Below are 67429 nucleotides of genomic sequence, written 5' to 3'. Positions count from 1 at the left end.
CCTTTTGAAAGACTTCAGCTTCACATACCATACCTACCCCAATACATACAGAATATGGAACTCCCCAACACCACTGCTGATACAACCCAACCAGTCATTTATCAAAAAGAAACAAAGAACAGCCGGGCTTCCCATGGCTAATGTAGCCCCATCATCAGGCTGAACAAGACATATTCCCAGAGCAACACCAGAAATGTCCCATGCCATGAGGTAAAGTGTCGCAAAACAAAATTCCAAAAAAAAAGTCATAAAAATCGAGACGATATTCCAGCCATTGACAAAAACCCCGTACCTTGAAAACTCCCGGACTCCTGCAGCCATATTCCCGAGAATAGAAAAATCATTTCCTGCCAACCAGCCAGCCACCATGCCTTGCTCTTCCGTCACCGACCGACATCGGATTACTCAGCAATTCAAGGCCATGTGTTCGGTCCAAACGTCTCTCCTGGCGAAAGAGGAATCTGTACGGCCTTGTTGAGCATGTCCAGGGTGCGGAGCGCAGCCTTGTTCCCAAACCAGTTCGGGGACTCGGTGCCGCCGAGATACAGCGCGAAGAAAATGACGAGCGTCGACACGATGAGGCCGCAATCCATAGCCGATGAGGTGACATAGTTGTACTGCAACCACCAGCCGGTGCGGCGGCGGCGGATGAAGAAGTTGAACACGGTGCCGACGATGCCCCAGCAGTAGTAAATGAAAACTGTCGCGGGCGGGAGCATGCCGGAGCCGCCAAAGATGAGCGGCATGTTGACATACCGCCAGATGCCGCGGCGGTAACGGCGGGCAAGGAACCAGGTGAAGACTGGGGCGACGGCGCCGACCAACCAGAACCACTGCAGCGAGCTATACAGAGCGCCTCCTGAGAACATGCGGGCGGGGCCAATGGCACCCCATACGATGGAGGCCGTGTAGAAGACGCGCGCGCTGGGGCAATTCCACTGGTGGACTTGGGTCTCGGAACAGACGTTGGGGATGGCCTCGAGGGCCCAGTTCATCACGGCGATCTGGACAATGGCCGACCAGATGGAGGCGATCAGCTGGGACCAAAACATGACGCGTGGCGGGACTTTCATGTAGTGGCCGAGCTTGAGGTCCTGCACGAAGTAGAGAGCCTGTGCCATGCAGAGGTAGCCGTAGTTCTTGAACATCATCATGGCGAGGGGGCGGCCGGGGAGCATGTAGCCGACAATAAACTCGGTGAGAACATTCAAGCCCAACTGAATGTTCGTGATGGCCTGCACAATGCCGATAGGGATGGTCCACAGCATTGGAATCAGGATGCAGACGATGTAGGCCCACCAGGGGAAATTGGTATCCCACGCGCAGACAACGGCGAACGAGAGCCCAAGCATGATGACAAACAGCACCAGGTACCACCACTCTTCGGCGTCACGGTACTTCTTCATCAGCCGCATGTGGACGTCGTCTTCCTGGGTTCGGGCAAGCTTCCACTGCGCCCAAATCTCTCGGCCATGGTAAAGGGCGACATGGGTGATGACGGCTGTAATGGCGGCGAATGAAAGTCCGTAGGAAAGAGCAAACTGCGTGGGCAAGTACAGGGGCGAATAGGCGTTGTACTTGGCTTCATCGAACTGCATCTTGTCGTTCAAGATAGCCGAGACGTTGTAGAGGTGGCCGGTATTGTCGTAAGCGTGCGAGTTTTGTACCGGCAAGTAAGCCGAGTACCACATGCCGGAGTAGTGAATTGCGAGGGAGATGATCACGTAGAACACGGTGACACCACCGAGAACGTTGGCGATGGCGTGGAAAGGCGGGATGAGCGGTGACGAAACATAGGCGGTGACGATACTCCAGTCCTGGCACATGGTCAGTAAAGTAACAGCTAAACAACGTAAGAAATATCCTTACCAAGGTGATAGGGAACAGTCCATAGCCACTGTACCCGCCGAAGAGCTGGTTCACAATGACATTGTCGGGCCAAATCCAGGTGAGCCAGCAAAACCAGGACAGCCCCTGGAACAGATAACCCGGGAACCAGTACCACAAGAACGAGCCACAGAAAACCAGCATGAACCACTTGTACCGGCCGATGCTCCAGCCGTTGGCGCGCGCGGGGTCCGAGGGCGAGTGGTCGTGAAGCGTGTAGAAAAGGGCGCAGTTGACCAGATCAGTGGGCCAGATCATGGCGGCTGGCCACACGAGGAACCTCCTTGCCAATCCGGCTAGCCCATACCCTGTGCAGAGCGTCGTGATACCGAACAGCATCTGCCACCCCCACCCAAAGTTCTGGTTGTACCACATTCGCTGTGCGATAATTACATCCGTGGCATAGAGCGCACCACCGCCATAAGCCGCCTACATGGGAATTAGCAACTGCGCAGGTGAAACGGGTTTGTGAGGCTTACATTGGACATAACCACGATGATGACGTGCTCCTTGAAGTTGAATGGCCCGGGCCTGAAGTTGAACTTGACGCCCATTACGTTGAATACCCGATCGGGGAACACCAGGTCCCAGGCGAGACCCAAGGGATAAGCAATAAGCTGGATGACGAAGGTGGTGAGAGCGATGCTCGGGTTTCGGAGTGAAAGCACCATGTTGACAGCGGAGCCAATGGTGCAGAGTAGCATGCCGATCGTCCAAGCCCGTATCGTGTTTACCGGCATATCGACATCGAAGTTTCGTACCGAGGCTCGTACCTTTCCATCGGAAGTCACAGTTAGCAACTCATACGTTTTCCCCCAAAGAGGAACACACTCAACGGCCCTTGAATGCCTAGCCAGGGTGGTGGTAACTCAATCCGGAAAAAAATTCTCACTTCTGGATATGGGGAATTATCCTCCGCTAAAATCTGCTCGATTTCCGCGCCCTTCTCAACATTGGCTGTGTTCAGGGCGATGTCGACCTCTTCCAATTCATCCAACGGCAAGTTCGGGTCGAAGCGATGCATTTTTTCAAAATGCTTTAGTGATGCAAACCCACTGGAATCCCCTTCCGATGACCCGTCCATGGACCCCTCCATATCCGGCACGACATTCTCCTCCCGCCGCCGCCGGAGGGCCTTGATAAACCGCATCGCCATTTTCCTCGAATAGAATTTCCCAGCCGCGCGAGGCTGGGCCACGTCGTGCCTTCAACACGGGATGCTCGCGTAAGGGGTGATTTTTTTTCGTTCGTTCGTCCGAGCGACAGTCGTCGGGGATTTAAGTGTCGGTCTCGTTCTGGGGATTGCCCTGGACGTCGGGAACCGTCTGATCTTCGGGGTGGTGTTCGGCGGACAGGACTGGGAACATGAATTGGAGTGGCAGACGACGGGCGCAGCAAAGACAGAGGCGATTAATGTCTATTGCGCGTGGACATGGCTGTCTTGCGCGCTCGGCGCAGATCGCGAGCGGGGTTTTGTTGCGGTTGGCGAAACTCGTTGAAAGACAAACTCCGAAAAGGGGAAGAGACCAGAAGGAAGCACGCGGGAAACTGGTGGGTTTTCAACCAAGGTCACGGCGTTCAACGCCGGCACGGGGGTTCGTCGCAGCGGGCGCTGGGGGGGGAAAGGACTCGAAGGGCCACTTCCATTGGTGTGTGTGGGATGGGTGGGCAAGCCTGCGAGGGGGTGCTGCTTCTGGAAGAGCACGCAAGCCCAAGCCAGTCTCTGCGGAAGGTGCAGCACCCACCCCAGCAACGTTAATTGCTTGACCTGCCTAAATTGGTTTGATGGCTGGGGGCAATGGGTCGAGTTCCCGATGGACAAACAGGGATTGAAGCGGGGGCTGGCCCGCTTCAGAGGTCTGGGGCGCAGGCCGACCGTTTTGCATGCCTTTTGCGAGACTCAACGAGCCGGTCTTCGATGATGCGATAACGCAGTACATAAGGCGATTGCCCCGGTGCGCGGGACGGATCGTCGTCTTCTTTGGAAGGAGATTTTAGGAACCTGGGACGCATCCCCGAGACGATCCGATCATCGCGAGCCTCCTCGGACTGGTGAGAATGCATACACTACACTACACTAGTGTATGGTATCGTGCGACAGCGCCGGTGGGAATGGGTTGTCCGAAAAACGGCGCTAAGAAAACGCCTCCACATGCAACTGGTCGCTCGCCACTTGGGGCTGAATGGCCAATTGTCTCGGCCAATGGCACGGACTGTCGCCCGTTCTTCTTGTCGCTATCAGGAGGCCAGCCCCTTGAGCGTCCTTATCATCCATCTCCAATCCATGATCCGTTTGCCGAAGATAGGGTCGGTCGGAAGTCAGGGAGGGGGTGAGGACCGACGGGAGATACCCTCTGAATTGTATCCTGTAAAGGCCTAGAAGAAATGTCGATAACTTCACCCTTTGTCAGTTTGCTTGGAGACCACACAGTCTTGTGAACCCGGAAAGACGTCCTGCGGGGCAGACAAAAGCCGGGACCCGCGCAATTGACGGCTCACATTGCGCTGATGCCGGTTGAGCCAAGGTCTGGGGTTTCCGGAGCAGCGTCCCCCGAAACGAAACTCGCGTGGCTCTCGGCAACCTCCGTTTACGTAACGGAAGCCAAAGGCCATGAACGCCATGAACACCCTGAACATCATGGACGCCGACCCTGGCTCGGAAGAGAACAAAATCTTCCAGGGGTGGTCGATGGTGAGCTGAAGGGAAGACTGAAGGAAGACGAAAATTTGAAACATCTCATGCACGTAATTCAGAGCAGGCGCGATGGCCATGTGAGATCAAAGCGAAGCATGGCAAGTTGCGACTTCCACATTGAGATAGTTTGCAACCTAACTCCGACTTGACCTCACCCCACCGCAGTACTTTCCTGCTCCGCGCCGTCCAGTCCCGGGTGGTGCCAGCGGGGGGCTTCAGAACATTCACTCTCTGTCTTGTCTTTGCTCCTGTGGCCAAGCGAGTCAGGGCCGCCACGATGCGGCTAAGAGACCACGATGCTACGCAACTACCCAACTCAGCGAAACGATCTCTCCGCTAAGACTTTCTTTGCTGGGTCACCGGAGGACAACGGAGGTTGGTGGACGAGCTAAACTGTCCAGCACTCCGTCTCAAAGAAAATCTCGACCACCAAGCTCTCTTCGCAGCTTCACAGTGACCCTTTCCCCAGCAAACAGCCAGAAGTGCTCAATTCTTTGGCGAGTGCCTAGCCGGACGTGACAGTCTGATCTAAAGATGGAAATAAACCCGCCCACTGATCGTCACTCCCTCGGTTCGGACACCTTGGCGCCATACGAAGTACGGATAGTCCCTTTTGCATCGACTTTTCGAGATTCAAGAATGACAGTCGGGGCCTCTCTCGATTCCTGACTTGCTCACCCCCGAGTTTTGATATCATGCATGGCCTTGTGCAGATTGACTATTCAGCTGATGTGAACGGCCGTCCCAGCTTCCCGGCCGCGAGCCCGCCAAGCCGGACGGCAGACGGTACACAGGGCCACGAAAATAGCAACACATAAATTGGGACACATCCGGCTATTTGCAGTTGCCCCGCTGCCCCGTCGGGTCTGTGAAAAAAAGATCGTGAATCGGCCGTGACCCGAAACGTGTCGTGTCAAAGAGCCTGGTTTTGATGCAATGGATGTATTGCCCGGCCTCTGACAGCTTGCGGGGGCATGTTATCAACGAAGTATATACCGCCTTGAGCGAGCTGCTGACTTTAGAGCAGGGGCCTGAGGTAGAAAGGGGACTCAACAATATATGAAAGTAACGTCCAACTATGCTGCACACATTCGAGGTTTTCTTCAAAAAGCAACATTTTAAGGGAAGGTCATATTTATTCACGGATATTTGCAAGGTAATCCTAGGGTCCGTTTCCGGCCTCAAAGTTAACTGGTTGCCCTCTTTAGAGTTGTCCGAGCAGACGTGAGGCGAGTCTCTGTTCTCTAAACCAATGACTGTGAATAACGGACCTCCTGTGTCCTTCCATTCTGTTCATCCTCCACGTTTGCCACAGAAGAGTTCTCGATACTACTGTTCAACCGTCCACCCATCTCACCCATTTAAGAGACAGGTCGTGAGAAAACGCTGCAGCGGGAAAGACAGACCAAAAGATAACTAAGTGAATAAACCAAAAAAACAGTACAGGGCTTGGCCGGGGATTGAACCCGGGACCTCTCGCAAGCAGAGCTGTAGGGTTTTCCCTAAGCGAGAATCATACCACTAGACCACCAAGCCAATCAGGTTGCTGGATTCTGAGGCTCGAAATCTCATCTCAAGTAATTTCATCGACACTGTCCGCCCAACAAACCAAACTTACTATGCATACCTTCCCTCCGCTTCAAGGATATAAGTCCCCTTCCCACTGCTCCGGTCACCATCTCCTCCCAATTGAAATCCAAACACCGGTTTGGCTCAGCGGTATTGGGAGGGGCGCTGGTCCCGCCAATTCCGTCGTAAATCGAAATGGCTCTGGGTTCGATTCCAGGGTCACCGAAGAAAAACACCGGTTTTTTCGTAACTGCCAACGTCTATTCCTCCGGATGGGAATAGGGCTTGGTGGTGAGCTTTTGAATTTTTTTGGGAGCAAATGCCAATCAGCTTGGTTGTTGATCCTTTTTTTCTTCGCTTCTAAAAAAAGAGAAATGTGTATTATTTAGCACAGCGGCTGATATTCGCCTTGAGCTCGGCCGTTTTGGTGGAAACAACATGTCCTTCGCTGGTAATCATTCCTACTATAACCACCTCAGCCAGTGTTAATACAAAGCTCTCCCAACTCAATCTTCCCAAGCTACCAACCTCATTCCATCTTCCCCTTCCCCTCTCCCTGCGCCCACCCCTCCTTCCTCAACGCCCACTTCACCGCCGCCATCACATCATCCACAACAACCTTCGGTTCAAACACTCCCTCCAACTTCCCACTCCGGCCCTCACTCCACACTCCCGTCCTAACCAGCACCGACACCCAATCCGTCCCATTCTCACTCTCATACCCATTCGCCCCGGCAATGTCACTCTCCGGGTTATCCCCAACCATATACACCCTCTCCAGCGCAGCCACGTTGTCTCCGGCTTCCCCTTCTTTGTCCACGCCATCGGTCTTCTCCGCCGCCATCACCCTCAAAACCCCCCTCCGATGCCTCCCCAACACCCTCTCCGCAAACCGATATGTCTCCCCCTGCGGCTTCCCAATACACCGTCTCTTCAACTCCGCACCCCCCGTAAGCCGTGCCCACAACCCCACCAACGCCGCCTGAAACGCCCCCTGGCCCAGCCGCGGGAGATGGTATCCCGCGCTCCAGAGCAAGTCAGCGTTGGAAAAGTATAGCGGCGGCTGGCCGTCGGTTTGCCAGCCGTAGTTGGGTCCCAGCACGGCCGGGTCACCGTTGCCGTTGCGCGGGGAGTAGGTGCCGACGTAGCCGTTGTGGGAGAGTAAGAGGTCGGTTAGGATTTGGAGGTCGAGGGCCCAGTCGCGGGGGTCGTTGAGGACGAATATGGCGTCGATTTTGAGGTGGGAGGGGAGGGTTGTGGGGTTGGGGTTGGGATTGGAGGTGGGGGGGAGGTTGTAGAGGGGTTTGGGGAGGGGGAGGGTCGGGGTGGTGAAGGTGGAGGGGTGTTGGAAGGGGAAGACGGTTGGGTTGGCGGCGTAGATGTCGGCGGGGGTTATGACGTTTTTGAAGCCGTATCTAAGGTTGGGATGTCAGTATGTTATCCTAAAGATGCGTGCCGCTCTTTGCTCCTTCTCAAAAGAAAACAAAGACGTACGCTTTAAAAATAGCCCGACACTTCTCATAATCCGACCCGGTAACCAAAACAGTCTTATCCCGCAGCCCGTCCGGCCCATCAAGCAGTTCTTGAAAAGGGGTATGCGACTGCACAAAATTGTCGGTAGACAACTCCACACCAAGCCTCTCGCTCAGATCCCGGACACGATCCGTCTCGTGTTTCCCGCCTCCATTGGTTAGTAAAATAAAGGGAATATTGTAGTCATTTAAAAACTTCAGAACCTCGGTGGCGCCGGGAATCGGCTTGGCGACGTGAAGCAACACGCCATCGATACTGTTCAACAGTCAACACTATGCCCCAAAACAGCGATATCCACCCCATGGGTTCAACGACGGGAGACTAACTCAAAAGCAAACGCAAAAGAAGGGGGTTTCCGCCCCGAACCTCCCACTGCTACGTCCGTGTTGAACAACCTCCTACTCCTGACATCTCGCTTTGTCTTTCCTTGGCTAGCAGAGGCCGTTGGCCGGCAGGCAACGACAATAGAAAAGCTAGCTTGGAAGCATTTCGGCCGGGTCGTCAATGGTGGCAAACGCCCTGGGCGAGCCCGTGTTGGGAGAGAGGTGGCTAGTCCTCGGAGAGAGCGCCTATATGATGGTTAGGTATGACCATGAATATTTATCTCGGTGATTGTTTGCTCATTTCAGGAGAACAAACACATTGGTAAGGAACTTGAAAGGAACACGCGAGGCAAACCATACCTCAAAAGGGGCGCTATAACGCTCGCCATACTTCTCCGCTTCAACCCTTCTCCAGCCCTCTTCTTGTTTCCTTCTCCCTGTCTAATTCGGTTGACCCAATATGTACCTGCGGCGACCGAGATAACGTGTCAAAGCTCTGGAAACCAAGCAAACTACCCCCAAAACTCCCGACGGTTAAGCCAAGTATTGCCCTAGCTGGTGTCCTATCTGGATGTGCGAAAGCTAGCCATGTGATGTGTCTTAATAAAATGTACCGATGAGATGATGGGATGAGACCACGGAGGAGGAGATGAGACGAGACCGGATCAAGCCCGGAGAAATGGAAGCTTTGCCATGCAATCGGGGCGAACGGGTGGAACTTCCAGGAGGTCGTAAAGCGGGGCCCCCACTACTACACGTACAGTATGAACGACCCACTGCGAGAGCTCTAACATCAACGATCAAAGAGACGTCAAGTTTCTCCAACACAGTACACAGAAATTCCACTCACGATATAATAAACCCCAATCCTAGACTGCACATACCAAATCATTCCATTCATTCCATCACAATAATAAGCACTGGGGTAACCCCCTACAATTACATACAACAAAAAACACAAAAGGTTCCGTTTCCTCCGTTTCCTCCAACCCGCTGTTTGTTCAACGACTCCCACAAAATTCTTGCCCGCTAGGATTTCCTGACTGACAACCTGAGCATCGGATGGCTTATCCTCATCCCTCCGGCTCCCCCCCATCTTTCCCAACATGTTCCACGACATAGCGTTGCCCACCACCAAACCTACCCAAAGCCTCCGCATTACAATTATATTAACCACCGCGGTTCCATGAACCGCTTCTTTCCACCGCTCCCAATCCTAACTAGCTCGGCAACGCTTCGTCCTCGTGGGACATGTAGGAAAAGACAAGGAAGATAGAGGGAGGTAGAACCCAATATCAAGGAGGGTTATTCGTCGGGCCGGCGCGTGGCAAAAGAGATTCGATTCGCATGCCGTGGGAGCTTTTGAGCATGCCATGCTGTGTGTACTGCAGTTGTATCATGCCGTGCCGAGGTCGATATCCACGTTGATGACCGTATCGCTCCATCGCTTGACCGCGTCGTAAAACCATGTTGTGGGCAGCGTTCTCGTTTCGTCGTCGTAACGACTTCTGGAAAGGAGAGAAAAAGAGGAGACAGAACCGATCAAAATCGCTAGTCCACCGCCCTTCGCGGGGCGTCTGAACAAGCGTTTCCCACATCAAAACTTTTTTCTGCGGTCCAGATGATCCCCTCGCCGGCTCAGTTAGTGCCACGCTCTTGTTCCTAGTTGAGGCCTCGATACATGAAGCTTGACCTCTTGAGGGGTGATGAGGTGAGGCAATCTTGATGCCGGCAGCGGGCCTCAACGAACGAAGGGAAGAACTGAAAGCGATGACAAGCCGAGGGCGAGGGGATGTAATAAAAGAGAGGTAAGAAAGATAAAAAATCAAAATCAATACGAGAAAAATAACGAAAATCAATAACACAACGGTTGATGCATCCCCCGGACTAACCCCCTTCCTCTTTCATGAGAAAACGCCTCGCCAAAAAGACAGAACAAGACAACAACAACAACAACCAGATCGAAAATACGGAAAAAGAAAACCACAATGCCAAACACAACTTGAAAATTCCATGGAGAAATCTGATCCTGTCCGGTCCCGAATTCGTATGCACAGAAATGTCGTCCGTCGTCTGTCATGATGATCTTGAAGAAAAAACATCAGAGATATCGCAGGTGTCGGCGTCGTCCCAGCGAAGAGAGACAACGGCTGGGTGTAAGGGGCCAACCACCCCTTTCCAAACGCTCGAGTATGAGCTGGCGGGAAAATAGGTCTAAGCCGAGAGAAAAACATAAAGAGGTAACATTGAAAATGTCTATTGAACCCTTGTCGTCATTTGGTCATGATGATTTTGTTGTCGTCCGAGCTCCTATAGAGTGTGATCTGTGGCCGGAGGTAGAGAAAGAGAGAGACCGCCTGCTCAAGCGCGGCTCACGTGGCTCACCGAGGCGCGGCTGCGCTCATCTTCCTCCATCACGTCGCTTAGTCTGGTTGGGTGGTGGTGTCGGGGCATTGTCTCCCAACCAGGGACGGCGAAGCCTTGGCCGGAATACTCGGGGGTGGGGTTGGTGTGCGTGCCTGCCCATTGCGAGCTAGAGGGGGGGTAGCTAGTCGGTGCTTGCGAAACAGGGGTATCGTCGTCATATTCCTCCGCGCCGGCGTCTGTCCTTCGAGCTCGGCTAGGTGAAGTGGACGGGCTGTGGAAGGGAATCTTGTTGCCGTGTTCATCTGTCAGGTAGTTGCCTCGCGAGTCGATCATGTATTCGCCTCCTTCGCTATACCCGCCTTCAGAGCCCGCACCATAGTCGCCCGCGTCGTGACCGGTGGAGTCTTGCTGTTGTTGGTAGTACCGAGCGCTGGGGTCGCTGGCTGACACGGGCGACTCCGGCATGCTGTACGAGGCTGTAGGCGCGCTTGGGACATGGGGCGCAGCGGTATACGATGGATACTGGCTTCCTTGAGCAGCAACATAATCGGAGGTGTCTGCGGCTTGACTAGTGGACCGGTTGTGCCGGCTGGAGGCATGGCTCGGAGCGCTTTGCGTCATGGGGACCACTTGCACTCCACCGACGATGGTGGGCTGGCCTTGTTGGAGCGAATTGGTACGGTCACGCTCTTCTTGTTCACGGCGGCCAAGCTCCTCCCAGGCGCGGCGGGCCTCCTCCTTGGAAATGTGCAGCTCCCGCCTCATCTCGGTCACCAGCTTCTGGAGCTTGGCATTCTCGGCTTCGTGTTGCGCAGCACCGCGAACGGCGTCGGTCCTCGCTTGCCTTTCTTGCTCCATCTGGGCTTCCAGCATGGCATTGACTTCTTGGTTGCGCTCCAACTCGGCGCGAGTCTCAAAGAACCACCGCTGGAATTTGCGCTCGGAACTAGCACGGAGACGCTGCAGCTCGACAACGGCATGAAAGAGGTTCGCCCCGGCAGCGGAGAGATCCGCAACCTGGCGAGATAGTTGCGTGCTGATGGGGTTGCGCTCGGCCTCGTCCGTATTCTCTTGCAACCGCCGAAGCCAGAAGCTCGTCATGCCCTCCCAATGAGCTGAGAGGGCTTCCCAGCGCTCAAACGCATGGGGGAACGTGTTCTTGATACGTGCCGAGCCCATGGCTTGAGAAGGGTCGACTGTCTGCGGCGGAATTGCAGGGTTGTTGACATTCTGTTGGGGCGGGTTGGGGAAACTCTGTGGTTGCTGTTGTTGTGATGTTGCGGGAACACGGGTCGGGCGTAGGGGTTGTACATTTGGTGAGGGTTGTTGTGCGGAGGATGAAGGCATACCACCTGGAATTCGTGAGGATTGTGCGGCGGCTTCTTGCGCCCGTTGCTGCCGACGTTGCGTGGCGAGGTCCGGTGTAGCAGCAGTCACAGCAGCAGCAGCCGCCCGCTGCTGTTCTGCCACCCGTCGTTGTGTTTCTTCCAGTAAGCGAGCCTCTTCCTCGGCGCGGGCGCGCTCTAGCTGTTCGCGCTCTGCTCGCTGCCGTGCTTCACGCTCCAACCTATCGCGCATGATCATACGAGGGCCACGGATCGCCTGTGACGGAGAACCGGTCTGAGCAGGTGGTGCGGTCGGCCGGGAGGAAGATGGCGCATGGCCGTTGGTGGTGGCTGGCCCGCCGGCGCTGGCGATAAGGTCGGCCATCGAAGCGTTCTCCTCGACGGGGTCCGCAGAGAAAGGATTCGGTTGTCGGAGTGCTTCCTCGAGGGCCCAGAGGATAGCGCTCTTGGTGTTCTTGGAAAGACGGACGGCCGGGTAAGGCGAGGTTCTTGCGGAAGAGGGGTCTTGTGGGTTCGCAGCGAATGGGGACGGGAGAACGGGGGAGTTGTCTTCGGGATCGTCACTGAGCTCCTGGGAGAGCTGTCGCCGGAAAGATTGGAAGCTGTGCGCAGCCGGTCTTGCTTGTTGCGCCGGGCCACCAGCTGTGGTGAAGTGAGGCGGCGGGCTAATACCAACGGTGGCTGCCTCAAGATGGGCCCGGCGGGGTGCGGTATCGAGTGGCCGGGGGCTGGGGGTCGGGCTGGGGCTGGCCGAGAAGCGGGGGGTTCGGCGGAGGGTCCGCTGGGAAGATGAAGTGGGTGGTCTGTTGTCGTTGTTGCTGTCGTAGCCGTCGTCTTGCTGGGGCGTCACGACGTCTTGTCGGCGCGGAAGCGGCCGTTGTTGGCGTTGGAAGAAGGGGGCTATCGGGGATTGGTGGTCGTGGGACTCGCTGGGGTTACGAGGGGACGACACTTCTTGACTGCCAGCAGCAAGGCCTCCCAAAACACCAGCGGGTGCTGGTGTGGTAGACAAGGCGAAAGGTCACCACACGTGGTGGTGACGTGATTTAGCTTGCTACGGCCCGGAACTGTCAGGCGAAGCAGGGTTAGAAGCTGGCGATGCATACAGGGGGAACGGTTGTCACCTCGGTGTTGCGGATCAGCCGAGGAGAGACAACTCACACTAGGGGGAGGAGGGAGTGGCTGGGGGCTGGGACGATCCTCCGTTTGCCGTCTGTCCTCGAGAGGGAGGAGCAGGAGAAAGGAACGAAGGCTGTCGGAATGAATGGGGGAGAATTGGAGCGGAAGAGCCTGCTCTCAGACACAATTCGCAGCAGGGGACCCGCGGGGCGAACAGCTGGAACTGAACTGTCCAAACCCAAAGCTGGGACGTTGAGGTGGGCTGTGTGGTTGGGCGGCGCTGTGCGAAAATGCGGGAGGCGGGACTCAAAAAATGCGTGGCTGGCAAGAGGCCAAAAGTTGCTTCATTTGGATGCGGCGTGCAGGAGGTCGGGTCCGCAAGCGCCAAAGGCGAAAAATAGAAAAAGGAGTGACTGGTCGCGCGTTGTCAAAGCATCTGGCGCCTGGGTATTTGTCGGAGCCTGCGACAAAAATTGAGAGAGTGTGTATTTGGGGGGGTGTGTGTGTGAAGCTAGCTGTTGTGGTGGTTTTGTCGCATTAGCACCTTCGCACCTTTAAGCATCCGTGCTGCGTTGTTTGGATTCGCGATGCTGGCGGCCCGACCGGCTTTCGCGGCCACCGTCACACCCGACTCGCTGCACTCACCGCTTTCTGAGTACCGCGTCAGGCGCTTGCGTACGGTTCAAAACGAAGGACTGTGGGAGTAGAGTGCCTGGCTGCTGGAACAGGGCATACTCAGACTCCAATGGCTCAAAACGAGTGCGTAAATCCGGTGAAGCTCGACGGGATACTGGAGCTGGTGAAATTTTGGGATTGCAAGAAGGTCGGTCAAGGAGCTGGGCCCTGCCGAGAGCAAAGTTGCCGGCTAGAGAAGCGCGCTAGCTGGGAGTGCACGGGCCTGAGTTCATGGAGCTTTGGAAACAGCGCAAAGTCAGTGGTTCGCTTCGTTTGGTGCTTGGGCCACTCGTCGTTTGCTGGCAACTGAAAACAGTCAAACACACAGAAGTGAGGGAGCTTCGGCTAGAAAGACCCTTGTGAAAGGTGTTGAGGGCTTCAAAAATCTGACCGCAGACCTGGGAAAAAGGCGGCATAATCCAACTACGAGCTGCGTGTCCCACTCAAAAGGGAGGGCGCACCCCGGGTCCCACATCAAATCAAGGCTTCACCGATTATGCTGCGTCTCGGCCGCGGCAACTCGAGACCTGAGCAAGCCAACTACCGCTAAAATCAGATCAGGCTGATGTTGCCATCGGCGAGATAATTCGCATCCTTCCTTGCTCATTGTCAGCCTCTAGTGTAGTCTCACAAGACCGACACCCTTTCGCGATCTTGCTCGATTTTGATAGACCCGGCAGATCGACAAATTGTGGCTTCAGCTCTTGAGCTCGCTTCCTAAATCGGTATCCAGCTCCCGTCTCCATCTCTTCAACTACACCCTCGACTTCCGGACGGTGAAAAGAAGGCGCCCTCCCAATGCTCTCACTCCTGGACGAGCTGACAATATCAATCTCGTTATACCAAGCAAGGCTCAGCCTGGGCCTGAGTTGGTCCCTTCACAAAATCGAGAGGTTGGGAGGAGGGGGAACTTGACTTCATGGAGGGGAAGCTCTGAGTTGGCAGTACATAAGTGACGAAACAACGGGTCACAATCCTGCCAATCGCAGTCCAGCCTCAGGGACCCAGCCTTCCCGATAGGGCGGTTCTGACAGGGGCTTCACACCCTCTTTTCCTCTTCGCCCTGGTCCGTATGTCGTTTTCTCAGCTTCGTCGGTGCTGTTGCTTTTCGTCCCAAGGAAAAAAAAAGTTCTCTTATGCGTCGATTTAACTATCTGTCTTCTTCTCTCGATCCCTCGTGCCCCATTGGCGACGGAAAGCAATGGGCATGATCGGGGTCACAATGATCCCGTGATGACCATGCGATGCACATAATCCCTCGCTTCTTCTTCTCCCGTGCTGCGTTTCGGCTTGACATTCCGTAAACAGGATGTTCGTGGGAACATTGGCCCGATCGCTTCCGGACGCTTCTTCGGCCCCCGCGCCGCTTCCCTCAAACCCCACATTTTCCGATCCGGAATCACGCGGAATCACGGAGAGCGGCTCGGCCCCGATTCGGAGGCACCCGACTTCTCCATCCAATCCAAAAACGTGGGGGCGTAAAATGGGTGGTGGAAGGGTAGCCGAGGGGCTGAGAAGCCCAGAAAGGTAATTCTCTTCAAAACGATCTTCAGTCCCATCGTCTGCTCTTCCTCGTGAACGTTAGTATTCGGCTGTATATCCGTATAAGTTATGGATGGTGAAGATTCCTTCGTTAAGATCATTATCAATCTTCTCAATATGAACGGGGTGGAATGGGAAACATCTGCCTAAAATCTAGCATCAGACAGAACTCTCAAAGGTCATCATCAATCAGCTGCTTGCTCTTTTAGTGACACTCCATCCTCATTTCTGTATATGGTTGGAACGCGTTCTCCACGGGCAATGCCATCGCATAAATAGGTTGGTGATCTTGTTGGCAGCTCTTTAAGTCTGTTAGGAGACTTCACCTGGCCCCACTTAAACTGACCTCAAGCGAGTTTGAACATTCTTCTTAACATCTTCCAATGACTTCTTCCATCACCTTTTAACAACCTGAATCTAAAACCGCCTGACGCGAAAAGGAGTCATCTCATCGGGCCCTTCTCCCTCCCCGTATACCCGTGAAGAATTCGGTGTCGCGAAGCATCGACACTCGCGGATAAAAGTCGCGTCTCATTTCGGGTCTGCGCGTTTCCGTCTCCGCGGATCATTATCGGACTAGCCAACATATCTCTCATTACAGCGTTTGTACTAGACTGGCGGCCGATTTTCTATCACTTAAACGATTTTAAGTACTAACCTAGCTTACCTTATCACATCACGCTCGCGTGGTATCACAACTGGTCAACGGAACCTAATCGGCCCTACCCCAACGCAGATATCGGGGTGGCTTCACTCTCCCAGGTGCGTGTGAGACACTAAGGCAGGTGATGAGCGCGGAAAAACAGCCTCCCGCCGCCAGTCTTGACCGTAGTAAAACTTATATTGTTGAGCCTAGTCATGCACCATTAGGGGAAATGGGTATGATCAAGTTCATAGTGGTTGGGGGTAGTTAACGGAAGGGGCTGGTTAGTAAGTCGAACAAGTGCCCGTGAGGCAATACGGCGGACCTGTCTCGATCTCGCCCTCGCTACACAACGAGGATGACGCGTAGGGGCCCTTCAAGACTCCGGAGTAAAGGGACCGGGATCTGGAGCTCCGATGTCAAGCGACGGTTATCGGATAACCATAACAGAGTGAAGACACTGCGATGCTGTCCGTGGCACTAGACCGGATGTTTGGGACATCCGACCCGATGGCACGGGTTACTTTGTTGCAGGTGACACGACATTCCCGGGAGGAGATGCAACAAGTCAACCTTGGACCGAATCCGGGCGTGGTCTGGGCGCCATACATGCTTTTTGGGACTCACAGTGCACACACTACTTTAACGGCTGTGATGCCCCAGGTTGACCTCCGGTTCCCATCTGGTTTGCTCTCTCTCCTCTCTGGGGGCCGCGCGTGCGACGGACTGTGCGGTTTCGCCGACAGGAAGTATCAGGTCGGATCTCGACAAGAGGAAAGAGATAGGCGCGGGGGTGCCATAGCCGATATCGTGGCTTATCGAAGATGTTTGTGATCAAAGAGCCTCTTTTGGGGGGCCAAGATTGGTTATGGGACTCGGTCGCCGCGTGCGATGTCCCGGATCACATTATGACTTGAACATAAGGGAGCCGGACTCGAACGTTTCTCTTGGTAGTAGAGGAGGATAGTGACGGGAGCAGAAAAAATCCGACAGAGGTTGACTTCTCAATTAGGAAATAGCGACCGTCTCTTTCAGCTGGATTGGGACTCGCTTTCCGTAGTTGAGCCCCGATTGGATCATGCCGGGGGCAATTACAACTTTGGCAGGAACAGGTCTGAGGCCAGCTTGTCTGGTCTGGGGAAGAGCGCCTTGTTCTGGTCAGTCTTGCGACCAAGCTCCCTTCCCCCACCGTGTGGAACACGAAAGCAACCTTGAGATATCGTGTATCGCCCCAGGGATGCCCACCCGTCTGTCTCTGTTTCTGGATCCCGGAAGGTTTGCTCAATGCCTCCAAGTTGTGCGAATCTATCGTGAAGGAGGAAACCCCCGAGTTATACAAGTCCTGACTCGCTCGCGCAAGAATACTGGCGAGCCACCATCGGATGGGGGAAACAGCCTCACAACAAACAGCACATCCCTGGTTTAAAGCTCCTCGTCGCCCTTGTACCCTTACTAACCCCGGATCCTTCCGAGTTTACCTTCCAACGGCTTGTCGATCCCCAGCTTTACTCCAATCGCTGTTTGTTGTTGTGGCTGTCACACAACAAGGTGATGATCCTTGATCCCGATCGGATGCTCCACCCGTATGCCCATCGGAAGGCTGAAGATGGGGTTCGACCTACTCCTTCCCAAGAGGTCTACAGCCCGGAGGCTTGCAGTGTCTCGGCCAGTTGATGGCATGCTCTCGCCTTTCTTGTCCCAGAGTGTTAGCCATATTATTGAGTCCATCCAATGGGGTTGGTTAGTCCGCCCCTGTTCAGAAAGTACTACACAGCTGACAATGAGACTTATGATAGAGATGAAGACTCTGATACAACGGTTTATCACGCTAGTTACATAGCACGGCCTCGTGTGGTCATGCTCCTAACATCGGGGGCCCAAACATCTCAAGATAACTAGCTGAAGCTTCCACATCAGTCCCCGACCGGCCCTCCCAGTCCCCATTCTGTGATGAGTGGGGAAGGCGCCCGGCATCATCCGTGGATCTCTGTCATTGCTTTTCGCGTCACTTCCATTTCCTCGAGCGCTGCGGTACGTCATACGCCTCCACTATAAACTAACAAACAACCCAACGCAGTCCGAGCGCAGCGAGTGCTCTGATGCATCTATGCACCTATCTGGCCGTCTTTTAACATCCCGGATCCCCATGGCTATGGGGATGGGGATACAGCAACTGCATGTGCGCCTACTTGAACCGCTCGACCAATGAATGAGCCGCCCTCTTCCTCATGTCGACAAAATAGTATTGTTTGCAACCAAGTTTCACCATATCTTGCCCGCATCCCCTATTTTCTTTGTTTTACTTCTAGCTTCGTCTCTAGATACGACGGCTGATCCTACAGTGGCGTTCTCGTCAAACACCCGGCGATTTGTCCTGTAACCCAAACTTCCGGGGTCGAGCACACGATGCCTGAAGCATATAACACATGACCTCGCTTCTCCGCAACCACGTTATTCGTGGCTGAGGCTCCGTAGAGCCGTTCCCGTTGTTCCCCGGAATTCCTTTTTTAACATCGCACCCAAACAACCTTCACCGCCATGTGGCCGAGGAAAGGATCTAACCAGGCCGATGCTGATGCCGCTGAAGCAGGGTCTCGTCGGCCTGCTGTAAGACACGTCGCCAACTTCTCTTACCCTCGCAGCGACTTCGTCCACTTATATCGGAAAGAAGAACCAGCTGATCGAGACTCCCAAGCGTCGGGATCCCAGCCGCCACCGCTGGTAGAAGATCATGGCTCTGAGGTTTCTGCAGACGATGACTCCTCTCAATATCGTCTTTCGGCCTCGGGGACGAATATTTGGGCACCGTGGCAAGTGGGGGAAGAGGGAAAGAAACCCGGAGGGCCGAGGCCGATGAACCGGGGCAGCACCCAAGAGGCTGACTCACGCCGCGTGGTGCCCCCAAGCAGAGGAAACACAACCACGAGAAGCGGCCCTCGAGATGTGGACAGACACAATGATCGAGGACCTCGACGAGGGGTGGTATCATGCCCAGAACAGCGGCCATACCCCCCAAAGCCTCCACCCAGAGGCCACTACTCTCTGTTCCCGCAAACGGGCGCCCCTCTTGGCCAAGCGCCAGAACTCTCACATCCGCCAGCGGGGCCAGCCACAAGGCGGCCGGGGCTAGAATCAAGGAGGTCCCCTCACACTGACCCACCGACGTCGATGCCCCGGGATGCTGCAGCAGGCCAAAGACCCTTGCGAAGTAGCGCAACTGGGTCGGCTCACGAAGGCCGTACTTCGGCAACTTCGTCGGGATCTATACCCCGGTCTCAACGGAGCGAACAGCCGACGCCGACCCGGTCACCAACTGCCGCAAGCTTCTTGACGGATACCAGCCCCGGTCATGCATCTCCCCGACCGCCGACTCAGCCCACATCCCACACCAACCAGCGCAGGTTTCCCCTATCCAAAAGCGCAACTCGATCCTCTCCGTCTCTCGCGGCTCTTGCCCATGCTCAACGCCTGGAGCACCAGTCAACGCCTCCCCCTAGGAAACCGCCAACTCCTACAACGAGCCCCGCAGTCAACCGCGCGCTCCCTCCACTACCGTCCGAAACCCCTTCTACCCCAACCCTTCCCCACGACCGTTCTCCTTCTCCACCCAAAGTCTCCGTTTTTGAGATGGACTCGGATGATGAAGACGGCATGCCACGAAGCGGGGAGGCCACAAAGAACTTTGCCCGCCGCCTCATGCACGGCCTAGTCCACTACAGCCACGCCGACAAAAAGGAGAAGGACTCGGGTGCCGCCGGCTCGGTACCGGAGCATAAGCGTAGCGTGAGCGACAAGGGCCCCACCACGTCGACAATGGCTACTGCTTCTTCGGCTGTGCCGGGGCGGGGACATCCTCAAGATGGAGGTGGTATCGCCAGGACAAGGACGGCACGGCGACGACGGGCTGCGAGCGTAGACTCGCCGACGGGGAGTGATGGGCGGGAGGTTGTAGGAGGGGGGCGGGCTGGGAAGGAGGAAAGTGGGGACGCGGAAAAGGGGGGGACGTTCTTGGGGAGGATTTGGAAGAAGAAGGGGGGGCGGTGATGTGGATGTGTACTTCTAGCGGGAGGTTCTCCGTCTTTTTGTTACTGATCTGATTTTTTGTTTTCTTGGTTGTTGTTTTTATTCCTTTTTGGTTCTTCTAGGCATGTTTTTTATGTTGTTTTGGTTCTGATAGGCATGTCTTTGGTACAGCTTTGGTCCTTCCGGCAGGCCGTTTCGCTTCTTTCCTGGGTCGAACCCGGGTCGCTTGTCAAAATATCCTTTCGATTTAGAGTTTAGCGGAGTACTGTGTGCCCATCTTCACTCCTCACTATTCTTCTTCAGAATATACTTTAAATTTATTGATTAAGCAGATAGCTGGCTAGCTGTATTCTTGGTTTTATTTTAATCCTTACTTCTCTTCTTCTCTTCTAGATTAAGTTATTTGTCTCCGTTGTGCTTTAATACAATATTTACTACTATAACCCCTTTTTACTAGGATCTGCGGCACCACGCCGTTTCCTCGACTCCTTTCCTACAAAATCGGCTGATTAATGCCTGTTTGACTGGAGGGCGGAAGCTTGGTACTATCGGGTCCTGGGTACAATATCATCTCTGGACCGGCAGTGAAGAGAGAAATCAAGAAACGGTTGGGTGCTAAGCTGGAGGTGTGTTCGCTGGTGTTTTGGCGGGATATTTATGCTGTATACATGTACTGTACATACTATACAGGTTATTGTCGGATAGACAGAGGGAATATGATGAAAAGGGGTCTGAATGTGCACTTACTCTACTGGCTGTGGACGGGTACATCGTCCAGTTCATTCGGTTGTCACTTTTTTTGGTTTTGGGATCATGTTAACTTAGCACGGGGCTAAACATGAAGCGGTCGAACTAAGGGGGTGGGTATGTATAGCACACTTACTTGAATGGGAGATAATCCACGCAATGTTATCAACTGAACAATATAAATTGTATATAACTATGTATGTGTAATGATGTATATTTTCTTTCTTTCTTTCTTTCGTTTTTTTTCCCTCTCCCTAACTAAACACGAGTTCCAACCGTCCATAATCATTCATATACACATTAACCTCATCTCAACATGTCCGCTACCTCATCCGTCATCCGACAACAACTCATCCGTCATCCGAAAACAACTTGTCCGTCATCCAAAAACAACTTGTCCGTCATCCAAAAACAACACTCCCGTCATCCGCAAAAAAAGACGCTGATCTGATCTGATCTGATTGTGGAAAGTGTAGAAAACCCGCAGAGATATTCGCCGCCGCAATGCATGTGAAACTGAAACCGCAAAACAGGAACTGAAATCGGTGAAAAGAAAAACCCGGAAATGGGAAGGGGAAAGGGGGGAGTACAGGACCATATCCAACACGTCAACATCTCGACATACACCCACCCATCAACCCATAGTCAACAAATCACATAAAAGCCCTCCGAATCTGACTCTTCCTCACCGCCCCCCTCTCCGTAAACCTCCTCACCCTCCTGACCCCCAACTCCCCCTCCCCCTTTTCTTCCCCCCCATTCCCACTCCCATTCCCATTCCCAGCCTCCCCCCCAAACCCAAAAACCCACCGACTCTGCATCCCCCCAGGCAACCCCCCCCCAACCCCCATCTTCCCCCTCATCTCCCGTCGACTCACACACCTCTTCAAAGCCGCCTCCTCCCTCAACTCCCGATTCACCAAATACCCCAGCACATCTGCCAAACACGTCACAGAGTGCGGCATGCGCCAGGCCGCACGGGAGGGTAACACGGCTGCGAAGGCAGCAACATACAACACCAATAGGCCCAGTAAGACGCCAAAAGCGGGCATGTTAGCGAACATGCGGACTTCGCCGGTGGAGGTTTGCGTTAGCGCCATGAAACTGCCGCCGGCGAGGACGGGGATGAGGGCGGAGAGGGAGGATAAGAGGGAGACGCAGGCGAGACGCCAGTGGTGGTTGTGGAGGGCCGAGAGGGGGGTGTCGCCGAAGGGGGTGTGGGTGGGGTAGGTCGCTAGGAGGGAGGCTTCGGCGGGCGCGCCGTTGGGGTTAGTCCCTCCCTGGGGGGTTGAGGAGGACATGGCGGCCCAGGGCTGGAGGATGCGGAGGTGGAGGTCGACGGTGCGGAGGGCGAGGTGGAGGATGGTGCCGAGGAGGGAAGGGAGGAAGGCGAAGAGGAAGTCGGCGGGGGAAAAGGCGCCGGATTGGGGGGCGGCGCGGAGGGAGGGGGGGAAACCGGCTGCGAGGCGGGTGGCGGGGAGGTAGGTGACGACGAAGAGGGCGGTGACGAGGATGGTGCCGGCGATGGTGGTGAAGAGGAGGGGGGATGTGCGCAGGGCGAAGGGGAGGTAGGTTTGGTGGGAGCGGGCGGAGTGGGGGTTTTCCAGGTCGTCGTCTCCGTGGTGGTCGTTATCGTGGTCGTTGTCGTGGTCGTTGTCGTGGTCCCGGAAGAATTGCCGGTTGGCGAGAGGGCGGTTCTGCTGCTTCTCGTCGTGGCGCTGCATGCGTTGGCCGCCGGCTGGGTCTGGGTTCAGCAGCAGCGTGTGGGGGTCGTCCATGGGGCTGCCGAGGGTGTGCCACAGCCCGTGACGGCCGTCTTTCCAGGTCCAGTAGCCCAGACGGTCAGCGGCGCGACGGCGCAGTGCGAAGCGGATGCCGTCACGGCTGCGCGCGAGTTGCGTGCCGCGGTAATCGCTCGCGGTGTTGGTCTCGGATACCAGCGCGGCAATGTCGGCGAGCGACTGGGGATCCCAGACCACGCCGGTGCTTTCGACGGTCGCCCAGTACCGCCAGATGATGACGGTGGAGGCGAACAGGGCGAGGTAGAGCGCGACGAGGGTCCAGGCGATGCCCTGGACGGTGGCCCAGGTCCACTTCTGGTCAACCAGGATGACCGTGAACAGCGAACTCTGGAGCGGCAGCGTGAAGTTCATCAGCCAGGTAACGAGGATCGGCACCTGTACGTTCCAGGGCCCGACGAGACGCGGCCAGAGGAAGGTCGGGTACATCTCCTGGAACAGGGCGCCTTCCCGCTTCTCCTGAGAGCTTGATGCCAGGCGTGCAAAGGGAAGCAGGCGGAGCATGGTAGCCATGACGTGCTGCGCATACAGCAGGATGAAGACGGCGATGAGCTGCGGGAAGAAGCGGAAGAGAAAGTACCGGCCGCCGTGGATGGTAACCCATTCCATCAAGCCCTCGTGGAGGTGAGAGTAGAGCGCGCTCAGGATTAGGAGGCCGACCACCACGAGACAGAGGGCCATCAGTGCGAACAGCGCCGGCGCTCGCAGCGGCCAGGGCCGGAAGGTTAGCGGGGGCACATCGGCGCTGCCAGTTAGCAGCTCATCCGTCTCGACAGGCCGCCATTCGTGTGCTTGGGTCGCTCGTGACCCCTTTTTGAGGGTCTCGGCGAGCGAGTGGGCAGACTCGCGCGGGCCGGGGATGACAGGGGGGAGTGGGAGTGTTGCTTCTGGTCCGTCAGCCTCATCGTTGGGGTGAGTGGCCGACGGCCGAGATAAAAGAGGCGTCGATTCGGGTGCTGAAGTTCGTTGTGGATGCTGCAGATGCTGCAGATGCTGGCTTTGGCGCTGTGTTGGTGAGCGTGGGTAGTACTGCGGCCCATGTCCCGGGGCGAGGATGACTTCGGACGCGGAACTCCCACTGGCCGACTGATCGATCGAGTACCCGGTGTCCCGGTCTCGGTTGCGGTTCAACGCTTCGATGGCGTACTGGATAAAAGGCGTGTTGTCAACCCCTGGCGTGATGACGCCGTCGACTCGGGCAAGCTCGTCCCTGAAGTCGGTGGCCATCGGTGGGTTCTGCATGTTGCCCCAAGCAGGTGGTGGTTGACGTGGTTGGTGTGGTTGGTATGTCGGGAGAGGAGGGACGTCGGGCACCCGCCGGTAGGGTCCCTCGACGATGACGGGACGGCCGTACGACCGGGCAACGACGGGCGGGTCGCAGATGGCCGTGTCTTGGCCGTGCAGCTCCGGCTCTGACCTAGCGGGGGATGGGGGTGACACGGGCAGAGAGGCCGAGTGAGAAAGGCCAGAAGGGGCGTCGTGGGCTGAGAGCGTTTGCAGACGCCGCCGCTGTGCCGATGATGATGCCTGAGGGTCTGGCAGTGGTCTCAGCTCTGGGTGCTGTTGAAGATGGGATCCTAGAAGCAAGCATGAGTATGATGAGTAAGCCAGACAGACAGACAAGCAATGAACTACGAGTCTCATGGACAGGAAACAAGAACAGTAGCACACATACGGGGCTGCTCCACATGTTCGTCGTTGGAGGTGTGAGAATGAGAGCGAGTGTGAGAGTGAGAGTCCGGGTTGTGAGTGTTGTGGGTGTGAAGGTGGGAGGAAGAGTGAAAGTTCATGCTTCAAACGACAAAACGGGCGAGGCACTCGCACGGCAAACCAGAAACCAGAAACCAGAACCAGAACCACTCAGGAAAAAAAACCAGGAACCACAACTCGGCCAATTTACCCAAACAGACCTCTCGGAGCAATGGCACGGCGATGATGCATGGATGATGCAGGAAGGCAATGCACAATGCCGAGGACCACGGGCAATATTTGACGGGCCAGTATTCCGGTTTCTGGGAGGTTGGGCAGGTTCAGACAGGGCGGGCGTTGTCAATTGTGTTCTGTTAGGGGAGGTTGGGCAACTCGCCAGCAAAACCAGCCACCGATTTTTAGGCAAGGGTCGACTCACTTTGCGCTCGCCTCGCCTCGCAGTTTAACCCGCGTTAAAAAAGTTAAAAAGACTCACTCACCTGTCCTTCGGAAGGGCGCACACCGCTCAGCGTAGGCCGGTGCTGGCCATTACACGCAATTGGGTCTCTGTTCGTGGCTGTCTCGTCGCGGCTGGATGCAGCAGAACAGACAGAGTTGATATTCCACGTTCCGTCCACTTGGCCCGGCTCAATTGGGAGAGTTGACTTTGGGGTAAAAAATGGCGGGGCAACGGACATCCAATGCCAAGCCTACGATGGACGGGAGCAGGGGGAGCGAGGTGAGCTGGGGCCACATCGGAACCCCTGTCATGAAAGTGGGGCGTCTTGCAGGGCTGAACTTCTGTGTAGATCGATCTTCACCAGGGACTTGTCCCTTCCTTGCCCAGGTTGTTTGTTGAAGAGGTACTCCGTACTATTTATGTAGTCAACAAGAGAAAACGAACCAAATCCTGATTCTTCGGTTTGATTGAAGGTAAAAATACTATGAAAACCGGATTGGTATACCTTCCATCTCCGTACCTCTCTGAGAGAAACCAACTTACAGCACACCCATCTGTTCACCAAGTTACAGCTTTCTGAGCAACCAAGTACATAGCCCGCCAAAGCATCGATGGGTTGTCGTTGACCTTTGGGTCATCAAGTTCCACCTTTTATACATAGTAGTTATCGCAACGTTACCAACTCGCTTATATCACAAGAGGGATCCGGGGTGACCGAAAAAGCCAGATGGGTACATTCCCTACGACTCAGACGGACCTCCAGGCATGGTACATACACCAGTGGTTCGATGACTTTGACTAGACCCTCGGCAGAGTACCGGGGGATATGCACCAGCCCTGCATGTAGTTACATACCGCACCGGGCCGTCCTGTGTACACTAAACACGGACAGATTTCATGCAGTAGCTGCGGCTTAAGCGGATGCACACACACACTGGTAGTGGACTGCACCGACATATCGAAATATCTTGTTCAGTACTCCGTAGCTCAATATGAACTGGCCAATTCGTACTTAACCACAGCCCAATCAATGACCCGGCCCAGCCAGCCAGTTCATACATATAACGTTATCCCCATTATTCAAACAACCACCCACTTCCCAAGGGACTATCAGCCTAGGGCAATCAGCCGTAAACTCCCCTTCCATTTTCCTGAGAAACCATCAGTAATCCACAACCTTCAACCTCCCCCTCAGCTTCTCCTCCAACTCCTCCGCCTTCACCAACCCCAACAACACACAATCCCCCAAGAAAAACAGCGCCCGATCCTGCGCATACGCAAGGTAATCGAACTCTTCTTCTTCTTCCTCTGCTTCCCCGTCCCCTTCTGCCTTCCCTCCCTCTTCCTCTTTCTTCTCACCCGCTGCCTCCTCCTCATCTTCCGGCAACCCCGGAACCTTAGCCTGCACAATCCCCCACGCAACCCACATCGCACTATTCGCCGCCCTCCACAACCTCGTCTCCTCCAACAACGCCTTAATCCTCCCCTCCACATCCTCCTCCCGCTTCCTTTCCTCTTCCTTCCACCCCCCCGGTGGCACCCGCGCATCCAGCATGAACTCGACGATCGAACTGGACGACGGCACGGCGTGTAAGCTCACTCCGCCCGGACTGCTGGCGCCTATCGCAGGGGACATGGATACCGACCCCGCCGAACCGCCCGTGGTGGGTATCATCGGGCTGGAAGCAGGGGATTCAGCAAAGAACCGCTGCGGTCGATGATCGACGTAGGCCTTGACGAAGCGGCGCTGTTCGTCGGGGGTGGGGTAGCGGGATGTGTCGCAGGCGTAGGGGCGGGTCGGGTCGTGGTAGTTGTAGGACCACTCGGTGAAGTGGTTGGCGAATTCGAGGCCCGGGACGTTGGCGGCGGCGTACTCGAAGTCGATTACTACGAGTTGTTTGTGTTCGTTGGCGGGCTGGAGGAGGGGGGATTTTTGGTCGTCGGGGCGGACGCGGAGGATGTTGCCGTATTGGGTCTGGAAATCTAAGGTTAGTAGCTGAAGGGGGGCTGTGAGAGATTTCATGGGTAGGGACGTACGTCGTTGTGTGCAAAGACGAGCCGTTGGCGGATCGTTTTTGCGTCGCCGTAGTAGGATTCGATGTGCCGACGGTACTTGTCTACGATAGCTTTAAAGACGCGCCACTGCACACCGCACACCAAGCCCCGAGATTTAAATCCGCTGCTGCCGCCCGGTAGACTCTGAGAGTTAGACAGCGCCTGCTTATCGAGGAACAACACCGTCTTCTCCACCTGGTTGAGCCACTTGTCCCAATTCTTCCATACCGCTGGGCCCTGGTCCCTCTCCTCGTTGAGCAGTTCGACACCGTCATGCAGCTCCCGCATGCGCTTCGCGATCTGCCTGGAGGTATCCGACTCCCGCATGCTGCCCGGCGTCAGGGCGGTGGCATTCAGGAACTGCTCAAACCGCCCGTTCGTAAAAGTGCCCAAAAGCCGAGGGCCGATTTTTTTCCTGGCCAGTCGCCTGAGTACGCTGAGCTCGTTTTCCCGGTCGATCAGGTGCTCCACCTGGGGGCCGTAAATTCTCAGCAATATCTTGTCCGGCTGCTTCTTGCCGGGTTCCCGAGGCAGCAGGGCCTCCGACGGCGGAGACACCACATACACAGCATTGGTCAGGGCACCGCTCAACCGCTCAATGGAGATGTTCTCGCCGCTGTCGAGGGGCACGCGCCGCCAGCCCTTGAGCCGAAGGGTGTGCGCCACACGGATGACTTCGTTCTTGAAGGAGACCCAGTTTTGTCTGTCCTTTTCCTCCCTGCGGCTCGAAATGGACGCGGAATCGTCCGTGCCCGCCTTGCCGCCGGTGTACGCAAGGGTCTTGGAGTTGTCGACAAAGGCATCGCAGCTGGGGACCACGACGTCGCCGTCGTACCACTCGGTGTCAGACGACGCAACCTTGTTAAGGCTTTTGCTCGATCTCCTGCGCTGCTTCCGCCCCAGGCGCGGAAGGAGTTGCGGGACGGAGTTTAGGCCTAGCGCGGCCATGTTGTCATCCAGGATTCTTTGCAGCCGGTCCAGGGACACCTCGCTCGAGTCGGACTGAATTGAATCGGCGCGGGGTCGGAAGCCTTCCAGGGTTGTTGTTGATGGAGGGGGGCCCTCGGTGGGAGGAGACCTACGCCGCAGATGGGGTCTCCTATGTGGCTTATTCTGCCGCTTGACCTTTTCCCGCTCAAGCCAATCGAACACCTGGGATATCAGCCGCTCGGTGACTACATCGGGCCTGTGGCGGTGATGAGAATGAGATTGGTGAGGCTGGTTCTGCTGCTGCAGTTGGCCTTGATCTTCAACAACAGAAGGCGTGGCGGCCGCTGAATCGAAGCCGCTCTCCATGCTGATCAGACTGAGAGTAGAGGATCGTGAAGGGGGCAGAGGGGGCCGTCCACTGAGTCGCTTGGCAACACCGGCAGAGTATTGTTTCTTCACTTGCGAGTCATCAGGGGGCGGGGACGAAGGTTCAGGCTCGGCGATTTGAACAGCTAGTAGGCATTAATACAAGCCTCAGTTGTAGAAGTAAAAATCGGGGAAAATGTTGAGGAATTTTGGGAGGGGTTATCAAAAGAAAGGATTGCGGGCGAGGAACTTCTTGTGTCGCGTGTTGCAGGCTAGCTAACCGATAAGACAGGATGCATATCAAGAGTCTCACAGGCTGGGGGAGCTGGACAAATGAAAATGCTTGTCTCAATGCTGCCATTTCCGTGTCTGGGTGTGCAACCAACCGTGGGGGACGAGAATACAGGGGGGAAATTGGGAGCAAGGATGGGGGGCTGAAGATGGGGGGGGGGGAATTGGAAAAGAATGCTGATACGGAGTAGAAGAGCCTGGGAAAGCGGAGTAAACTCACCTTTGACTGCGCTCAAAGGCGGTGTTCTTTCGCTGTCGCCGTCCGTCTTCATGGCAGAGCGCCTCGGCTGAGACGAAGGCCCCGAGGACGGTGCCGACATGATGGCTTTAGCACGGCGGAGGGGGTGAAGGGAGCAGAATAAAGATAGTCCAGCCACTCGGTGCAAACGTGATGTTCTGAATCCTGGCGGCCACGACAACAAAGGTCGTGATGAGATTTAATGAGATGAAGTCAGGTGAACAACAGATCCGCCGAGGCAAGGGATCTGAGGGCTAGACTCGCGGGGTTCTTTTGGCTCGTGATCAATTTCCACAAAAAGAAGAACGGGAGTTTGTGGGCCTTTGAAAGCTTAGTGGAGGGATAGCTCGAGGGGAACTAGTGTGTAGTGTGAAAAAAGGGGGAGGGGGGGTGCGAAAGGAAATAAGAAAACAAATAAAGTGGTCGTGCTGATAAGACGTGACGGTATTGACAGAGCAGAGCAAATGTGTGCCTTAATTTCTCACTTGGCAAAATTGCAGCCCAAAGAAAATATCAGTTCTTTTCTTGCTCGAAATGGCAGGTATCGTTCGGAAAATGTGAGCTCGGTGGGGTATTAAAGATGGTATTGCCCCGCCCATTCATCCTCCTCGCCCTCAATTTTCAAATGCCCGCCCTGCTTCCCGGCGCTAAAGGTGCGCTACAATATCAAGAGGGTTGGATGGCCCGTGCGATGCACCATTGCGCATGACGTATGCGGGCCGCATGGTAACGTTATGCTTGTTGTCCCCGGAATTGAACCCCTCCTATGCATGTCCGTCACCGGGCCCAAAAGACTGGAACTGTCGCACGTGTGGGATCGGTTGGATCGGCTCACTGCCAGGCCTTTTGTGGCTCTGATGCGGGGAGCTCATTGGGAGAAAAGAATATGCAGAGCGCTGCAGCCCAATTGCAACACTGGCCAATGGATCGAAGATTGATGTGTGAAGTATCGAAACTTTTGTGTCAATCTTGCTGCTTCCCCAAGGGGGCAAAACTGAAGAGGGGTCGGATATCTTTGTGATTTACATGGGGGGTGAATATGGTACATATCTAGTACAGATCCGCAACTCCAGGAATTGGTCCATCAGTTGCTCTTCAACACCCCCTTCCAGTCCTTCATGTGGTCCAAGATGATCTTGGCAGCCTGGTCCGGCGAGTGCTGCCGCCCAAGGGCTTCAACAAAATCACCCTCCGGGTCCATCAGATAAAAGTAGATGCTGTGGTCGACCAGATAGTCCTGGCCGGGTTTGACCTCGGTTGGCGTGCTGAAGTAGACCCGGTATGCCTTGCACATAGCCTTGATTTGGTCGTATGTGCCTGTCAGGCCGAGGAACTTGGGGTGGAACTCGGCTAGATAATCCTTCAACTCCTTGGGGCCGTCACGGGCTGGGTCGCAGGTGACGAAGACGGGGGTCATGCCACCAGGACGTTGTGCCTCTACCAGATCGATCATCCGTGCCATCTTGTCCAGCTCCTCGGGGCAAATATCGGGACAGTGTGTGAAGCCGAAGTAGACCTAAAGTAGAATTAACAGTCAGTGAATAACTCTCAACCCCCTCAACCTTCCAAACAAACGCCTGCATCACGTACCAACGAGTACCGCCCTTTCAGGTCGCCGTCCGTCACAGTCTTCCCGTTCTGGTCGATCAACGAGAACGGCCCGCCCACCTTGGGCTTACCCACACCCTTCGACGACTCCGCTACCCTCTTACGCTGCATCCGCTGCTTCTCATTCTCAAAGTACCACACAAGACCAGCACCTGTGATGACAAACAAGAGGCCGGCCTTCCATGAGAATGGCTACACGACACCAAGCTTTAGTCAGCCAACCGAGATCTTGAAAAACGGATCCTCGACGTCTTCCCCAGCCAAAGCGTCACCCCGTATTGTTCAGTTGCGTACCCCAGATCTATACCGGCTCTTTGCCTCCTCCACCGTCTTGTATTTGAACCGCCTCTGCACCAATGGTTGGTAGGGCTGAGTCTGGAACTTCGCGGGGCTCGGAGCCGTCGGTCGTTTCGTTGGAGCGGCGCGCGCGGTCGACGAGGACATGGATCGAGTACATTGTCGCGATGTTGCCCTTGATATGGCGTGGAAGGCCGCGCGGGCCGCCGCAGTTGGTTGGGACATGGTAGACTGGTTTGTCGACAATGTGGATGTGAGGATGTTCATCTTGATGCTCGAAATGGGGAGCTTTTGATGGGTGGACCCACTTCTTTTTGCCGAAGCTTCGGCGTGAGGATGCGTTGATTGGCCGGTGATTCCAGGTGGGGTGGTGCGCAAGTGGGGCAATCAGTTGATGGAGGTTTGGATAAACGCATGCCAAGATGGCAGTTGTCCAATTTCCACCTCTTAGGTTATGCTTGTATTCAACTCACACGCTCCAATTCCTTTCCCAGACATCAACAATACATCAAAACCAATGGTGGACCAGCGGCTGGGTTTTGTGACATGTATTCGATGCACACCGTGATGATTTGAAACCTTCATGTTAATTTATAGGGCTGTTAAGCAATCAACGTTAATCACTTCCTTGGCTTGACACCAATCATGGCATTCTCTACCTCTTTCTTCTCACCGGACCCGGCCCCTGCCGGCGGCGGCCAGCCACCGCACGAAACAAAGGCCATCAAAAATGAATCCCCGGCACCGGGGGATAACTGGCCCGCCGAGCGGCCGCATGCCTTGCCAAATGCCCCTCCCTCCGAGAGGAGCCAACCTCCTCCAAGCATCGACAGCGGCGACGGCGAAATCGGCGACGATAACACCGACGCCATCGGCACCAACGGCACTAACGGTACCTACGACATCGACGACGCAAGCGCAGGGACAGGGTCTAACACATCCTCCAAGATGCCCGCTGCGAAAAAGAAAAAGGGCACCGCAGCTGCCGTCAAGGCGCCTGCGAAACGCGGCCGCCCAGCGACAGGTCCAAAGAAGACCAAACCCGGCGGTCCCAAGAAGGCTAAGACAGGGCCCGCATCCAAGAAATCCGGCTCCGGCGCCAGCACCAACGAAGGTGGCGATGGCCACTCGAGCGAATCTGACAACGGGCCCTACTGCCTCTGTCGCGGGCCCGACGACCACCGCTTCATGATCGCCTGCGATCGCTGCGAGGACTGGTTCCACGGCGAGTGCATCGGCATGGACAAGCACACGGGCGAGAACCTGGTGCAAAAGTACATCTGCCCCAACTGCGGCGAGGGCGGCCGCTATACAACCCGATACAAGAAAATGTGCTCGCTCTCCGGCTGCACCGAACCCGCGCGCATCTACGACGCCGTCCGGCCCAGCATCTTCTGCTCCTCCGACCACTGCCAGGCCTGGTGGGAAGAACTCATCTCAACCTTACCACGAAGCAAACCAGACTCGACTGCCTCCGCCGCCGACCACCTCACCCAAGGCGAGTTCATGGGCCTGCTCGACTCCCCGGCATCCTCATTATTACCCCCCAACGACCCAACCAACACCTCACCCGATGCCACCACGTGGCATCTCAGCACGGCCCCCTTCTCTACCCCCGACAACTTCTGGGACCTCCCCTCCTCCTCCCGCGCACTCACAGCCGAGGAGCAATTCATCCTCAGCACATCCGCCGCCGCCCGCTACCAACTCGGCGAAGAAATCGTCCTCTGCAAGAAGATGCTGCAGCTGATAGAACTAGCGCACCAGCAGCGCGAGGCCGCGGTCGCCGCGGGCAAGGGCACAGCCAAGGACCTGTGCGGCTACGATGCCCGCTTGGACGCCGTCGGCGCGACATACCAGTTTTCGCTGTTCTTGCAGACCCCGCAGGGCGAGGCTATCTTTAAGTCGGGCCATCTCGATCCTATTCCACCGTCCCTTCACACTGCTCCTACCACCAACGGGACTAACGGGACTAACGGGACTAACGGGACTAACGGGACTAACGGGACTAACGGCACCAACGGAACCACTACCAACGGCAGCACCCCCCACAACCCCCCGATAGAAAAACCCTCCTTCTCCACGGACCCCGACTTCCCCTGCATGTGCCCACGTAAGAAGTGCAAGCCTCATAACGGATGGAGCGCCATCTTAACAAAAATGGTCAAGCACGACATGAAGGAGCTTGCGGCGCAGGCCAAGGAAAAACTGGATGGGGAACGGCGGGTGCGGGATGGGGCGGCGGGACGGTTTAGGAGGAGGATTCATGAGGCGAATCGGGTTGTTGTTTTGGATGAGAGTTTGGGGGATGGGGATGGGGGTGATGATGGGATGAATGTTGATGGATGAGTGGGGGTGTTTTTGTTAAAGTGAAAGGGGGGTGGTTGTTGGGAATGAAGCTGACTATGTAATGGCCAAGTAGAATGATAGGAGAGCGGATTTTTCTCTGCCCATCAGTATTAATGGGCAGAAAGAAGCGCAAATGTCGGGACAACAAAGGTCATCATGGCCCATCCACAATACCTAATTGAAAACATTCCAATAATCCTGACGCCCATGTTCAACAAAGCAGTACTATCCGATATACATCCCTATCTCCAACCCCCCTAAACAACCGACGAGTCTCTTGACCGGTCAGCCTGGTCGTCATGGGAGAACGAACCACCACAAAGAAAATAACGCTTCCAAAACGTAATAGCAATCAAAGCTGGGTATCAACACCAACTCGAAAGGTTGAACCCGTAAATAGCGCTCTTCATAACTGCGGGACATGACATCATGGTTCGGTGTAAGAGCCGACAGAAATGCTCGTAAAAAAAGCGCTGCAAGCAACTCGGACGGAAAAGCAGGATATATGTCCAATATGAAGTCAAAAATAGCCACGAGAAGAAGGGAAAAAAAAGAAGTAAAAGATAAAAACATAAAAGATAGATATTTCAGATATTAAAAAAAAGTTGACTCAAAATCGGGCCGTGAGGCCAAGTTGTTTTCCACCGTTCCTATGTCGTCGTCAGCCGCGAGGCTAATCCGTCTTGCTTCCATGTCATCAAGGTTGTCGGGCCATTCGGCGTGAGCCAGCCCGAGCCTCCCCCGAACCCCAACCCATACCCTTCTTCCCACTTATCACACAAGACTTCTTCATTAGTTTTTTAATCCCTCACTCCCCATGTCCATGCCCATGCCCATGGCCATCGTAAGAGCATCTGTGGCTCTTGTGTGCGGCCGCACTTCGGCTGGGCCAGCGGTTCTGTTGGTTCCCGCTAAAGACAGCACCATCGAATCTGTAGTGGTTTTTGATGGTGGTCGCTGTCTTTCATCACTCCCCGGCTATCCTGTTCGCGCGCACGTGCGCGTGTTTGTGTGTATGTATGTAATCGCTACCGGTCGTGTGACCCCAAATTCTATCCGTCCCAAATTCCCAGCGGTTTCCCTCACAAGCTCTGGACCCCCGGTGACAGAGAAACACGCGAGGATCAGATCAGTTGTTAGATAGGTACCCGTCAACAGTGTGAGTGAGCCCTTTAGGTCCGGCGTTTGCTAGAGCTGCCAGAATGCCCATGACTGCGACGGGACGACGACGACTGGCCGTGTCGTCTTGATGAACTGCCGCCTCCGGCGCGTTCCAGTTCGCGCTCCAACTCCTCAGCCCGCTGACGGAAACCCCGCACAATCTCGCGGATCCCAGCGATGCGGTCAAAGTCCAGCTCCAGCTCGTCGATTTGTGCCATGATCTCGTGGTACCGCGCAATCTCAGCGTCAGCGTTGTCGATGAGGTTTCCAGCGCGATCGTAGACGCTGAGAGTCACGACTTGAGACTGCTCCATCAAGTATTCTAGCCGCTGCTGGATGGACTGCATGACCCGGTCAAAGTGACGGCCCAGCGCGGAAAGCGACGAGCTGTCCATCATCAGCAATCCCTGGGATGAAGCGCGACTCGCAGCGCGCGAGGAAGTCGACCCCGCGCCCGCCGCCGCGGCCACTGCTTGTTGACCATGCCGTAGGAGCTCGATCTGATCCTCTGTCAAGCCTAGTTGTGTGTCGGGCACGGCATCGGGGTCCGTGGCTTGCTGTTGTTGTTGTTGCTGTTGCTGCTGCGACATGGCGGCCCTCACACCGAGAGCCTGAGCTCTGACTGTGCCTCGCTTCCCGGAACTATCGTGCTCTCCGAGATCGCCGCTCTCGGCTGGGGTGCCTTTTGCTTCGTTTGTCGATCGTGTAAACGAGGGTCTCAAGCGGACGTCCGGATAGTTTGTCAATGACCCAAGCCCTCCTTAAAACCTCCACCGTCTTTGTCCTGACAAGGCGCCCACCAGTGCCTTCTGCACACCACGTGAAGGCCGATGCGCCCAGTTGGATATTCTATATCGTATGGCTCCCAGTCACGCGGGCGACGCCCCAGTCGGGAGGACAAAGCGATCGCGGGGTGTATTCTGGTTGTGTTGGAGGACCCAGGTCCCCGGTTGCCGGTGAAGGCAGATGTGACACCGATAGCTCGAGCGTCGGCGACGTCTTGGGCTTGTCTGGCATCATTGTTCCGCGGGCAGTGTCGGTCACTGCGTCGATGCCATAACAGCTTGGCCGGCGGTCAGTCGGGTGTCGATCGCGGTGTGTCGTTCGGCAAAGGAGTAATGGACAAAAGTCAAGCGGTTGAACGAATTGTCGGCAAGACGGGAGAAGCAAATTGTGGCTGTCGCAGAAAGTCTTTCCTCCTCTCGTGATACACACCCAATGAAGTCGTCCGCTGAGTCGGCTGTCGCATGCATGGGGTGTGTCGCGTCTCACTTTCACATCCCGTCCGCGATGGGCGCAAGGGTATCTATACTGTGTACGTCGAGGTGGGTATTCCCCGTCAATTTTTCTTCGTCGGTCGGCTGCTGCCGCTCTCTCCGAGACAAAGAATGGCGACGGATTTGGTCGGCGCAGTCGATTTGCTCGAGACTTGAAGTGCCCGGGACTTTTGAAAGTGTTGCTGGGATTTAATTAGACCGCCTTTCCCCACGCGGGAGTTGCATCAGGTGACGACGGGGCAGCGGGATGCCGAACCACACCGATTTTGAAGACGTGCCCAGGAATCAGGAAACAAAAAGCACTCAACGATTACTGCGAAAAATCTGTAATCGGTTCTCAAACCTGTGCAGACGCTGACGGTATTACAAACCAGGCCGAAAACCCTCGGGTCGAGAATCTCCGCAAGACGCTGAAAACCACTCCCGACTACGAAGTACAAATGTGCATAACACCTCCTCGCGAACCTGATGATGGAAGATGACCAGATTCGCGTATGCCGCTGAATCCCATCTGCCCCCCTTGTTCAACAAGCCAAAGTCTTGGCAGCGCTCCACAAGGAAGGAGCTTTGACAGTGGCAGGGGTTCGATGCGATGCAAGACACACAAATTGTGTTTCGTGCGCGATGCGAGACACAGTGTCCGCGACAGAGGGTGTGAAGAGGTGTGGATAACAGGCGCCGCTCAATCAATATCCGAAGCCTCCATGAGGTTGCGTTCGTTCCCAGTTTTGACCTGAGTGTTAGGAAAATTGCGCACAGCCAGACTCACCGAGACTAACCCCCGCGGCGAGACTAGTGTACTTAGGTTGACGAAGTTGTTACCGAGCGAGGGAATTGCGAAGACGAGGATGATGCGCAAGGGATACCGACGGGTGGGGGGTGGCCATCAATCACTGAGCAATTGGAGTCGGCCGATCTGCGAACGCGGACCCGACGATTTGGTCGGCCACTGGGTTCCTGGGTAAGTGCCGCCAACTAACGTTAGCCAACCTCAAATTGTCTCCCAGAGACAACAAATATAGGTACATTGGACTGAGATAATTTCCATCGATTACACTTACGTCGTTGTTTTCTTTCGCCATCCCTCCTACTTTCGTCATGTCATTCCACAGATAAACTATCCGTTACGCCCTAAACAGCCTATTTCCGAGGCATCGAACAAACATGACTTCCAAGGAGGAACTCGGCGCCCCTGGATTAGATAATTCCTCAATGAGTGTTTTCTTGGGGAACGAAACGGTAATCCAAGTAATTCGAAGCCATCGAGTGCTTTGAAAGTTTTGGCAGAACCCTAATGGGCTCTCTGGAATCCGGAGACGTCCCTTCCGAGCTCAGGGAAAACGGCCGGCATGTACCCGCCCGGCAAAGTCGTTCTTTCCGAATCTCCACGACGTACTTCGAGTTCTATTTGACGATATCTCTACAACCAGGCGTCCCTTCCGTGCGTCTTCGATATAAGACGCAACAGCCCCTTGCTCTCTACCGGGAAGGGACGCCTGTTGGTTTACCTTCCTTCGCTTGTGCCGTACCATCGGGCCCCATTTCTCCGGCTTGCTCCTTTGGCCCGTTGCTGGCGGCTCAACTTCATATGAATGCGGCTACACAATCCCGTGTTCCCGCTTCAAACTCCGCAACTTGAAGAACTCAATTCCATCAATCAATGGTGTTCACGTTGTGGGGAAATGGCTCGTATAAAAAGAGGTTATGGCCTCTCTTGTGCCAGTGAAGTTGGGTTGTTCTTGGATATTCAAGTATACTTTAATTAGTTCAAACAATGGTATCATTTTCTAGCTTGGCCAGCTTCTGCCTGGCTCTCGCCTCGCACGTTTCTGCGACAATCCTCCAGAACGGACAGGTGAAGGAGACCAACTACCCGGATACTTCCATTGACCCGGCCGCACAATCATTCAAGACATATCCCGCAAACGCCACCGAAATCTCCTACAAGGGCCGGTGGGACTCCAAATATGTCTCGTGGTGGTCGTAAGTCAACACTGATCAGATAACAATGAGCTCTCGTGACTTATACAACGATTCCCAGAGCGCCGGGTATCTCATTCGGTTACACTGGGCAGACGGTAGCCATCTCCTTTGGCAACTTGACCGACAATGGTGTTCTCGTGGGCTACCGCATCGGAGGGCTTGACTGGATGTTTACCAACATCACTTCCGGCGCCACACATCTCCTCGTGAGCCCCGATGCTCCGGGCTCGAACGAGACGGCACCCATTAACCCCACCACCTTTGAACTCCGGGTCACCAACTGGGCGTATGGGGTTCAAATCGAGGCCGTCCACGTTGCTGAAGGTGAGAAGTTGATCAAGATCCCGGATTTTGGCCGTCGCATCGAGGTCATTGGTGACAGCCTCGCCGCGGGCATGTACACCACATATGAAGGGCTGTCAAGCTGGGCTTAGTATGTATCACCCCCTTAGGGCTGGGTACGAAACAACAGTACTGACGACTCCCAGCGGTCTCGGCGCCGGGTTGGGCAACACGGAATACACTGTCACTGCGTACCCCGGAATTTGCGCAGCGGACCAAGACTGCTGGGGTAACCCGCGGGGGCAAGCTCATCAGTGGTTCTACACCTCCGATACGAGCTACCGCGCGTCGGTCATTCACGGTGGTCGGTTCACCCCTATATCCCATCCCGTAGCATTTCTCACACCTGGTAGATAACCCGGAGCCCTGGGACTTCGAGAACCATCCGGCCGCCGACATCGTGGTCATCAACATCGGCACCAACGACAACAACGAAGCGAACAATGTCACCACGGAAGCATACATCGACGGCCTAACTAAGATCATCCAGGGGGTTCACAGCAAATGGCCTAAAGCCCAAGTCGTGGTTTGTGTATGGCACTCCTCTCCTGACACAGCTAGCTAGCTGCCCCTGAGCCCCCTCAAGCTGACACCCATCGTAGTCTCTCTGGTTAGGCTTCCATCAATCCGGCAACTCATTTTCCCCCGAGTGGACAGATGGCTGGGTCAATGAGATCTACGACCTAGTCCAATGGTAACCTCCCCCCTCCCTCTCCCATCTCCCTATCCCCTTCAACTACCCCCAAACTCACCGCTCACCCAAACAACAGGTTCAACTCGAAAGACTACCTCAAAAACCCCACCATATGGGACGGCGTCACCAACACGACGTCAACCACGGGCAAGAAGTCGGACCCCTTTGTCCACTACTTCAACACCACGGGCATCCTACAGCACAACGATATTGGGCCGCAGTGGCACCCTACCGATGTCGGCGCCATTAAGGTTGCCAGCCATCTTCAACAGTTTATTCGTATTAAGTTTGGCTGGGACCTTTACGCTACGGGGCCAGAGTAAGTTTCTCGCTGTCTTTTGCCATGGATCGTGCCTGGAGTAGGTAGTTTTGTTGTGGGCGATGAAACTGATGTGAGCATCGCAGGATCTTCCATGATACGCTTTATTGGAACGATGAGCAGAGCTACTGAGATGGACATGTTTGTGATGGAAGGGGCGAGATTGGCAGGTTGCCACACTGTCCGTCGAGTGGGCGAGCCTCGATGGGAATTGTAAATAGTCTTGGGGCAGGGCAGTTGTTGAGGTCATATGTAAATATCTGGAATCAAGGACTGAGTCCACATGAATTAACCCATATTCTTTAATCAAGAAACTGCTAACCACGGATCGCCCACAACGGTGTCAACGAATATGGACCGGGTGTTATACAAGCAGTCCTTTTCATTTCTGAACGTATGCTTGTTCTCATAGCATTGCGTACAACATTTGCTCACTCCTCACGATCTCCGACAGACACCAACTACAAACACAACGCTCTTGGTCCCAAGGGCAGATGTGGGCTCTCTAGTACAAGGGGTACGAGACTCGAGTGACCACTCCGTGGATATTGTTATGCTATCTTTCTACCAACAGTATCAACCTTCCATCTCACCTCATACACTCACAAACCCTGGTTTATCCCAGAGGTGAAGTGAACAATGTAATACCGCCCGGGTGTGTTCTCTACTTAGTCACTGACATATTACACTTGCCTTTCCCCTTTGCGGTAAGTTTACCTCGTAGGGATAGGGGTGACAAATGGATTCACAAAGTCAACAAGCAGGAATACTGTCATAACCCCACGGGTCAAAGACAAGACCTACCGGTGGAAGCTAGCCCCCACAAAACGGTATGATGCGAACCTTCTCTTGACAAGGCGGCTGAAGGTGTTCACACTAGTTGATAGACGACTGTGCTCGCATTCTCCGCGGGATGCTCGGCTGAGCGGAGAGCATTACCAACCTCCTGAATCGACCCGAGAGCGTGGAACAAATGAGGCATGTGGGGATAACACCACCACGTAATGCCGCGCAAACATCGCGAGACTATCATTGTGAGCGGCCTTCTCGCGTCCAAGATGGTGTCAGTTGTTTCCTCATGAAGAAGACTACTTCACGTTCATCTCCTTGAGGGGGAGGCTGTGCTCTCATCGGCGTTTGGGGGATGATTAGAATGTGTCCGGTATCCCCTCAATTCATGATGCCACCCCACTGCGAGGAGTCGTGAGGTTGAAAGTGGAAATAACGATCGATACTTTGGAGGCCTCGCGATTCTTCGGCTCGTGTTTCTGAGCTCTGCCTATTGGCTGATGGGAAGATGGTTCCTGCGCGGGCCGTCGGGGGGGGGAGCCTGGACAGGTACCGTGTACATTGTGTACATTCCCATGTGTTTTCGTTCGCAAACGAAAGCGATGTGCCGAGCAAGGGTTACTGATGCTGTTGTGGTCCAACTACGAGGACCCGCGAGGCTGGGCTCATCATTGTTGGCGTGTTTGATCGAGAGACAAGAGCAGATTCGAACCTCGGGAGCCGACAACCCTGTCCCTGAACGCGGATGTTGATCTTCGCCATTTTCAAGGGCCGCCCCCCGAAACCCCGGAGGGTGTCAGCCAGCCAGAACCCGGCCCCCTCGCGACGACGAGGGCAGGGGACGGGGCACGGCCGGGACGAATGCGCCCATTCGAGCCCATCAACCCTTGGATTCTTGGAAACACGCATCGTCACGAGAAACGATGTGATGCTGGTGGATCTGAGGCCCATGTGCGGAGGAGTCGAGACTGGTGATCACGATCTTGCGCCGTTGCTGACGAGCTTGACGGCCGTTGTCGGCCTGCCCGTGCCTTGTGCTCCATGCTTGCTGTGGTCGTCACGCAAAAGTCGCAATCGATTGGATCGCTTAAGGGTGTTGGATTTGCCGAGATTGAAGCTTAAAACGTTCCTTGTCGAGATCATGACGGTTGCACATGGTAAGACATGGATGAGACACCGAAAAGGCAAAACAGGCGAGCCACAAACTTCGACGCTCGGGACGAAGCGAAAGAGAAAGGAGCGTACCAGCAACCGACCACGCGTTGGGGTGCCATCGGCCCTCGATTCCCATGGGGTCATCCATTCACCCCGCGCCTTTGAGTGCGGAAGGCCGCTTCTGACGGCAAGGAACACGAACGAGAGATCTTTCCTAATTGTGCTGCCATCTCCGAAGGATGGTCAGGAGATGACCCAAGCGCCAGGCCCGGTTCGGTCGCTTTCGCTCGTTGATTTTCAGCGCTTCGGAGGAAAATGGAGCTTCGATTCGGCTTGTTTCCCGTCTTGTCCGAAAAACTACCCGACGAACACCCATTCCAGTCCATGCGCAGTTGCTCGCGGCGCGGCCGAGATGATCATCGCAACGACCTGCACCAAGCAGGACACTACACTACCCCCCCTCCCCTAAAACCCCGTTCACCATTCAAGCAGTCAGCGACTTCCATGCATTTCTCAACCGAAGAACCGTTAATTTTATGCGTCCCCGATGGCCGCAACGCCCTGGAATCGAAACAGGTCGGCGGGGACGAGCGTTGGTTGCAAGGGGTTACCCTTGCGCAACATTAACCCTAGATCAGGGTTAGCTATGGGAAGAAGAAAAAGTTGAGTCTAACCCCTGTTGTTGACCGGCTCCCTTACCTCGGTAGCTGGCCGACCCGCGTATCAAAAGAGGTTTTGACACGGCCCGTCTGAAACAGTCACAATCCAACCCTGTCACACAATGGTGGCCCGCGCATCGTTCAATCCAGCAAAGAGAAGGGGCATCAGTTGAGCTTTCTTTTTTCTTCTTCTGGCCAGCCGAGGCGAGGCTACCGGACAGCCTCGTTAGTGAGCGAGGGAGAAGTAGCGAATCGAAACTGAATCTGGAGTCGGTCAGAAACTTGGAAAATTGTTTGTCCCCATGGCTTGGCGTTTGCGCCTTTTCCAGCATGCCGGGATGCCCTCTCCAGCTGTGCGGAACTCTTTTCGAGCTCATTTCCTCAGGACCTATTTTTACCCATATCACATCTGTGTGATGACAGCTTGTGCGCTTGGCCGTTGGGGGGTTCTGAAAAGTCCCTCCAGCTCTGCTGCACCTCCACGTCAATTGTGGTCGAATTGCAGAAAGGGAAAAGACGTGTCTCAAATTTCTAGTTAGTGCATGCAATGAGATGGGTTTGGTGAGATATCTTCGGGTGAGGGATAAAAAAAGGACTCAGCCACCTAACTAGTGAGCTAGTGTATGGAGAAACCCCATTTCCCGACCGATGCCTCTTGCGCGCAAGACCCGGGAACATGGATGCGGGAACGGTTGTCGGTGGTCTGTGCTAGCGGTGATGGCGTCGTTGACTCGTTGACTTCGAGTTTAGCGGGATGATCTTCGCGGGCGCTTTCGGCGCCACGCAGCGCGCCATCGTTTCAGCCCTTGCGACGAGTCTCTGAGAGGCTTCGAAAGAGGGTGATCTTGACGATCTTCCCGGGGAAGTGCGGAAACGTCGGGGGTGTTCTTTTCAGCTTGAACCTTGATCACGTATTCTAGCCAGCATACACTAGTGTAGTGTACGTGGACTACAGATTACACTAGTAGAACCACCAATTATGAGATGAGAGAGCGCAAGTTCAGGCGTGAAGGCCTGAGTCGTGACAAACTGGGCCCGGGGATAACATTATGGCTGAAGAGCATCTAGGAAAGTTTCCGTCGACGCTTGGATGGGAGTGTGATAATGGGGCTGGATTTTGTGGAAAATAAAAATCTTCAACACGCACAAAATGGGAAACGGCGATGGGGAAGAGAGATAAAGAGAGCTAAGCGATAACTCCGGAGGTAATAGTCAAATGTGGTACAAGGTTGTGGCATTGTCGAGAAGGGAAGGCACATCCCGTCTCCCCCAACGTTTTCAAATATACGATGCACTGCATCGACCAATTTCCCGCCTAGGAGTTTTGGTAGCTTACGGCATCCAGAAAAATCTGCAAGTGATTACCGACACTGGGAAGAAATTCATGAAAAACCACCCACCCCCCCCCCCCCCCCCACGCTCCAAGCTGAGGTTCCTCGTTTGGGCTTCAAGAGCTCGTGAAAATTGAAAGAAAAAAATACTCTAGAGACTGACTGCTGTGATACTAGGGATCAATTACTCGAAGACAGGAAGTCATTCCAAAAGTGAAAATAATGGCCGTCTGGTTGAGAAAGCGCCTGCAATGATCCTCGCAGATCCATGCAGACCCCGACGGCAGTTGCTCCGGGACGACAAACGTGGCCTGTGGATGCATGCTTGACATGTGCGTGCCTCGTGCCGCAGAAAGAGAGAAGGGGGTGAGCTGGGAAGAGGAGAGGGCGGGAAAGATGGCATGGATGGGGCCTGTTCAGCATCGGCATGCTGGAATCTGCGCCCGCGGCGATCAGTGAAACAAAAGATCTGGGCTGCAGCTTGGCCAGGCAAAATTTGGCAATGGGGCCACTCTGGTGTGCGTGGGGGGGGATAACTTGCAGCCGGTGAAGGTGTTGCTACCCCCCGGCTGACCTCCCGAGCCCTGTCCACTTTTTGATACTCTCGTCGTCGATTTGCTCGATGCTCGATTCTCCCAGAGCCCAGCTGCAAACCTGCAGCGAGCGCCCCAGAGGGCGCGATCCCGGTTTGCACACGACTCATCTTCCGCCACCGAGCTTGACGATCCCGCAACGCAACCTGTTGGTGTTGTGGGTGTGGGATGTGGGAGCTTGTAGCCACCTACATAAAAGCGAGGGGTTTTCCTTGCTGTGGGTGTTCCGTTCTGTCATCTTGAACTTCCCATCACCCCCCCCATTCCACGCCTCGTGGCGCACACTAGCTTTGGTGCCCGCGACGAGGGAAAGGGAAGGGGGAAAACCCCTCAATATCCCCGTTCTTTGCAATTCCCGGGTCCCGATGCAGTGGTCTCGAATCGCTTGCGCAGCCATGATCCCAGTTCGCGAACGTGTGGGATCAAGCAGCACGCTGTCATGGGATTGCACCAGTTCGTTCTCCACGGTGTTGCCCCGTCTCTGAAATCCATCACATCTCACATCGTGCCTTGTAGGTGTGATGCTGTGCCTCGGGCGTGCGTGTATGGTGGATGAACGACACACTCACCTCTTTCCTGCAGAGTGCTTGCGATGGCACGGTGGCCACGCAAAGTCCGAGGTTGATTTGCTCCTCCAGTCGTAGTGTCTGCTTTCGCTTCTCGGCCGTCGGAAGCTGGTCCGGACGGCATGATCATCAAATCAGCGGCGCGCTTCAACGCCCCCCATAGCGCTTGGTTGCCATCAAATTGCACCCTGCCACTGCCCTGGCGACACCCCCTCTTCTTCTCGTGCCATGCTGGATCGAGAAAAGCGTGGCTCGCACGCGGCGTTGCTGATCGCTGATCGGCGGTGCATTTCTGCATTGCTGCCCCGTCGAAAATCCCCTGCTTTCTTCTCGCCAAACGGTTCCCCATTCAGCATGAGATGTGCGGGGCCTTGGCAAGAGGGGAGAGGGGAACAACAAGTGGAAGGAAGAGAAGAATTCGGGAGAGCAAGGGGTGTGTTTCGGCGCCGACCGACCCTTCGCAAGACGATCGACGATGATTGGCAAAAAAGGACGATGAGATCGGCCTGCAGGAATGCGAAATTGGGAGCGCCTGCCGAAACTCCAGAAGGGAAGTCAAGCCAAAGAATTTAAGCGTACGACAAATGACTGAGAGACAACACAGGTGGAGGTCGGATCAGCTGGATCAGCTCTCCAAGCCTCTCAACGCTGGCGCCAGAAGCACGCTAGAACAGCACCAAAAGAAAAGGCAGTGGGCCAAAGGCCTAAGGCTGACGAAATTAAGACAATGTTTAAGACACAAAGTTCCAACAGGTCGTTTTCGGGATGGGAAAGGGTGACGAAAACACCAGCACACGACAGAGTGTCTTCTACGGTATATGCACACGAGAGGACGGCCTATGGGAAAACACGCGTGTCAGCGAGAAAGGGAGATGGAAAGGGGTCCGTTTGATGCACGCCCCCGACCCACCAGCACGGACATTGGAGGTGGTTTTTGGCAGCAGCAGGCGCAGATCTTGCTGCACCTGTCGTCACCAGCGGCCCCCAACCCCGAACCTGGTTGAGGGTTTCCTGTTGGACAACGTGTGCACGGTGCAACGGTTTTCCCCAATCTCTCGGCTTCCAAACAAGCGAGGCACTAACTACCAAGCTCCCACCAACGAGGACTTTTGTGAAGAGAAAAAAAGAAAAAAGAAAAATACCAGGGGGTGAGAGAGGGGGGTGGTTCTGGTCGTGGCTGCGCCTTCTCCAGGTGTGATGATCGACGAGAGCCACACCTTTTCGAGGCGCCCTCGGGAAGCTCATCGCGGGCCGCTTGTCATCCCTGGCAGGGTCATTTCCCTCGTCTTTTTACCCAATATTTGCGATGCACTCTGAGCGGCTCATCGTGTTCTTCAATTTCTCTTATTTTTTGCACTGTATTGTAGTGTAGTGTACAGTACGTATACTCCCGCAGGGATTTTTCCTTGTTCCACACATGCATGGCGGTTTGTCATCTCGTCATGTTCGAAACTTCGATGTTGCTTCCCCCACTCCACCATCAGATGGGGAAGAGATCACATCAAATAACCGAGCTCAATCACCCGCCGGGAACGCCCTGCGGATCTGCGATTATCCCTGCGCCGTGGGGTACCCAGCCAGGGGTTCAGATCCGTTTCGGCCGGCGGCGCCGGGCTAACTTGAGGAATTCCAGTCATGAAGACTTCCCAAAAAGCGGTCTGATTATCGCGAACGCAGGAAAATACACACAGCGGGCGAGATAAAGAGCGTTGTTGGTGAGATCGGAGTAAGAGAAAAATAGTGATTTCCTCACCGTCTTCTTTTTACCTGTGGCATCTTCTAGCTGGGCTCCCAGTGGAGAAATTGTCAAGTTGCCCGGCTGGCGCTTTCCACTAACGTTAGCGTCAGCCGGGGGCCGTCATCTGCTTGACCCGTTGGCATCGTCTCACCCATGGCTTGCAAACCTCCCGATCGCTTGGGAATCCTCTGGCAACCTTGAACACGATCGAGCTAGGTTCCAGGGCCATTGGATTCATGGTTCGGCTTTTCATCCTGGGCGATTGTCATCTCATTTTTTCTTCTCGAAATATTGTATCCTATGCAAATTCATTTACCCTCGTGAAAACAGTGTGTTTCGCTTTCTCGTCGACTCCACCTTGTTCGGTAAGCATCGTGCTCTGATCTGCAGGTCTGGATGAAGTCTTCGCCGGGAGACGTTGGGAGCTCCCTGCCTTCTTGTCGTTTCGAAACGTGATCGCCACGGGAGACACGACATTCAACTTATTCAGCTGGGAGAACAGAGAGACAGACAGTGATACGTTCATGGCATGACATTCATGATTTTTGAAATATTTATTTTGTCTTTTTTTTTTTCTCACTCGCTGTTTTAGCCACCACTTTTCTAACGTAACCCTTGCCTTCTCATCTCGCCCTTAGAGACGAGGGAACAAGTCCCAATACCCTCGAGGGCGTTCGCCCCCTGGTTCTTTCTTCGAATACATTACGTTCCACCCTGGTGGAGTGAACGTGAGTCGGATACATCATGTCAACAAAGGGAATAAACGGACAAAGGAAAATATGTCGAAGCAACCCAACAAAGGAAAACTAACGCCACCATGTAAATGCTGCTCGGGGCGAAAAAAACAACCGCCACCGCCGAACACTTTGTAGTCCCCGCCCAATAAACTGTTGTGCTGCCTTTTGCGCCGTGGGGAATCATCCAAAAACGAAACTGCTCCCTGCCGAACCCGGATATTCCCAGTCTTTTGCCATCACGCCCGCAAGTACCGCTCGCGGGGCCATGCCAAAACAACACACCTCCTATTTCCTCCCCTGCGCCAAACCGTGAAAGTGTGACTGTTTCATCCATGGAACTCCGCCTCTTGAGATGATTGCCGGAAGGTAAAGAAAAGAATTAGAAACTAAAAATAACGCTCATTGGTTGTTGTTTGTAATGCAATGGGTCGCGAATCCTGTACCGCCAGGGTCCGGGATGGGCGGCTGAGAGGTTGAAATACGCCGTCCTTAGCTTGCCATTATACGGGTACAGGTCGCGGATCCGGCTCAGGGACGCCTCCCGCCAGTGTTGTGTTGCTGTTGGAGGTAGAACTGCTGCAGTCGTAGTTGTGGCAGCCGCGCTCGTGGCGCTTCATGTTGCTCCGGACGCTAAAGGCCTTTCCGCAACCTGGGAATGGGCACTTGAATGGCTTTTCACCCGTGTGAGAATGGCTGTGAATGCGGAGGGAGCTGGGACGCGAGAATGCCTTGTTGCAGGTCTGGCAGATGTACCGATCCTGGCTCTGGGGGAACGACGCCGACGCTGAGGGGGCGATGTAGTGGTGGTGTTGCCAGGGGTTGCCCGCGTTGGAACCCAGAGGGATTGGCATTGGCATCGGGGGGAAAGACTGCAGCATACGATTAGCATACCGAACTTTTCGACGGCCGAACAACATCATCATGGCTTGCTTACCTGAGGAAGGGGCCGTTGGTAATAGAGTCCCGACATCTGCGTCTGCGGGGGAGCCGCTGCTTGGATTGGAGGATAGTACGAGGGGATGGCCGACTGGCTAATGTACGCCGACCCCGCGAATTGGGGTTGATAGGTAGTCGAAGACTGGACCGAAGCCCGTGGAATCGTAGCCGCAGTCGATAGTTGCCGTGCATCTGCCTCCAACTGAAGTGGTGGTGTCGCCTCAAAGTAGTAGTTCGACCCATTTGGGACCTGGCTCACGGAGCGTGTCGACGGCGAGTTGAATCCCTCAAAAGACGCATCCGATGACATGGGCGGGCTGGGCGGAAGACCCGCCCTCATCACAGGGTTTCCATAGTGTGAAGAGCTAGGCCGAGTCTCGGGCTTGGTTGTTTGTGCTGGGGCCGGGTCAGTATCTCCATATCCCGTCATCCACCACGAACTGCTCATACATTGCTGTTGCTGTTGCTGCTGCTGCTGCTGCCGTTGCTGCTGTTGTTGTAGCTGCTGCTGCTGGAAAGAGGCTTCCGAAGTGGGTGACCCTTGATCCGCCACACCTAGAAGGTTCGAGATGGAAGGCAGCGAGCACTTGGCGGATTCATCCATGGGCGGCGAGGGTGGTGGCATGTAGCCATATTGGACGCTTTGTTGCGGTGCGTGAGCGTAGTGCGTTGTGATCATTGTGCTTGCCATGTCTATGGTGTGGGAGGAGACTGGAGTGTGTGACCGGAGAAGCGTGGAGTACTGATAGGCCGGATGATGGAGGGGCAGATTATCGGTGGCAGCAGTTTGTCGTTCGTGAGGTATGGAGGAACTTGTGTTGATGTCTTCAGGTCGATGAAAGTTATTGTGCGGTGTTGTGGCTGGATTAGATACTAAGTAGTATGTAGGTCTGCGCCTGGAAAAGAAGCTTGTTGACTTTGGAGTGAATGGGGGGGAGGACCGGGGCGTTTTGTACCATCAGATCTCCCGAAGAACATCTATGGAGAATATGTGGATGATCAAGCGGAAATCCACACGAAATCCACACGTTGATCCCCGGGACCAAGGCGGCCACAAGTGTTGTCACAAATTGGGTTGTGGGTCTGACCGACGGCCTGGGGGTGCTGTGCCAGACCAGGGACCACGGCCCAGGGCCAGCGATGATCAGAGGAGACCACACACCCCTTCCACCCCTCCCCCCTTCGTCATTCCCCAGACCCTTGTCTTGTCTTGTCTTGTGTGGGCGGTACATGGTACATGCGTCCGAACTTTAGCAACTCCTATTAAGACGATTCCGACTCCGGGTGCGTCGGGGAGCGCCCTGATTTGACGCCTGAGCCCAATCTCGAGACCCCATGGCCCCCAGCGTTGCTCCTTGGTGCCTTTGGTGCTCTTGGTGCCATTCAGCACGCGGCGCCTCGAGAAGCCTGCAAACTGAGCGAGGTCGCTCGACAGGCCCCGACCGATATGATTGCCATTGATCTGCCGAGTCCAAACGTCGGAGGCTCATACCGAGCCCAGACTTTCGAACAGGGCGACAGCCACACTTCCTAATGCGCATTTGCGGCCTTCACTAAATGCGGTGGTAGAGGACCGTCTCGCTCGGAATTGTTGATCTCACGAAGTACACTACCAACCGAAAAGAGAGGGCCCGAGACGCCGGAACACTTTTGGTGCTGCGGGCGCGTCGCTTGTTGGCTGCCCGCGCTCGAGCCACGCTAGCCTGGAAAGGTGATACAGCTTTTTGCATTTTCCTGCCGATTGCTGGGGCTTTCTCTCTGAAGCCACACGGGCCACTTGCCCAAACGGGGATTGCTGCCGGACCCGAGGTTTGCCTTTGGAGGGCGGGAGAGTGAGGGAAACGCGGTACGTACCCTCCTCCACAAACCTGGCCGTGTGTGTGGCCGCTTGTAAGAGCTGGGCGGACCCCTGGGCTCGGCACACGGACGCACGAACTTGAGACGAGACATCAACTTCGAGCTCTTGTGCCGGATCACGGGTAAGGCCACCAGGGGTCCAATGCATCGGCTTGTGCTGTGACCGGATGGCTGGGTTAATCTCATGCCGTTCATCATGAAGGCCTCAAACCGCTTTCTCGAAACGGGCATCTCTTGGCATCTTCCTCCGCTTCTCACAAAGCTCTCGTCCGGAATCCTGCTAAGTCACAGGCCGCCGACTCCTGCCTTCGAAGATTTTAACTTGCATGATGTCCCGTGCTGGCTTGTCGTGTTATCGCCATTATTGTTCCGGATGCGCTGCAGGGAGAGGCAGATTGTCTCGCATCCGGTAAGATCCGGGAAAAGGTCTATGTTTTGGTCTCATGGGCGTCTAGAAACGCAGATTATCCTTTTTCGGCGCCCAGCCCATGACTAGAACGGTGCCTTTGACTCCACGGTGATTTGTCAAGTTTAGCATCGACGACAACAGCCGGGAACGAGAAGAAATCGCGAGTGGAAACGGGATATAGGTGTTAGAGGCAGTTCTTAAGAGCTTCACGCCTCTGTCCCGTCCGTTGCGCGTTTGATCGAGAGATTTCGACGACGCCCTGTCTAGATGGTGGTATGTGCCAATACTGTGTATGGATAGAGGAAAGAGGCGGATCATCATCATGTACGTATCCCGAAATCCACGTGCGGGCGCCCGGTGAGGCGAGGATGGTTTCGTTTGCAGGGCCGCCGTTGGTCCATGCCTTGGCTTCTCAACTAAAACCGGCGCAAAGGCGCCAGCCGGGCTCCTGGCAAAGAAAAGCTCATGCGCGACAGCCTCCCTGCGTCAGTCCCGTTTGTCGAAGAAACACCTGTTGATCTCGGAAACAAAAGTTAATTATCAGTGATCACCCGTATCGTCGCTGAAGTCCCGGCGGAAGTGGATTGACGGTTGGGTGCAGGGTCCTTGGTCTTGACAGTAGCGAGACTTGAAGTTGGCCGGGGTCAAGCCGGAAAGGATGCAGCCGCCTGTCTGGCCCTGTGTTTGACATGCGGCAGGGGCGAGCAAAACAACGCAGAGATGGTGCCGTTGATGTCCTTGGTGCGCTTTGGGCTGCCAGGAGCTTAAACCAGGGACGAGAGGGGTCAACGATGGTCTTGTTGTGCCACATCCGTGCCGCATCCGCGGTCCGCTGCAGGCCGACCCAGCCCCGGATCTGAAGATTCCATTCCATCTTCTTGACCAGACGAAGTTCCTGCCAGTCAAAATAGTCAACACCAGGACAGCAATCGCTCGGACGTCGCGGCGTGCCCGAAGTTGGGATGACATAACGGCGGATGCAAGCCGACTTGAGATTTACCTGAGGATCCAACGGGCCCACGCATACCCGACACATCCCCTACCGCCAGTACAAAAGAGACAAGAAGATATAGAGTAGCAACCGGCCTCCCAAATTGTCGCAACGGAAGCAGGGGGAGCCGAACGAAGCTTTCACACAACACTCATTGAGGCTGTTTCAAGACACACCACTCCATGTGGCGAGAATGACGAGAATGACGCTTTTGGAGTGTTTTCACGGCTCTCGGACCGGAGCCTAGATATTTTACCCAAGCAGCTAAGGTATGTAGGTAAGTACTTCCATGCCTACTCTCAGGACACGAGGCAGGCGCGGGCGTTTGTAGTCGTAGGGTGACGCAACCCAACTTCAGCTGCCTTCCGACATTCAGCACGAGTAACGTGGGAAGAAAATACCCGGTATTGGAAAGAGAAACAGCGAGGGGGCTTATTGCTCCTTCCATATTACCTACTTTATGAGTGAAGATCATACGAGCTCGGATTGGGAAAGTGCTCGCCTCATGTGCACCTGCCCTCGGAACACCCAACGACAACATGCTAGGACAAGACAATTTTCACGCACCTGCGGTTTGCCTGGAACTCCCACCTATAGCTGGCACTTCAAATCTACCTACCTAGGCAGACACCTGTAGTTTTTCCACCTCATGGATTCGGTAACTCAGAACCTTACTTTGCGCAGACGATTATGCGAGCGTTCTCGTTTCCTCAGTCCGCCGCATCTGGTCTCAAAATCGGGGGTCCCGGACCGACTTGTCTGAAGATACACTCGACAGACCCGGAGCCCCGAGGTCAAGATTCCGGCCGGGGCCCGATGCGGACCCGGTACCCGCTGGATATGGCCCGATGAAGACCAGCTGCAGCCCGCCGGGCGTCCCCTCAACACCATTGATTCGTGTCACCTTCCCCGGGTCTTTTCGTTCTCGGCCAGCCGAAGTTCCAGGCCCGTTTGTCGACCAACTTCTGCGGCAGGCTGCGGCACAGAACCTTGGTTCGAAATCCCGGCCAAAAGTCAAGTGTGTTTGACTGCTTTACCACAATGCGCCGCTGGTCCTTGCGCGATCGGTTGATTGTTCATTGGATTGTTCGTCTATGTCCCCAATCAGATCTCCTCCACCCCGCTAATTTGCACAGGGAATCGAAGTTCCACGAGCAACCCAGCAAACGGCTTCGGTCCTCTTGTTTGTCACGGAATCCGTCCCGACGAAGTCCAAGGTAGCCAGGGCAATTGTACGTAAATAAGCAACAAGGAATTACCGCCGACTCCCATTCCCGATTGAAACCCATCTCACACCCAACTCCAACTCGTATCGATCCATGGTTCTGGCTCCGGGAACAAAGTGGGCGTGCTTCGCAAAGTCGTCAATTGCTGTTCATAGGACGGATCATATACACCAGCATCCCGGCTTTTCATCTCCTCGCTCTTCGGTGACGGCCACGCCCCGGATGACTTGAGGATTTGGCCCAATTGATGAAGGTGGTTTCGCCCTGTAAGCAATACCGGTTTCCCAAACGACATGAACCCGCCACGCAGACGATCGACGCAGCCTTGGCTTCACACGGCTCGCTTAGCTCCTGGACAGGCTTCAGTACCCTTTTAGGAATAGTTCACGATCGACGACCGTTTCCCACACTTTCGGCTCGGGAAATATGCCACGCTGCGCCCGCATGTCATGTCACCAAACTTCTAACCACCTTCCTCTTTCGGATACAACCATCCAGCCATCGACGGCCCATTCACGATAGAACCTGCTCTCAATCACAACTCCCACCCGGTCCTCCGTGCCTCCCAATCGCCCTGTGAAGCGGCGAGGCTGGCTCGAGGCTGGTTGAGGTTTTTCTCTGTATTCAAGCTCCGATTCCTTGGTGCTTCCTTTGCCCGGGGCGTCTACACTACGGTTCTTGTTGAACAGGTCCAACGAAAATCCATGTTCGCTCGGACTGGAAAAGGCCGCGATGGAACTACGGGAACTACACTCTCGTGTAGGCCTGTGGCCTTCCCGAGTCCACACTCGGCCACATACCTTCGCGAAGAGTTGCGTTACGGATCTCTTTGGTTCAAGCTCTGACGCCGAACTCTTTTCTCGCTCACACCTCCAACGCAGCCCAAGGAGATCTTTCCACGAAGGGTCCTGTGGCCTCCACGGGTTGCGATGGATTTGTGAAAAATTTGTCGATCACCACAACGGGGGCGACTCATGAGACGATGCTCCAGGTCGAAATCCCCGGTTGCACTTTGAGGGGCCGGGGCCTGAGATAGCTTTTGAAAGTAGTGTCAATCAATTTGGCTGTCATTCACTTTCACATCGGGGCGTTTTACGTGTCTCACTAAAGAATGCCGGGTCCATGAAATCAGATCACGAGTTCAAGTCCTCGCTCGCCTTCGGGACCAGTGAAGGTGTGACATACCTGATCAAAGGTCTCAACCTGTCGCATCCTTGGTTGCCCCGATACTAAGATGCGGCTAGCACGACTTCATTTATTAGTCGTCACCGATGGACGGGAGCCAGTATTCGTTCGGATAACCGACGGAAGGCTTGTCCAGTTCATTTGGCCAGCAGGGGCCGCTACCACCACAAAATGGGATTCGAGATACCCATCTTGGCGTCCTGCCGTCCCAGAGCCACGATGAGCTGGTGCATGAGACCGCAGCTCCCGCTCTGCCACAGATATCTTTCTTAGGCTCGTCGGGCCCCCTTCTTGGAGTCACCTGCGAGTGTCCCACCAGGCGGCCACCTATCATGTTGAGCCAGCTGTTTCCAACTTATCGATGGCGTCGTTTGGTACTATTCCATCAGCCGAGGCGCAAGGATACTGCAAGGCGACGGAATACACCACGTGAAACCGTTCTTGGCCATGAACGAGTCGTTGGACATGCTGAAAACGTCCTTGGGTGGTGCGTATTGAAGCAAGCCAAAGGCGCGGCTAATTCTACACCACCCCATTAGCGCTGCAAAGAAACAACAAATCACTTCGGTGGCTCTCCAAGGAACCCAATATGGGTATATCAAGGATCGGTTATAGCAGGGTGCCACTAAGAATCGCCACTCCAGTTTGGGTTGTGCCCTCTGCTTGCCCGTCTGATCCTTTCTACATCAAGGCTGGGCATCTCGCATGCGGTCGCATTTGCTGATGTTGCCCCTTGTCCAAGCCCAAGGAAGGCATCGAAGCGAGCGATGAGCAAGAAGCCAGCTTCGATGCACCGTTCTTTGTCATCGCGTTATCTCTCTTCTTGATCCATAAAACGCCCTGTGCAGTGGGGACCGATGTGGGATTCCCCCCCATGGATTTTTAAGAAAGCAAAAACCGACCCAGGCAAGTCAAGACCGCCGGCCGTTACGCGAGGGCACGATCTAACCTGGTGCTCGAAGGCGTTTGACGCGAGCCATGGACGGTTATCACCTGCAACTTGGTTTCCCGGGTCTAGTAGACACAAGGCCGATCTGTCTACGTTACCTCAAATTGCGTGATTCCTTCATGTTTGATGGGGGTCAAGTGAGACCGAAGTCCCAACAGCGAATGGGAAGGGGCAAACAAACATCAAGGTTTTGCCCTGCGTCAAGGCCTCTATCGGGGTATCCTGATATCAACTGGCAGCGTCGAGCGCATCCTTCTGCAAGGACGCACAGACGAGGTAGAATGAATTGTTGGTAAAGGGCGGTGTCAAGGGCAGTTGTGGCCAGGAACGCGACGCAGTCCCCCCAACCTCCCAGACCCTGAGGTCCTCTTGGCCCTCAGGCTCGGCTGATCATCCCACCCTGAGGTGGCAGCCCGATGTTGCATCCTGATGATGCGGATCGCCGCCTCTACCTTCGAAGAGAGCAAGAAGGCAGCTGAGTCGGTGCTGCCGGGTTGCCAAATCGGAAATCATTTCCTCGGAACGGAGACCGGCCAAGAGAAGCATTGCGCGTGAGGAAGAAAATGGTTCTTAGGTGGGAACAAGCTTCCAATCCATCGCCAATGGCCTCGCAAACACCCCAGACCCTAGCTCAAGAGCCCTTTTCACCTTCGCTCCCGCGAAGCTTTCCCTTTTCCGGGACACCAGTAAACCGTGGACGCCGGTACACTACGGCAGTTGGCGCGTGTCGAGGAACAATGGCCGCCAGAACAAAATGAGAATTCCCCAACAAGCGAGTTCACAGTCAACCGACCCGGCAGGCAGGCCGCTGCATCGAGGGGGCATCCCGGGGTTGCGCTGTCACAGTTCACGCCACGATGGAGTTGGGTGCAACGACCGAGATCGAGATCTGAGCAGCCAATTCTAGACCTCTGCGATTTCTTGTCCGGGACCCGATCTTGCGCAGTCCCGAGTTGCGAGAGTGAGTGCGGAAGAGCTCAAAAACTGCGAATGGGCCAAAATCGAGATGCCACTCTCACACTCTCTTCCCATTGAGCAATCTCTCACCGCGCCGAAACTTCATCGGGTGCTTCGAAGGGCTAGGAAAGGTGTCCGGAAACGAACCGCCCTTCTCAACCGTGCGGAAGGGCGATCGCTCTGGAGTCCGTGGAGCAAGCGACCGATCTTGCCGAGGCACGTGTTGGCCAAACGGCCATTAGCCACATTCCTCTTCCTTGTTTTTTATCCCACGTTGGGTGCTGGCCATCCATTGGACAATATCTTCGCCGTTTCTCGACCGTTGCGCGAAATGTCTCACCTTATTTCAAGCCCCTGCCCTGCGCCAATAAGCGAATCCGGAGCCATCGCCCTTGTTCAGACAGCCCCTGATAGTTCTTCTGCTGCCCCCCGGTTCTTTGTGATGTCAACCCCGGAACACGCGCCACGCACCCACCAAAAAAGCAGGATTATCAAGCTCCGGCTCTGAAAAGATTGGCGGTTAGTTTAGCTGCCGGCCGCAACTCCGACAACGGGTTGGAAGGGCAACACCTCCGAGAAAGACGAGGGGTTGGGTCGGTGTTTTTCTTTCTCACCGTCCCCGACACTCACCCCCGCCATCATCTTTGCTTTCTCGCGAAACTTAACCGATGCCTTTTAGTGCACGTACATTATGTCGGGACAACTAGGAAAACAGCTGCCATCGTTCGATGATTGCAGCCGGGGCTGCCTAGGGTCTATTCCCCCGCGTCGCTGGGAGCAGGCAGGGGCCACGATTACTGCAGCCTTTCCAGCCACAGGTCGCACAACACGTTCCGAGGAGGCAAATGGTTGATAAGTGAATTGCCCGCCGAACCGGCTGGAAGGCCGGCCACCCCCGCACCCATTACCGTGCTCGAGGCTCGCAAAGCTGGGCTGCCACAACCTCCCACACAGGCGCTACACTACACTAGTGTAGGCTCGAAGATCTGCGGGTTGGCTCACGATGGAACCGAGAGGATCCCGGGCCCAGTGGGCGAGAACCCCGGACCGGACCTGCACGGGACATCCAGTCCCAGTGTGACTGCATGCAGCGACGGAGCGGGTCGATCACAGGACGGCAGCGATCGCCGATTTCATCTCTCCTACTCAGACTTTGGGAACGGGGTGCCATCCACTGACCAACTGTCCACTGTCGTGGACGCCCTCGAGGCCCTGGGCGTCGTGTGTCCCGGGGGAGAGGGGGGGGCGTCACCGACCCCGCTGGATCTCTGCGCTCCTGTGGCTTGCTGAAAGTTCCGCTTTTCTCTCGCGGACCAGGGCAGCTTGCAGCTTGCAGTTTGTAGTTTGCATTCTCGGTCTCCCGTCACATCATCGCTGCGTGGCGTGGCATACACTAGGCGCGGAGTCTTTCCTCCTCACCATCCCGGCGCTCCGTCGGCCGGAACCCACCGGGCCCCTCTCCGGGGCCCCTCAAAGGAGATCGAGAGGTTCTGATTTGCCTGGGAGGGTTGCCGCTAAGAAAAATCTGTAGATGGAGAGTCACACAGTTACGTGAGCGGGTGAAGAGGACCACTGCGGGGTGGTTTGAGAGCGGCTAGTGGTAAGCTTTCCCCTCGGCTGGCACTGGGGAGCTGGAGCCCAAGCCCGCCGGCAAGCCGGCGCTGAGGCGGAAAGGAACGGTAGATCTGCCGGGAGGGCTAGGAGCAGTCAGCAGCTTCACGGGAAGGTGTCCAGCAAGTCCGCCCAGTATCTCCTGTGTCCTGGAGTACGTGTAATAAAGACCGGGCGGGAGTTCACGAGGAGACAAGATGCGAAACAAGGACGGTACGGGATGCACTTTGCCTATTCAGTGATGCAATCAAGACGGAGATGGTTGCCTCCTCCAGCCCACGATGGGGGGGAGGGGGTTTGATGGAGACGTGGCCTCGCTGTCGGGCCCCTTCTGTTCCTTGTGCCACTGGTGATCACCAGCTCCCTCGTTGCTTGCCGTCATTGGATTCTCACATCCCGATCCGCGGCGTTGCGGAGCTTGGGGGTGAGGGTTGGTTTTCACCTCACGCCCCCTCCCACCATCCTCACGGGCCTTCGAGGCCCGGCGCCGGCCACAACTTTTCTCGTCACAAATACCAGGCCCGCGGCTCAGGACAAATGATGGAGGAGATCGTGGGCCCGGGTGTGTTGCACCGCAGAAGCGCTGTCCATCAACTTCGGGGTTTGGCGCCGGCACGGCCGATGGGGGGTAGTTTAGTGAAGATCAAGTCGTGAGGATGTTGTTGTTTGAGATCGGGCTGAAAATGACCATTTTTTGTATTGCTGACATCGTACAGAAGGATCGAAGGATGGCGGGGTGGTATACATGCAACGCGAGAGACCGATTCCGAGAGTTGGGCTTGGTGGTTCGGACATCAACCTGCTCTCACTTCCTGCTCTCGCCGGTGAGCAGAGGTCATCGGCATAAAAGTTTCGGGCTTCGGACATCCAGACTGTGTCCCGTGTCCTCTGCTCGGTTTCTGCTACCCGGTATCATCCTGCCCTATAACCCCGTTTCACAGGTCTCTCGGTTCAATGCAAGAAGCTCCACGAAACGGCAGTTCTGGATGGCGTCAGAAGCAACCCAGCCGGCGGGAAATCCTCAATGACCGGACGTACCGTGTCGAGGACTCTGTTTTGCTCCTTGACATCGCAAGGGTGAAGGGAGCCCGTTAGAAAAAGAAACATCTGATGACCCCAGTCCGACCAAAAAAGGAGAAGAAAAAAAAGCAAACCCCCAGGTCGGGCGTTGCGCGGCTCTGCCGGAAGACTAACCGACGCAACTCCACCAGCAAACGAAGATTCCAGAGCCCGGGTGCTTCAACAGTCTTGAAACCCTGAAACTCGCAATGAACCCTCCGGGGGTTATTTGTCCCGCTCTGTGACACCATCCGCAGCTCCGAGCGACAGATTGGGGATAGCAAAGAGCATAACAGCAGCTGTGGTGGGGGGACCAGACAGCCAGACGGCAAGGCAAGTTGGCAGGGTAGCGCTGTGGTGATGTGATGTGATTACACCTGCAGCGACAAAACAAGTCTCGCCGCCTGCATGCCCCTACACTAGGAGTGCAGCGGTGCAGTGGTGCTTTTTGGCGGGGGGATATGCCGCTGTGCATCCATTTTGTCGCATCTTGTTCGCATCTTACCACAGCTCAGCTCAGTGCCGGCGTGGCGCCAGCCTTGTTTTGTCTGCGTTGCTGCGCATGTCTGAGTGGGATTGTCGTTTGTACGAAGTATCCGTATTGGGGAAGACATACCTCCGGACATACTGTGGAGGGTGCGTGTGGATATCCGGTCGGTTAGTTGCCGCGCATGTTGTGTCGAACCTACATAGTACACAGGTGCAAAGGTAACAGGAACCTATGACGAGGAACCTATAATACCCCACCAAGGCCGATATCCTGTCGAAAATCTCCCTTTTCTGTTCGTCCCTGGGTGGGATATTTCCGGGAACGTCTGCACGATCTATTAGGTCGATCTCGGTTAGCACCTCGAGCGTATATATTACATGTGTACGTTGACGACTGAATCAGTGGCATCTGGGGGAGGGGGGGTATACTGATGATACCGAGTCCCGCTCCCGAGTCCCGGTTCCCGGCTTCCCTTCCGACCTGAACTGAGAACGACCTGTCTGTTTACTGGGTATGGGCAGAGTGACATACATCAGTCATGTGTATACTACATAGTACCCATCTTGAAAGTGGCCGTGGCGTGAGTGGGAAGGGTCCAGAGCAGGGTTAAGCAAAAGTAAACAGTACAGAAAGAAGACATTGAACAGGACCATAATGAGAACCCAAACACGTCGTTGGCATGATAGAGTTAGAACCTAGGTATATGGGATGGGTCATATATGACCTGCTATGCGTTACGGAGATACAGAGTACAACGCCCCAAAGTACAACCGGGAATCCAACGCGCAACACAACATCCAACGTCGTGTAACCGGAGGTTGATGTCCTTCCATGTATGTTGATAAAGACGTCTGATCATATGATATGTAATAGTGTACCTAACCTCCCACACACACACCACACACACACACACACACACACACACACACACGAGTATACAGATACCACGGTGACAGACACGGACAGACAGTGACAGACAGACAGACATAAAATAACAAGATAATATCATGACAACAAAACGACAAGACAAGACAAGACAAGACAAGACAAGACAAGACGAGACAAACCCATGCCCCGCCAACCAACCCTCCCAAGAACAAATGAGGAAAAAAAGCCAAAAAATACATGAACCAACAGGACCCAACAGAACCCGACCCCAAAAAAGGGTCGAATCGAGTCCCATCCGTCCATCCATCCATAATAAACACCGCAACACCTCGACGCCATCCACCGCCATCACCACCGAAAAAAAAAGGTCCAGCTGGAATTCCCCCCCTATCCCTCCTCTCCAGTTGTGTCTTCCTTCCATGCTGCCATCCCACGCCTTAGCCCGAGATAAGGAGAGAGCCAAAACAGAACGGTAAAAAAAAAGAACGCCCCATGTCCATCCAAAGTATAGTTTCCTGGCCCGTCTGCCCCGTCTGCTCGTTCCTTTCCTTTCCTTTCCTTTCCTTTCCTTTCCTTTCCTTTCCTTTCCTTTCCTTTCGTGGTCGTGCACTGCCCTGTCCTGTCCTTCTTCCTGCTTCCACCCTTCCCCCACCTGCCGGGTCATGGAGAACAAAAGAAAGGGTATGGGGATAAGGGCCGGAGCTGTCTCTCTAGCTGGCTGGCTGGCTACTATAGCCCAACAGCAGCAGCAGCAGGGAGCGATGATGATTCCCGGTGGCGATGATAATCCCGGAGACAATAATGGCGGTTTTAAGACCCCCTCCATGTTTGTGTGTTTTGTTGGCGGGTTTGCTCGGTTCAGTCCGTTGGGCGGGTGCGGTTGCTGTGTATTCCTTTTTCTTTTTCTGATCCGCGCGCCCCCTCTGTGTTGTTTATTTCTGTTTTTTATTCACCCGCCCACCCCATCACAATCACAACACAGCCCCGTCCGTTTATCCCGTTGTCTCATCACCCGACATGTGCTCATATCCCGTTCCTTCCCAGACACCGTATCCTGTACCCCCATATGCACCAACCGGACGCCTGGGGAGGAGAGACCGTTCTCATAACGATCCAGTCCTTGGCGCAGATCCACAGATCGCCAACCTGGGAGGGACTGTCTCCGGTATCATAACCCGATCCAACGTGAGGGGTAAACCAACAAAAGAAAGCAAGGAAAGTTGGGGTAAAACGAACGGTCCCGGTAAATGTAATGGGTAGGTATCTGCTCCGGTCTCTCTCATGGGTATGTTGGAGTGACCTTGGTTGGGATAATCAATCCCAGATATCGTCAACCGTCTACAATGTTGACGGTTCGCCTTGGTTGTATGAGAGCGGGCGAGAGCAAGAGCGGACATGAAAGTGAGAGAGCCAGGGTAAGAGCTAAAGAGAAAAAGTGACAAGCATCTCAAACTTAGGCACTCCCCCTCTCACCCCCCCGATGTCCATGTCCATGCCCGTTCCCATGCCCCCCAAACCCATGAATAGGCTTCCTCCTCACAATAAACGGACTGGGCATATCATCCGTCTCCGGATCCCACACCGCCGCCGCCCCGCGATTCGCAGCCGCCGCGTGTTCCCTGAACGCCCGCATGGGACTAGCATTGCCGGCGACTCCGGTGTTCACTGTCGGTGGTTGTTGTTGTTGTTGTTGGGGAGCACTGCCGCCCGTCACCATGTTGGCGGAGTATTCGCTCGGGTAGACGGCGCTTAGTGGACGGCCGCCGGCGCGGGCTTGTTGTAGTTCGACGAGGGTGCGGCCGCGGACTTGGGTCTTGCTCTTGCTGTTAGCGTTTGAGCCTTGTTGTTGTTGCTGCTGCGGTTGCTGTTTCTGCTCGTGGGAGTCGTTGATGATATTCTCCTTTTTCCCACCTGCGACATTCCCCATCGACGGCTTGCTGTTCAACTGCCCGTCATGCGCATTCCCGCTGTTATTAGCCTTGAGGCTCGCAGCCGAAGGGATCTTGCTAAGTCGCCTGCTAGGACTAGTAGTGCCGCTGCGATCCCCCGCGCTCCGCGCCGTGTGCAGATCCGGCGTCGACGCAGCCACGGGAATGGTCTTGCCCTGTGATGCGAGCCCCGGCTGCGATGGCTTAGATTGCACCCGGTGGACTGGCATCGACTTTTGGGCGTGCAGTTGCGGTCGGCCCTTGGCGAGGAAGGGGTTCTTGATGGACTTGATCATGCGCGTGGGCGACGGGAGCGGCATGTCGTCGTCGTCGTCATCGTCCAGGTCGTCGACCAGGCCGTGGTCGTCATCGCCGAGGTTGTCGTGGTCCGAGCCGCCCCGACCGGCTGCTTCGTCGTCTTCCCGCCCGGTCCACCGCGACTGGGCGGTGAAGATATTCCCTGGGTTGACCACCGGGGCTTTGGTGCCGACGTGGCGTCGGGGTGAGAGGGAGAGCGACGCAATGGCGATGGGTGAGGGGGACGCCATCTCGATGTCCATGGGCGTGCCCGCGGGGGCCATGGCATACATGGTCTGCGCCCGGCCAAACGGTGTGCGCGCGTTGGGGTTGATGTTCGTGTTAAGATTTGTCGTGCTCTTCTTGGTGTGCGCCGTCGTGGTCGGGACATCAGAAGGGGACTCCTCGCCCGACAGCTCCGACATGTCGGTGACAGCGGACAGCTCGGCGGCGTCGTTCTGGCTCCCGATCGAGGAATAGGGGTACTCAGACCGCGAGACCGATGAGCGGAGGTCCTGCCGGTCCTGCCGGTCCTCCTCGTCCCGCTTGAACTGCTGCACCTCGGCGTCCACGCGCAGACGCACCTCGTGATCAAACTTGCGCTGCAGCTGCTCAATCTCCTGCCCCACGAGCCGGTCAATCTCCAACCGGGCCTTCACCTCCCACTCCCGCCGCAGAGAAGCATCAATCTCGTGACGCATCGACGCCTTGTCCTGGTCCAGGGTCGCCAGCTTCTGGTCCAGGTCACGCATCCGCCGGTTGATGGCCTCCTCTTTGGCTTTCAGCGTCCGGCTGAACTCCACCACCTCCTTCTCCTTGCGCATCAGCCGCACCACGGGCAGGTTGAGCAGCATGGCCGTGTCGGGCCGCCGGTCCGGGTTCACCCGCAGGCAGTCCTTGATGATGGCGAACAGCTCGGCCGAGTAGATAGCCGGCAGCGGCGCAATCTTGCCTTCTTTAATCTTCTGCACCAGCTGGAAGTGCGTCTTGGCGTTGAACGGCGGCTCGCGCGTGCAAAGCTCGTAGATGATGCACCCCAGGGACCAGATGTCCGACTTGAGCGTGTACTTTTCGGCCGCGCAGATCTCGGGCGACATGTAGAATGGCGTGCCGACGTAGGTCGAGGCGAAGTCGTGTGATTGCATCACCTTGGACAGCCCAAAGTCGCCCAGCTTGACCGAATTGTCCTCTCCGAGAAATACTGAAGTCACAAGATTAGCCCGTTTAAATCCCACCCACAGCAAAACACCACCACCTACCATTCTCCGGCTTCAAATCCCGATGCAGAATCGTCATCCCCCCCGTCGGCGGTTTCGGTCTCGCCGTCGACCCCAACCCCAGCACCGCCTTGCCCACCTCAGGCGGATCAACCCCATAATGACACCGATACAGCGCCGTCACCAGCTGCGAGAAGATACTCCACACAAACGATTCCTCAGCATACTGGTTCTTGTCCTGCAGGCTACGGATCACCCGGCCGAGATCCCCGTTGCCGCAGTATTCCATGTACAGGTGCAGGTCCTGGCTCGCTTTGAGGTGCTCGCGGTGGTAGTAGCCGACGATGTTGGGGTGTCGGAGGGTGGAGAGGATCTGGAACTCGGCGTGGAGCTGCTCGCGCTCTTTTTGGGACATTTTGAGGTAGCTGATCTCTTTGCGGCAGAGGACCATGCCGTCTGTTCGGCGCCGGACTTTGCGGATGATCCCGAAGGAGCCATGGCCTAGTGAACCGGGTCATGGTGTGGTTAGCTGATGTGGGACGAGATAACAAACGAACAAGCAAGCAAGGGATACACAGAATGCATACCGATCTTTTCTAGTATCTCGTACTTCTCGCTTTCCGACATGGCGGGCAACTTGGTTGTGTGCTCCGGAGGAATAGGGAATTTAACCGTTTGTTACTTTGTTTAGGCGGTGCGCTCCATATGCAAAACGCTAATGACAAGCCAAGCAAGCGGCAGGAAGAAGCAAACGAAGTAAAAAACAGAAAAGAGAAGAGCAAGTTGCGTTGTTGTTGCTGTGGAGGGTTAGTAGTCGCTGAGGCCCAAGACGGTGACTGCAGAAGACAAAAGAGGAAGAGGAAGAAAAAAATAGGGTCGATGGGGAAATTCCGCAAAAGAGCAACAAGCCTGCATGCAGTTCGCTTGTTGGTTTTGGGACTGGTGGATGTTTCGTGGGTTGCACTTTTGCTTGCCTGCTTGATTGCTTTGCTTGCTTGCAGTGGCAGTTGGGCGCTGGCCGGCCCCGTCGGCAGACGCACGCACAAACCCTGGGCATCACCAGTCAACAAACCCGCCGCTGCCTGGGCAACCGTCCGGATTGGGCTGGTTGGACCCCACTAAAATGCAGGGGGCAGGGCTCTCCATTGGGAACAACGTGGTTCCCTGGGGCGTTGGTCCGTGCGCTCTTTTTTTCTTCAAGGGTTCAGTTCTCTCTGTTAGCATGTGCGAGCACTGTACTAGAAACTGTGTGGATGGGCCCCGGCACACGCCACTTTTGAAGCGCCATTGTATGGGCTTTGAGTTGCCCCTTCCGGCTGGCTGAGACTAACAAAGTTCAATAGATTTTGGCGGTTTTCATTGTTTGGAACCTTGGTGAGATATTCTGGGATATTCCTTTGCTTCGTTCATATATTTTGCTCTCTTGGGTCCTTTCTATTACATGTAGACCCTTCATTCCGTCTCTTCCGTCTGTTCCGTCCTCCCCTTCCTCCCCTCAATAGATGCCAAGCGCTATAGACGATATGTCCCAGATTCACAAGTTCGAGCTTGAAGCCAAACTCAAGGATGACAACCAACTCATCCGCACCGGCGTGCTCCGGAACGAGCACCCCTTTGACACCTCCGACGAATTTGCCGATTTTTTGCAAGCCTGTCGAAGAGGCGATCTGAAGAGTTGTCAGGAGTTGATTTCGGCCGGAGTTAACATCAATGCCAAGGACCAATTCGATTATACCCCGCTCGTCATCGTGAGTAAACTCCGGGCCTTCAAGATTTATGAGTGAGAGGGAGCGTTAACTGGGATGAATAGGCCAGTTTATGCGGTCATTTTGAGCTGGTTCAGTTGCTTTTAGAATCGGGTAGGTTGCCGTATTTTCCTAACTTCATTTATCATGAGATCCGTAAGAAAAACTCGGGCACTTACAAGGTTACTCAGGGGCGCTGGCGGATCCCGACTCGTTCGAGCGGGAACGGGCCGTGTACAATGCTCTCAACAACAAAATCAGAAACTTACTCCTGTCCTACGACTACTCGAAATCTGCCGATCCCCTGCAGGCCTGGTCTTCTCACATCTCCTCCCTGCTCGTCCGCGATGTCCCCTCGACCTCCGATATCACCCTCTCAGCCCCCCTCGAGGACTTCCGGTTGCACAAGTTCATCCTCTCCGCCCGATCCCCGTACTTTATGCGCAAATTCGCGGAAGCTCCCGAAACGGTCGTTTGGAAGCTGCCCCACGCAATCCCCGTGGAGGCGTTTCGCGTAGTACTGCGCTATCTCTACCTCGGCGACCTGCCCCGCGACTTTGTCGGCCCCAACAGTGCCGTTTCCGAGGAGGAAGTGTTCAAGGGCATCGACAAGCTGTGCCGGCAGCTCGAGATCGACAAGCTCTGGGAGTCGGTCTTGTCCAACGACCGCCGGCTGGCCCGGCAACGGCAGCAGGATGAGGTGCAGCGTGCTCAGGGGCAGGTCGAGGACTTGTTCCGTAACACGGTGCTCAAGCACAGGATAGAGATTGATACGCACCGGGCCAACGATGTGAAATGGCCGCATTACAACGCCATTTTTGCCGACTGTCTTCTCCGAGCTGACGACGATCCAGAGGATGAGGACTTTCTCGAGACAAGCGGCATCGCGAACGGGACCTCCATCCCGGTTGGGCCTGTGTTAGATGGCAACAACACCGCCCAAAACGGCACCGCCACCACCAAACCACCAAAACGCTCAGTTCTATTCCCAGCGCACAAATCCTTCCTAATCCGCAGCCCCTATTTCGAGACCATGTTCTCCTCCGATTTCCTCGAAGCCCACGACAAGGAACACCTGCACGTCATCAAAGTCGACTGCACCCCCGCCGTGCTCGAAATCATCCTCCGCTTCCTCTACACCGAAAAAGCCGACTGCCCCCTCGAACACGGCCTCTACCTGCTCTACACAGCCGACATGCTCCTGCTCGACACCCTCAAGACAAAAGCAGCAGCCACCATCTCCGCCCTCGGCAGCGGCACCAACAACGTCCTCGTCGAACGCACCCACGGTACCGCCAACGGTAACAACGGTAGCCCAACCACCACTAAAGGACAACAAAAACCGGGACCAGTCCCAGACCCGGTATTAACAGGGGTAGAAACAGAACCCATAAACGTCTACGACGTCCTCCGCGCAGCCTGGGACCTCAAAGTCCAACGCCTTGAAGAATTCGCCGCCCGGTACCTAGCGGGGCGGTTAGAGGATTACATTGACGAGCCGGAGTTTGCGGAACTTATCCGTGAAAGCGCCGACCGCATCACGGCGCGCCAGGATATTGATACCATTGAGTTGTTGGATGATATCCGGTATTATTTGTCGGAGAGGTTTCGGTTTCGGTTTGAGGGGGATGGGTTGGAGGAGATGTTGGGGGAGGAGGAGGGTGGGGAGGAGATACAAGGTGATGGTGTAGAGGTTGACGGCGAGATTGGTAACGGGGAAGTGAAGCCGGTACAGGTACAAGAGAATGGTGGTGAAAGGGGGTTGAATGGTAACGGTGGTGGTGGTGTCCGGGCGTTGAACGGGGAGATGGTGGAGGATGAGTTTGCGTCGGATGCGGTGAATTATCAGATCTTGTTGAACAAGATCGATGTCATGCTGGAGAGGTTAAAGTTGGAAGCATGATGCATGATGCTTCTGCATGGGGATTTTATAGAGCGTAGATCGTTTGGATAGCATTTGTATAGATGGAGAAAGGGGATGATGACGACTGCGTTGTGATTTCAAGCATTTCCCTAACGAAATAACATACTCGCACCGTTTCTGCAGGGAGTCAGGATATGCACGACCGTAACCCACTTACAACGTGCAACCCGATACCTATCTTACAGTAAAAGCTACTAGCAAGAATACGTCGAACTCCCCGAGCAGCTCTCGCAAAATCCTGCATTTTAACGCAGAAAGGGAAAGTCAACAAACCACCACCTATCATGCACCCATTATATCCTGCACGATACTCCCCAACCGGTCATCCAAGGACACAGTATCCATTATCTCGATCCACCCACGTATTCGTACCCTTCTTCTCGGTTTAGTATGTACATCCTCTCCAGGATGCACAATGTATGTACACACAGAATAAAAACACCCGGAACGGACATCTCCAACCCATCCAGCATGTGTGTGGTTTCACATATGCGCTTTATTGTAACTCCTCATATCGCCCTATCCCACTTACTTACCCCATTTGACCGTTATGGACTACGTAACCGCCGGTAAGACCCACGATACCGGAAATAAAAAGGCCGAGCGCTGCGGGCAGGCGGTTTTCGTTTTTGGAACGTAGACTAACTAGTTAATTAGACTAGCAGACTAAGTAGTTAGCGGATGACGAAGCGCCTGTGCCGTGTAAGCTAGGACCCGGCCGGCCGGACAGTGGGGTGGTGCGGTGCAGTGCGAATATGCAAATTTAGGCTTCCATAGTAGGATCAGTGAGCGGGCGGACGTTGATTACAACAATGCTTACAAATGGAGTACCATACCGTTGTGGGGGGGAAGGGAGGGGGCGGATATAATAATGATGATGTCGGGTGCAGTTTGTGTGGACTTCCGCTGCATCTCACTCTTCTTTTGGGACCTGAATAGTAATCTTCCTAGTTTGTGAAATCTCGGGATAAAAATTAGGCAAGATGGGTCAAATCGATCGGTTGGCGATATTCAAGGCGGTGGATGAGGCCGCTCGGGCGAAAATGGTTGAGGCCGCCTTGGAGTTCTTTTCGCAGGTCAAGAAGGTGAGTGTTGGAGCTCCAGACCACCCGCTTGTCAGGTAGAGGCTATGTATCAAGTATCCAAGCTAACGTCTCACTCTCCAGTCCGGAAACCAATATTTTTCCAAGTATGACACCCCCGCTCGCCATTGTTCCAGTCCCGAACCTTGCTAACCCAACCCAGCAACAGCGTGTCCTTCATCCAGAACCATGAGGATCCACGTGCCCACGGTTATGGTGTGGCGCTGCGGTTGACCTTCGACAACGAGCAGGGCATCTCCTACTACGACCGGGAGTGCCCGCTGCATCTAGAGCTGAAGAAGAAAGGCGCCCAGTTGTGCACTGAGCCGCCCCTTGTGGTGCTGACGAGGTCGGAGGAAACCATCTTCGGGGAAGACATCGAGGAGGGGGTTGAGCCGTCGGAGGTTATTCGTAAGAAGCGGGCCAAGGGAGCGTCTTTCCCCAACTAGGGGAGTCGTGAAACTAGGTTCGGGCTGATGGGGGCAGGAGTTAGCAGAGTATATACCTGGGAATCGGGATGAATAAATCTGACAGCTGAAATACCAACCTAATCCCATCTCTCCATCCAGATTTCTCTGAGCGTCTAAATCTCACATTCTCCCCTCCGCCCTCTCCTTCAACCCCCTCAACCAAGCATCAAACCCCCGCTCAAGATGGCTCCCCACCGCCATCTTCACCACCGGCGCCAACGTCCCGTAAAAAGTCTCCCAGCAGCGGTACTCCGTCGCCGGTTTGCCGTCCGGGCCCACAGTCTCGATGAGGTCCTGCACTCTCTCCGATCGG

General features: G+C 55.1%; 15 protein-coding genes and 1 non-coding gene across 16 annotated transcripts in view; 5 read left to right on the top strand and 11 right to left on the bottom strand.

Annotated features, from left to right (window-relative positions):
- Nucleotides 1-413: 413 nt before the first annotated feature.
- Nucleotides 414-3043, bottom strand: C8A04DRAFT_26536 (sexual differentiation process protein 3; the record flags this gene model as incomplete). Its single annotated transcript, XM_062779957.1, has 4 exons — nt 414-1817; nt 1870-2316; nt 2367-2660; nt 2780-3043. 4 exons carry the CDS (start codon nt 3041-3043, stop codon nt 414-416), a joined length of 2409 nt encoding a protein of 802 aa, XP_062639160.1.
- A 2984-nt stretch (nt 3044-6027) lies between these two features.
- Nucleotides 6028-6118, bottom strand: C8A04DRAFT_t41. The gene has a single exon. It is a non-coding gene; the product is annotated as a tRNA-Pro (tRNA).
- A 414-nt stretch (nt 6119-6532) lies between these two features.
- Nucleotides 6533-8396, bottom strand: C8A04DRAFT_35597 (HAD-like domain-containing protein; the record flags this gene model as incomplete). Its single annotated transcript, XM_062783231.1, has 5 exons — nt 6533-6599; nt 6718-7566; nt 7646-7939; nt 8011-8253; nt 8368-8396. The coding sequence occupies 5 exons, from the start codon at nt 8394-8396 to the stop codon at nt 6533-6535; spliced, it is 1482 nt and encodes a 493-aa protein (XP_062639159.1).
- A 1972-nt stretch (nt 8397-10368) lies between these two features.
- Nucleotides 10369-12824, bottom strand: C8A04DRAFT_35596 (uncharacterized protein; the record flags this gene model as incomplete). Its single annotated transcript, XM_062783230.1, has 2 exons — nt 10369-12716; nt 12779-12824. 2 exons carry the CDS (start codon nt 12822-12824, stop codon nt 10369-10371), a joined length of 2394 nt encoding a protein of 797 aa, XP_062639158.1.
- A 5413-nt stretch (nt 12825-18237) lies between these two features.
- C8A04DRAFT_10381 (uncharacterized protein) lies at nt 18238-19743 on the top strand (the record flags this gene model as incomplete). Its single annotated transcript, XM_062776561.1, has 1 exon — nt 18238-19743. One exon carries the CDS (start codon nt 18238-18240, stop codon nt 19741-19743), a length of 1506 nt encoding a protein of 501 aa, XP_062639157.1.
- Nucleotides 19744-21122: 1379 nt separating this feature from the next.
- On the bottom strand, nt 21123-24058 carry C8A04DRAFT_26532 (uncharacterized protein; the record flags this gene model as incomplete). Its single annotated transcript, XM_062779956.1, has 2 exons — nt 21123-23845; nt 23944-24058. 2 exons carry the CDS (start codon nt 24056-24058, stop codon nt 21123-21125), a joined length of 2838 nt encoding a protein of 945 aa, XP_062639156.1.
- A 1521-nt stretch (nt 24059-25579) lies between these two features.
- On the bottom strand, nt 25580-28379 carry C8A04DRAFT_10429 (kinase-like domain-containing protein; the record flags this gene model as incomplete). Its single annotated transcript, XM_062776580.1, has 3 exons — nt 25580-26392; nt 26455-27914; nt 28280-28379. 3 exons carry the CDS (start codon nt 28377-28379, stop codon nt 25580-25582), a joined length of 2373 nt encoding a protein of 790 aa, XP_062639155.1.
- Nucleotides 28380-29381: 1002 nt separating this feature from the next.
- Nucleotides 29382-30427, bottom strand: C8A04DRAFT_10418 (protein SCO1, mitochondrial; the record flags this gene model as incomplete). Its single annotated transcript, XM_062776574.1, has 3 exons — nt 29382-29813; nt 29888-30097; nt 30200-30427. The coding sequence occupies 3 exons, from the start codon at nt 30425-30427 to the stop codon at nt 29382-29384; spliced, it is 870 nt and encodes a 289-aa protein (XP_062639154.1).
- A 420-nt stretch (nt 30428-30847) lies between these two features.
- On the top strand, nt 30848-32551 carry C8A04DRAFT_35591 (Set1 complex component spp1; the record flags this gene model as incomplete). Its single annotated transcript, XM_062783229.1, has 1 exon — nt 30848-32551. The coding sequence occupies one exon, from the start codon at nt 30848-30850 to the stop codon at nt 32549-32551; it is 1704 nt and encodes a 567-aa protein (XP_062639153.1).
- Nucleotides 32552-33723: 1172 nt separating this feature from the next.
- C8A04DRAFT_35590 (uncharacterized protein) lies at nt 33724-34302 on the bottom strand (the record flags this gene model as incomplete). The annotated part of the gene is made up of 1 exon (XM_062783228.1): nt 33724-34302. One exon carries the CDS (start codon nt 34300-34302, stop codon nt 33724-33726), a length of 579 nt encoding a protein of 192 aa, XP_062639152.1.
- Nucleotides 34303-36763: 2461 nt separating this feature from the next.
- C8A04DRAFT_35589 (lipase) lies at nt 36764-38459 on the top strand (the record flags this gene model as incomplete). The annotated part of the gene is made up of 7 exons (XM_062783227.1): nt 36764-36972; nt 37031-37405; nt 37461-37618; nt 37668-37846; nt 37917-38008; nt 38085-38327; nt 38414-38459. 7 exons carry the CDS (start codon nt 36764-36766, stop codon nt 38457-38459), a joined length of 1302 nt encoding a protein of 433 aa, XP_062639151.1.
- Nucleotides 38460-46395: 7936 nt separating this feature from the next.
- C8A04DRAFT_35588 (uncharacterized protein) lies at nt 46396-47522 on the bottom strand (the record flags this gene model as incomplete). The annotated part of the gene is made up of 2 exons (XM_062783226.1): nt 46396-46764; nt 46830-47522. The coding sequence occupies 2 exons, from the start codon at nt 47520-47522 to the stop codon at nt 46396-46398; spliced, it is 1062 nt and encodes a 353-aa protein (XP_062639150.1).
- A 12384-nt stretch (nt 47523-59906) lies between these two features.
- On the bottom strand, nt 59907-62522 carry C8A04DRAFT_26525 (kinase-like domain-containing protein; the record flags this gene model as incomplete). Its single annotated transcript, XM_062779955.1, has 3 exons — nt 59907-61879; nt 61938-62396; nt 62483-62522. The coding sequence occupies 3 exons, from the start codon at nt 62520-62522 to the stop codon at nt 59907-59909; spliced, it is 2472 nt and encodes an 823-aa protein (XP_062639149.1).
- An 896-nt stretch (nt 62523-63418) lies between these two features.
- C8A04DRAFT_35584 (uncharacterized protein) lies at nt 63419-65543 on the top strand (the record flags this gene model as incomplete). The annotated part of the gene is made up of 3 exons (XM_062783224.1): nt 63419-63643; nt 63706-63754; nt 63832-65543. 3 exons carry the CDS (start codon nt 63419-63421, stop codon nt 65541-65543), a joined length of 1986 nt encoding a protein of 661 aa, XP_062639148.1.
- A 1004-nt stretch (nt 65544-66547) lies between these two features.
- On the top strand, nt 66548-67095 carry C8A04DRAFT_26523 (uncharacterized protein; the record flags this gene model as incomplete). The annotated part of the gene is made up of 3 exons (XM_062779954.1): nt 66548-66649; nt 66731-66753; nt 66810-67095. 3 exons carry the CDS (start codon nt 66548-66550, stop codon nt 67093-67095), a joined length of 411 nt encoding a protein of 136 aa, XP_062639147.1.
- Nucleotides 67096-67236: 141 nt separating this feature from the next.
- C8A04DRAFT_10405 (uncharacterized protein) overlaps nt 67237-67429 on the bottom strand; it is a gene marked incomplete at both ends in the record, with an annotated part of 1008 nt that continues 815 nt past the window's right edge. Inside the window, one exon of the mRNA XM_062776567.1 lies at nt 67237-67429. This exon is cut by the window's right edge and continues 120 nt beyond it. Coding sequence (XP_062639146.1) covers nt 67237-67429 — 193 coding nt within the window.

Source organism: Dichotomopilus funicola (genome assembly GCF_033296635.1).
Source record: "Dichotomopilus funicola strain CBS 141.50 unplaced genomic scaffold C8A04scaffold_13, whole genome shotgun sequence".
Taxonomy (NCBI): domain Eukaryota; kingdom Fungi; phylum Ascomycota; class Sordariomycetes; order Sordariales; family Chaetomiaceae; genus Dichotomopilus; species Dichotomopilus funicola.
Note: the sequence above shows the minus strand (reverse complement) of the source record. Positions and strands in the feature narration are given on the sequence as shown.